The sequence below is a fragment of the Crinia signifera genome, chromosome 2 (genome assembly GCF_055691185.1).
Source record: "Crinia signifera chromosome 2, ASM5569118v1, whole genome shotgun sequence".
NCBI classification, from domain to species: Eukaryota; Metazoa; Chordata; class Amphibia; order Anura; family Myobatrachidae; genus Crinia; species Crinia signifera.
Genome location: NC_139218.1, coordinates 348,683,113 through 348,755,201, shown reverse-complemented (window position 1 = coordinate 348,755,201; position 72,089 = coordinate 348,683,113). Strand labels below are relative to the sequence as shown.

Here is a 72,089-nt window from a genome sequence, read left to right as displayed (position 1 = left end):
TGTATAATAATAATGCAATGACACCACAGGCTGCTCCCGCTGTATAATAATAATGCAATGACACCACAGGCTGCTCCCGCTGTATAATAATAATGCAATGACAGCACAGGCTGCTCCCGCTGTATAATATAACAATTGTAATGCCATGACACAAATTATTATACAGGGGGAGCAGCCTGTGGCGTCATTGCATTATTATTATACAGAGGGAGCAGCCTGTGGTGTCATGGCATTACTTTTATATTATACAGGGGGAGCAGCCTGTGGTGTCATGGCATTATTATTGTACAGGGGGAGCAGCCTGTGGTGTCATGGTATAATGCCATGACACCACAGGTTGCTCCCCCTGTACAATAATAATGACACCACAGGCTGCTCCCCCTGTATAATATAAAAGTAATGCCATGACACCACCACCAGATATATTGTTTTTTTTTATGTAACTTACTGTATTTTATCCCTCAGGCTCCTTTACTGCTGCTGCGGCTCCAGTAATTTAAATTCCACTCTCTGCGCCGCGGCCTGTCCTGCTGCGGCCCCCCGACTCGGCCTGCCTTCCTTCCTCTCTGCAGACGCGTGGGTGGGAGGCGTCATCGTCATGACGTCCCCACCCAGTGTCTGTCACTGCCTCGATAAGAGGGAACAGGCTGCCGGGCCCTCCTCCACATAGCCGTGGAGGCCGGAGGCCATGTTCCTGTGGCTGCAGACATCTTAAAAGACCACAGGAACATGGCCGCCGGCAGTGCAAAAAAAAACCTGTCAAAAAAAATCTAAAAAAAGAGAATAAAAGGTGAAGGCTGGCGGCGGCTGCGCGGGCCACATGACGAGGTCTGTCGGGCCGGATTTGGCCCGCGGGCCTTGTGTTTGACACCGGTGGTCTAAACCTAAATGTAAGTCACAACTTAGAACATTTCTCGTCTGGAGGGATGCAATCGCAGGTTCATATGAGATCTTGCCACTAGAGCGGCTCCACTAATGGTATGTCTTAAAAAGCAGTCCCCAGACAACATAACGTGGTCTAGACTAGTGGAAACTGCTTGGCAGGATTTAAGACAAGCTTTGTTTACAGAGCCTGTCTTACAAGCTCCTGACTTTCAATTTGGGTTACAGACGGATGCCTCTGGGACAGGATTAGGGGAAGTCCTTTCCCAAGTGGTAGATGGAGAGGAGAAACCTATCCTCTATCTTAGCCTTAAATTACTGCCCAGATAGCGCAAGTACTCAACTGTAAAGCAGGAGTGTTTGGCATTTAAGTGGGCAGTCGAATCCTTAAAGTATTATTTGTTGGAACGAGAATTTTTTTTGGTCACAGACCATGCGCTCTTGCATACAAAGAGGTGAATGCTTATATGACCCATTTTTTTTTGTCTAAAAGCCATTTAAGTTTGAGGTGCGGCATCATCCAGGGAACAGCACCTCATTGCAGGAGGTTTTAGCTCCAAGCAACCCTATGGTGAAGCTAGGGGAGGAGGAAGAAGGTGAGGTAGGCAACTTCTGGAAATCGGTGGAGAGCTGTGTACCTGAGCAGATGTGGAGAGCTCGCCTGAAATTTTGTTAGCTGCACCAGGGTGGTTAAAGCTAAAGGGAAAGGAGTGTGGCAGATACAGCATATTTCCACATGAGAATAATGAGGAAAATCCAGACCAGGTTTTAAAGCAGTAGCAGAAAAATTAGATCCAGTCCAGATTTCCTAACTGATGTGACCAAGGTCAGTCTGATTAGCCGCACCTGTGGCTTTCTGATATAAGTGTTTCCAGGGCAGGAGGTCATTGTTCCTGATGGTGGAATGGCCACCCAGGTGATAGGCCGGGGGTGTGGGCTACGGTAGGGACCACTCTGAGGAGTTTGAACTATGCTGTGACACCTGTATGCTGCAATGCTGTAACCATGCTTTCCCACAGTTGCCTACCCTCCTGCATTCTGCAGGAGACTCCCTGAAATAGCAGCAATCTCCCTCTCTCCCTCATTAGTCTAGCAATCTCCCTCATTTTACCTAGCCTAATAATGCAGCTGTTACTTTTTGGGGGAAAAGGAAGGAGAGATAGATACGTTTACATTACAGTATAGTAGCTCTTACTAACTGCTTTGGGGCTCATCTTTTTTTGGATATGTCATTTTACAAGATTCCTCCCAGATGTAGCAGTGCACACCCACGCTTCTAGGTGCCACGTTCACAATCACTTTTCACAATCTCTCCATGTATGGAACAAGACTCGCCCTTTGGATGGAGCATGACACGCCCCCTCAATGGGACGCTGTGCAAAATTCTACTATCAACTATAATCTCCCTGAAACTAGTTTTTAAAAGTAGGCAAATATGTGCTTGCCTATGCTGATTACCTGGAAGGCTGTTAACCTGCTACAAAATGAAGACCAAGATTTATCCAGAGTATGTGATTCCTTGTCACACTAACTCATCGCTATAATACCTGTAAGTACATTGCATTTTACCTGCACTTGTATGTAAATGTGTCCTAACCTTGGCTACAAAAATGCGCATTTATCCAACTGTTTCAACTTTTCTCCGTTACATACAGTTCCCTCATACCCAACCACTGTCAATTCTGAGGCAAGTTATAAGCTTCATATTTTCATTTCCTTTCCCAGACATCTGCTGTAAATCTCCAGCAGTTAAAGAGTATCCTGCGTTTGTATATTTTGCTACAAATATTGAAAAGATCTTACAGTCTATAAAATAGTCCACTCTTTAGATCCAATTCATATAAACAATGCAATCACTCTTTATTTCTTTTTTCTTCAGGCTTCACCAACTCTTGTGCCTAAAGGCCCCCATACACTATACGATTTGGGCACGAATTCACCCGATTCGGATGAATCGGGCCATGAAATCGGCCCAAATCGCATGTTTTGACATCCCCTCCGATCCGATGCGCGGTCCCGTGCACACCGGATCGGAGTCGGGCAGTCGGACCGGCTGTACATAAGATTTCCTAAATCTTATGTGCAGCCTCCGGGCGGGGGACGCCAGAGCCGGGCAGGGGGAGAGCCGGGCAGAGTCAGCGGCGGCAGATGCTGAGAAGGGGGGGCGCAGGAGAGCCGGGCTGGTGACACAGGCAGTGTGCGGGGGTGGACGCCGGTGAACTGACGAGGGAGCTGGGCGCAGGAGGACCGGCGACAACTCTGCATCTGCAAAGAAAAAAAAAAAAACATTACAAATGAATGGGCAGCCAGTGATTGGCTGAGAGAGCTCTGAGCCAATCAGCAATTGGCTGAGAGAGCTCTCAGCCAATCAGCAATTGGCTGAGAGAGCTCTGAGCCAATCACTGGCTTCCCATTCATTTGTATTGTTTTTTTTCCCTGGCTTGCAGTGCAGAGTGAGTGAGTCCCCGATCCTCCTGCCCAGCTCCCTCGTCTGTTCACCGGCGTCCACCCCCGCACGCTGCCTATGTCACCAGCCCGGCTCTCCAACGCCCCCCCGCCTGCTGCCTATTTGACAGCTTACTATGCCCGGCCCCTCGCCCGCTGATTCTGCCCTGGCTCTCCCCCTGCAGCTCCCCGGGAGTTTCATATGATAAATCGCATGGCGATTTATCATATGCAAAACTTGGCACATCAAGTGCCTCATCATGTGTGAAACCTCCAGGGGAGCTGCCGGGGAAATCAGGTCCGACTTGTCCCTAGGACAAGTCAGGCTAATGTATGGGGGCCTTAAAGTGGAGACAATAGGCAGTATATGAACAAGATGAACATCTGATTCGCTTTACTTAACACCACTGCACCTGCTTATACAGATTATCCAGTGCTATACTCAGTACAGATGAACTTACTGTGCAGGTTTTAGCAATTTTTGAGGAGAGTTGTACTATCGTTATTACTACAGACATTGGGCCTTATTCTGGTTCACTCCTTCTGGCAAATTCCTTTTTAGCTGGACAAAACCATGTGCACTGCAGGTGGGGTAGATGTTACTTATGCAGAGAGAGTTATATTTGGGTGGGGTTTTACTTCAAAGTGAGATCTATATTGCAGTGTAAAAATAAAGCAGTCAGTATTTTCCCTGGACAGAAACAAAATATCTCACCCAAATCTAATTCTCTCTGCACATTTTGCATCTGCCCCCCTGCAGTGCACATTTTGTTCATCCTAAAAAGGAATTTGGCAGGAGTGAACCAGAATAAGGCCCATAGGCTGGTGCGGAGGATCAGTGGCGTAGCTAGGGTGGAGCCGGCGGAGCGCCAGCTCCGGGCGCCGTCAGATGACAAGGCGCCGGAGCCGTACACCGCAAGTGGCATCCTTGCCCTGTATCCCTGTTTGCTGCCCGCCCCCTCGCTCTCTGAGTTAAGGCCCATACACACTTGACGATTTTCAGCTGAAAATCGGTCAAAACAGCCGTTTTGAGCGATTTTCGGCCGAAAATCGCCCAGTGTGTATGGCCCGGAGATTGCAGACTAGCGATGATGCGCGCTCCCGCATCATCGCTAGGAAAGTGGTTCATCTGCTGGTTTTACCAGCAGATGTGGCAATGATGGATGGTTTTTCATCCATCATCGCCATGTGTGTACGCCTGCCGGGCTGAAAGATTAACCACTTTCAGCCCGGCGGACCGCCCCCCGCCCCCTCGCCTGTCTGTACTCACCCTGTGCTCCTTCTGGTCCGCCGGCTGGATGCTGCTGCTGCTGCAGAGCCCTGCTCCCCAGCCAGGCTGGCCCCGCCCCCAGCCTTGCTAACTACGGAGCAGACAGCACTGCTCTCTGCTAACACCCTGCTGGCCACCAATGTTTATATTATTCTGCCCACTGCCACCAATGAATTCATTAAATGCACCAATATAATATATATTATATATATAATATATATATATATATAAAAATAAATATATATATATAAATATATATATATATATATATATATAAATATATATATAAATATTTATATATATATATATATATATATATATATATATATAAATATTTATATATATTTATATATATATATATTTATTTATATATATATATATATATATATATATATAAATATATTATATATATATTATATATATAAATATAATATACATATATATATATATATATATAAATATAATATATTATATTATATAATATATTATAATATATTGTTGGTGCATTTAAATGAATACATTGGTGGCAGTGGGCATATAAATATATAAACATTGGTGGCCAGCTGTGTGCGTCATTATCTGCTGGGGACGGTGTAGGGCACGGGGCGCCCCAGGCGGGGGGGAGGCGGTTGGTTGGTGCTTACCCGCTCCACTGAGGGGGGGGGGGTTATGCAGCCAGCGCGGTGCTCCACGGGGGAATTATGCGGCCGAGTCGCTCCAGGGGCACACGGGGGGGGAGATGCGCACCCCGTCTAGTACATGCATGCCATTTAAATAAATACATACGTGGGCAGTTTTCATTTAAGTAAATATACATTTGTGGCAGTGGGCATATAAATATATAAACATTGGTGGGCAGTGTTGGCGCTAACGTATACATTGCTGGTCTGTGCCAGCAATGCATAAATTAGTGCCAACACTGCCCACCAATGTTTATATATTTATATGCCCACTGCCACCAATGCACTGTATATATGGAACCCTTGGAATTCAAACCCAGCCCATTTATAATGAAATATTTTCAGCAAAGTCTTTCGCCTCCTGAAAATCTCTTGCTCTTTGGGGAAAATAGCTCAGTGTGTACGCACTACTTTGGGGAAAGATATATCTATCAAAGATTTTGGCAAAGTCTTTTGAAATGAAAATCTTTAAGTGTGTATGGGCCATAGTTGCCTACTTTTGAAAACTACTTTCAGGGAGATTATAGTTGGAAGTAGAATTTAGCACCGTGCCCCACTGAGGGGGCGTGCCATGCTCCACTTGAAGGGCGTGTCTACTTCCATATATGGAGAGATTGTGAAAAGAGATTGTGAACGTGGCACCTAGAAACATGGGTGTGTACCGCTACATCTGAGAGGTATCTTTTAAAATGACATATCCAAATGTAGATGAGCCCTAAAGCAGTTAGTAAGAGATACTATACTTGGTAATGTGCTGGGAAATGGCGCTGATGATTCACTGTAAATGTATCTATCTCTCATTCCATTTTTCCCCAAAAATGTAACAGTGTAATGTGGGCTAGGTAAAATGAGGGAGATTGCTAGACTAATGAGGGAGAGAGGGAGACTGCTGCTATTTCAGGGAGTCTCCTGCAGAATGCAGGAGGGTAGGCAACTATGGTATGGGCCTTTAGTTAGGACGGAGTAAGACAGTCTTCAGAATAATAAACTCTACATGTCCCTGCTGGAGTTGGAGTTGCGGACAGTGCGTCCGTCGCTGTGTTTTTTTTTCATTGTACTGTGCATGCGCAGGGTGTTCCTTGCCGTCATGTGCAGTACGCACTTCCCTCACGGCAATTTAAGGCAGTCGCGCAATTATCTGCAGGGTGGGAAGGACGCGTATTCGGGTGAGTCCATCTGACCAGAAATCTCGTCCGCTTCGTCCCCCTGCTATACCGCTGCATTTATTGTTCAATTACACTGGCCACCAATGATGTATTTACTGATTTGCTAGTAATATATACATTGCTGGCACAGGCCAGCAATGTATATGTTATTGGCAACACTGCCCACCAATGATAATTACCATGCCAGTGATATATACATTGCTGCCATTTGTCATCAATGTATATATTACTGCCATCACTGCCCACTATTGATCATTTGCGTGCCAGTAATATATACATTGAACATTTACCTTGAACATTTACAGTTTACCTTGAACATTACATAAATGTTAGATGTGGACAAAGAAAAAAAAAAAATAATGAGGAAATTCACCAGGGAAATGTGGCTTTAATGCCCAAGATTTCTAGCTCTTTAGATAGGCAGCGCAGCTGTTACTTCATCTGAGCCACGCAAATTCTCCTCCACAGCTGGCAATGAGCAGGAAGTCTCGTCGCGGGAGTCCCGCGATACTCCCCGACGGGCTAGTGAGGAAAGAAAAAAAAACCTCGCAACTTCTGTGCATTTGAGAACACAGAAGCGCAGAGTTAAAAGACAGCAGCCGCGGCAATCCACATCAGTACATCCCGCCCCCTGTGAGGTTGTAGGCGCCGGCGACTAGCAGGAACCGATTCCTCCATTAGGGGTGTGGGGAAGCAGCCTGTGGGGTATTATTATACAGGGGAAGTAGCCTGTGGAGTATTATTATTATTATACAGGGGGAGCAGCCTGTGGTGTATTATTATACAGGGGGAGCAGCCTGTGGATTATTATACAGGGGGAGCATCTTGTGGATTATTATTATTATACAAGGGGGAGCAGCCTGTGGATTATTATTATTAATATACAGGGGGAGGTGTGGGTCTGCTGCAAATGAGGGGGGGGGGGGGGGGGCGAAGCATGCTCTTGCTCTGGGCACTGTGGCACCTAGCTACACCACTGCTGAGGATGTGCCACTGCACATAGCGCTGCAAGGTAGGGGACACTTGCTTATTATCTATTTGAATTACTTTCACTTGTCACTGAAGCCCAGCATCTCCTGACTGCCCTTGTCTCCTCCCCACCATCCTTTCATTCATTAATAACTATACCACATTCATGAACTTAGCTTGGAAGCTCTTTTTTATTTACACTGTCCATTATTGCATCTCAAGATGCTGACATACCTAGGATTTAAACCCATCACCTGTGGCATTACAGTCAGACACCCTATTCATGAGCTATCTGATCATGCATAGAAAGTCTTTCCCCACCAGGGCATGCGCCTTATATCCCTAGTGGAAACATGTGTGTGTGGGGGGGGGGGCATTATGGACTTACTGGACTTTAACGGGTCCCCCCTCCCACGTTGCAGGGAGCCGGGCAGTCAGTGAGAGAGGACAGGCTGCTGCAGCACAACCTCACGGTGCCATGTGCGGAACTGGGGACAGAGGCAGTGTGCGTGTGGGATACCTCCTCCCTCCTACCCACCTCCCCTGACCACATAATATTTTTTCACAGGGGCCCGGCCGTTCTGTCTGCGCCCCTGCCTACGTGCAGCACCTTGTGATCTAGGGGCTTTGATCCGATGCGTACAAGACATTGGATCAGATCTAAAACACATGTGATTTGCCTGATTTCGCCCGATTTCTCAATCCAATACGTCAAAATTGGGTGGAATCGTGCAAAATTGCTTAAGTTTATGGTCAGCTTTAGGGAGTTATTCTGGTTCATTCGGTCCTCCATGCTTTAGAATGAAGGACCGATGTTGTGCGTCTGGGCATGAGCAGGTGCATTTCTGCGCATGTGCAGACGCAGGGTGCGTGCACCCACGGCCAACATTCATTTCGCTGGGTGCATGCACCCTACACGGCAAGTGGGGGGCGCCGGGTAGCCACATTACCATATGTGAACGCCCAGCATTTCATGGGCTTTTTCATGGTAATGAGGCCCTGATGCAGGTGCGGGCAGCTGACATCACCACATTTTTACGTCCAAGCGTGCACGCATATGTAAGTGACTTGAGTCACTTTTATATGCGTGCACCTTCCACATCTTTCGATGGTAGGTGGGTGTTCCCTGCAGCATGCGAATGGATGTTTATGTTAAAAATCCATTCGCAGCCAGTGCGGGCGAACCTGTGCTGCGAGGGGGGGGGGTTTGTATGGGCATTCGCGGGGCAGGGTTTGGTGGACTTGCAAGGCTGCGGATTTGCAGCCTTGCAAATCAACCAGAATAAGGGCCTTAGTCTGTCCTTGCATGCTTTAGTAAATCTACCCCTTAGCCAAGTGGCTGGTCCAAACTTCTTCTTCTAAAATCTAGAGGTACAGTATATAAAACCTTTAAGTAAAAAATATAAACAAAACAAAGGAATATTTATTAGGGGGTTAAAAAAATATACTTAGGGGGCAGAAACTCCCAGCATCGTTGCAATCACTATAGTAATAGGACTTGGCAGCAGTAGGGAGGAACTTCACGGTAGGATGTGAGCATTGTGTGTACACATCAGCTCACCACATTTGCAGACAGTCACACTGAATAATGAGAAGCAGACAGGATTTTCCTACCTAATAAAAGTGAATAATTAGCATGCATGTAACAAGCAGATAGTGTATGGCGTACTCAGTAAGGAGAAGAGAAAATACTTCTCAGGGACAGTTTGAAATAGTGGGCACCGTGCTAAAGACAACATCAGGAGGATGGATATGGATGACAAATATGTATCTATAACTCAAGTAGTTTCCAGTGCAGAGTTTGGTCTACTGCCATACACCTTAAGGTGCCCATACACGTTACAATTATTGTATACAATATTGTATACAATATCGTATCTCATCGCATCTCGGTTTTGCGATGAGATGAGATCAGGTCAGATCTAATACAAAAAGTATGTGCTGCACATACTTTTTGTACTAGATCTCATCTCATCGCAAAACCAAGATGCAATATTGTATACAATAATTGTAACGTGTACGGGTCCCTTAACTGGGATGCAGTTACAATCCCGGCGGTCGGTATCCCGGCGTTCAGAATCCCGACCGCTGAAATGCTGACACATTTTCCCTCCGTGGGTGTCCACGACACCCCTGGAGGGAGAATAAATTAGTGTGCCGAGCGTAGCGAGGCACTGGGCCCGCTGCGTGGCGAGTGCAGCGAGCCCGCAAGGGGGGGCGATCCACGTCCCCCCCTTGTCGGCATTTCGGCTGTCAGGATTCCGGCGTCGGGATTCTGAACGCCGGGATCCCGACTGCCGGGATTCAATACTGAATCCCCTTAACTGACACAGTTTTTCTGTGAGTTTTGTTAAACTGCGTCATTTCTGACAGATCACATATAGGGGGACAGTAGCGCACACAGGGGGGGTTTCTGAGAACCCAGAAACCCCCCAAGGAATCTTAGGGCCCTTAGGGGGCCTTAGCCTGAAAGCTGAGGGTCCCCTCTTTCCATGGGTACAAGAATTTAAAAAATCGGCCCTGGAGAACCGGAGATATCTGACTTCAAAGCAGTGGTCCCCATCCAAGCCTGTTAATTGCTCTTCCCAGTCAGATATTTCAGTTTCTTTCTGACTTAGAGTTTTTCTGAGGCTATATTCCAAAAGATGGGCCTCTCCCCCTTTGATGGACACTAGTAGCGTGTCTCTACTATGCCCAGAACCAGAGATATCAGCCTTCCAGCAGCTGGTTACTGCTCTAGCTCCACACACCTGGTGTGTAGTTTTATATACTCATTGGCAGATTGCTCTGCCTCCTGAACTCTGATCCCCTAGTCCCCAATACCATTTGGTAGGTGGGATTCTCTAGTTTTTAATTCCATTAAAATCTAAGAATTCTATTTCCGGGAACTGGAGATATCTGCAGTCAAGCAAGCTGTCTTCCCACCAGAAAATTATGAATAATAAGCCCACTCCACTATACACCCCTCCTCTGCATATTAAACATCCTCTACCACCCTGGAAGTTATGTATCAGGGCCCCTTCATTCAGCCCAATGCCCCCTTCTCCCACCTCATCTCCCACCATCTGTGCAGTAAAGGGGTAATTAGTGGAAATTACTGATCCAAGCCCTACAGGCTGAGCGGTTGACATAATACCCCCTACCACCCGCGGGACATCAAAGCTTCCGCTCATAGCACCCCCCACCCCTACCACTGGAGGATAGGTAGGGGCCCCAATACATTGCTATGCCCAGGGGTCTACACTGCTGTTATGTATGTATGTATGTATATATATATTATTACATATATATATATATATATAATATTATTATTATACATTTGGTCTATCTATAATACTTTAACTGACAAGGCATATACTGGGTCACCTAAGTGTCCATCTCCGTGCTTTGCTCCACCCCTCTCTGGAAACCCCCTTCTGAAAATCCTGCGTTTGCCCCTGGGGGAATTCCATTGGACACAAAATTTTCTCTGCAGAAAACCTTGTGCTCATCACTCCCAATTTTGGATTAATATGGGTATGCACGCTCTTGATATAAGCGGTATCCAATTAAAAATTGTTAATTGTTTCACTGTTTGTGAAAATGGAAAATAAGCCGCCATTCCGGTCATTTGTGAGATGTGCCCTGGAGATCCATGTATTTTCCAGCACTATTTAAGCTATCACATGGATGTAACTCTAATGAGTCACTCACATCCTGGTTTAAACTTGAACTGGCCCTTTTGACTAACTCTGATGCCCCTTTGTAGTTGCATACACCTAACCCTTACTCCCCACAGCCTAACCCTAACCATCCCTTCCTCACAGCCTTTCTCCACTAGTGGCTAAGCCTAACCACCCCTTCCTACTGGCTAGCCCCGCATACATACCAATCAGTATCCCTGCTGTCGGGATCCTGATATATTTGAAGTTCCGTTGTTGGGGTTGTGAGGGTAGCCAGGATGCCGGTATTCAAAATCCCAATGCAGGCATTCACTGATTGCCCTCACAAAACCAGTGCACAACACCGCCAGGATGTTAACCGCATCATCAGTTGTACGTATCTTAATATATGTCCAATTTAAAAATACATCCATCATTATATACTCAAAAGTTTGGTTATAAAATTCACTGAAGCCCTTTTCCTGAGCCCATGCTGCCTGTAGTAGGAGGAGAGAAGAACCCCTGCCAGTCTGGTCCCGGCACACATTTATTTGTTTATAGTTTCTTATATAGCGCAGCAGATTCCGTTGCGCTTTACAATAGTAGACAGTGATAAAACAAACTGGGTAACAACAGACAGACTTGGAGGTAGGAGAGCCCTGCTGCAAGCTTACAATCTATAGGGATATAGGAGGGAAACACAAGGACAGGCATCAGTAATAGCATAGCAGTCCCACCAAGTTGCAGGTCCAGAAGGGAAGCTATATAATACATAAGTGCCTCAGAGGGTTATGCATGTGGTACTTAAATATGATAGGCTTGCCTGAAAAGGTGAGTTTTCAGGGAACGCTTGAAAGTTTGGAGGCTAGTAGAGAGTCTTATTGTGCGTGGAAGGGCATTCCAAAGGGTGGGAGCAGCCCGATGAAAGTCCTGTAATAATGAATGGGAGCTGGTGAGCCGTGCAGAAGAGAGACGCAGATCTTGTGCAGAGCGGATTGGCCGAGATGGGAGATATGTTGAGATAAGTAAATATATATATGCTTGTGTAGCATGGTTAATAACTATATATGTGAGTAGAAGTATTTTAATTTGAATACGGTAAAATATAGGCAACCAATGGAGGGACTGGCAGAGCAGATCGGCAGATGATGAGGGGTGCAGTGGTGAGAGTCTGATTTTGGGATGACCAGTTAGGAGACTATTGCAATAGTCAATGCGGGATATAATGAGTGCATGGATAAGAGATTTAGTAGTATCTTGTGTAAGATAGGGTTGTATTTTGGATATGTTTTTTTAGATGCATGTTACATGATTGGTGACAGATTGAATGCCACCTCCTCCTCTTCTCCAGAGCTGCTTCTACTCAGCTCCCCCACCCGCCTCATCTCCTCAGAGAGGTGGGGGAGTGAGCAGCAGCTGCAGTAGCACACTGATGTTGGCGCTCAACACAAATCACTGCGTGAGTACTCCGGCCACTGGCCCCCCAATGAATAAATCATTTTACAATCTCCCTGCCCACAACAGCAAATCCACTCCTGTCATTTTTCAAAAACAGCTGATGTGTTATCACCTTCCAGCTTGTGTGCTGAGCACACTTTTCAGGCAAGAAACTTGTCAAAGCAGGATATCCTGACCTGTAGGACAGGTGGCAGAGGTAAGTCACAAGACAAACCACTAAGACATGAGACTAGTAAGTCAGGATTGATTCATGTCAATCTCCCACCAACTGAGGACTAAGGGCATTATTCTGCTCGGAGCGGCCAAACGTGCGTACGTTCGCCATTACCGCACGCTAGCCGTACGCGGCCGTTAGGGTTAAGTCCACCCACAAATCAGCCGCTTACGTACGGGCAGAAATACCGTAGAAGGGGAGTGGCGTACAAATGAGCGTACGGCAACGTACGCGGACGGGCCAGCCCTTGCACTTCGACAACAGGCGTACAACTGAGCGTACGGCGCCGTGTACGGCCGTCTTTCCTCCGTCTCCCCACCGACTTCTTGCGGCGATCTGAGCGTACGCCAGTTTGCACGGACGGGTCCCTATTGTTTTCAATGGAAAACTCAGCTTATGTCACCGCTCGTGAGAGTGAGCGTACGTCCGTGCACGCTGGCATACCCTTCACATATATGGACCTGCAAATCTTGCCTCTCAACTACTAATCTGACAATTGATTAATTAATCTATTTGTTATTCACTTATTGTTTTCTATTAACTCAATTGTCTACCTTAATAAAGATAAATAGTGGTCATGGGCTTCAAACATTGCTGAAACATCCTTTGTAGGTGTTAGATGTGGTTTATGTTATTGTATCCTAAATACAAAACCTATGTTAGTATTAGAGTGAACACGTTGACACATGTCGACTTGTGTAGATTGAGTGTGCTACTGCGTAAAGTCTATGAAAGCACGTAGTGAATGTGTCTGTTTAGCAAATACCTACCTTAGCGTATAAAAAGATTCTTACCTTAAATTAAACAAACCTTTAAATGTGGCGAAGTATAAAAACATAAGCTTCCAATGTGTTTGCGTGCTGTATGTGTGGCTTGCAGGCAGTGAAATCATGGTTTGGAGTTAATAGACTGCAGCATTGCTTATTACATTCAGGTGTATGTGTTTGAGTAGTAATCAGCGTTAATTAGCCAACTCAGCCGCACGCTGGCATGCGGTATCTGTAGGGGTGGTTTGAGCTGGCGGTTGGCGGCCGCCTGTTTGGTGTCCGAAATGAACGGTGCCTTAGTCGATCGTGCGGTAGTAGCACCGCTCATTTTTGGTGCACACCCCCGTGTACGCCCATATTTACGCCCATTTTCCCTCATTATTTCGGCCGCTCCCCTCTTCACGCCCCTATGCCGCCCCATTACCCGTACACTCGCGTACAGGTTTTTTCGCACGTTGAGACACCGGCCGTAAGCGTTGTGGAGTGTTCGCGCCGGCGCATTAGCGTATCTGCACATGCGCAGATCGTTAAAAATCCCGGGACGTACGCGTACGGCCCGGACGCTCCAACCAGAATAAGGCCCATAGTGTGGATCCACTTCACATGCACAAGTTCGTAGCAATCAAACCTCTCGATTCTTCTGACAAATGTTATAGGATAACTTACCTAATGACTTCGCTCCACCACCTGAGATATAGATTTATCATGTGCAACTCCCAGGGAGCTGCGGGCAGGGGAAGAGCCTGGCAGAATCAGTGGGCGAGGGACACTGGGGAGCTGGGCATGGTAAGCTACAGGCAGCGGGCCAATCACTGGCTGCCCATTCATTTGTAATGGTTTTTTTTTCCCTTGCAGAGTGAGTCCCCGATCCTCCTCCCCAGCTCCCTCGTCGGATCACCGGTGTCCCCTGCACGCTGCCTCTGTGTCCCCTTGCCCGGCTCTCCAGGCCCCCCCCCCCGTCGCTGCCTATTTGTCAGCTTACCATTGGCACCTGGGGTTCCATGAAACACTTGCAGGGGTGCCTCAAGTTGGTGGTCCAGGAGTAATCAAAATTCAAATTGGTCAGTATAATGGGCAAAACTGTAGCTTGTGATTTCCCATCATAAAATATGTGGACAAACAGAAGTGAATCCTGCCCATCACCATATAACTCAGTGATGGCTAAACTTGACACACCAGCTGTTGTTGAACTACACATCCCAGCATGCCCTGCATTACTTTAAGCATGTACAAAAAGCAAAACTGTAACAGGGCATGATGGGATGTGTAGTTCAACAGCAGCTGGAGTGTCAAGGTTAGCCATCACTGACATAACTGAACCCATACTTGTCTACCTCTCCACGAGGGAGAAAATGCTCTGTTCCTGGACTTCCCTGGTAATGTATGATTGCCATCACCTGTGGTGAAACACCTTTCTTATCAATTACCTAGCTCACCACAGATGGCAATCATACAGTACCAGGGAAGTCCAGGAACAGCGCATTTCCTCCCTGAAGGAGAGGGTCAGGTAGGCAAGTATGAACTGAACCTATGCTGGCCACACATCAGACCAACTTTCCTCCAACCATCCAACTAGTTGGTTGGTTGGACAGAAAATCTGGTACTGTATGGGGGCAAATGGCAATAAGCAATTTGCTCAAAAACGCAGGAGAATGGACAGTACATTGTCTGAGTGACAGTTGTCCATTTTCAGATTTGAGAAACATGATGGGCTCTTTAAATGGGCTCTTTATGATGGGCTCTTCAAAGCATACCTGCCACCAGGACTAGACTTCACCCAACTTCCTGACACCAACCTATAACATGCATTATGGAACGAGTATGTAGGAGACAGCAAGTGACAAATACTGTAAGTGCCTTGCATTGTCAGAGTTTGCACAGTTGTACAGATATCAGAACACAGCAACAAATAAACAAGAAGACAGCAACATGTAGTGTAGGTGCTATTAGAAGTCCTCCCACATGGCTGATCCTCACTCTGCCATAAGCCTTTCAGTCGTTTTCAGCACCAACCATCTTCCATGGCAACCACAACTGTCTTAAATCCTTTTTTTATTTTTTAACAATACTCAGCCTATAAATTCATATTCATCGAAATACTGTAACATTACATATCAAAGCATGTTTTTACATATGCTAAAACAAGCTTGGAACTCACTGACTTTATTAACTTACTAATTTAAATTTTCAAATACTGTAGGATCCTGGTTAGCTACACCCTCACCTCACTATGGTAGGTATTCAATCTCATGCCACTCTTCCCGATGGGGGAAATAGTGGCGGGCCCTATTCAATGCTATCTTCCTCGACAGCATTAACCAGGGATCTCGGCAGGCTTCACAAGCAGTGAACGGCTGGGAATTGATGAGCTCCCGGCCACAGCTGGACGATTTCCGTCCGCATCTCGCGGCCATGCCCCCTTTTCGGCACTCGGCAGGCGGGACATTGAATCCTGCCTGTTGATTCAGGGTCGAGCCGAACGAGAACAGGACAGGATCACGGCTGTCGGGCCAGCCTGAAAGTCGTGACCCTGCATTGAATACCCCCCTATAGCTGGTATTACAAAAAATACCATCTTACAGAATAGTCTCTTGGGGAAACCATAATGGACAATAGTCAAGAAAGTGTATTTTAACTCTTCTTTGAACCAGATGTGAAAAGATTTGGTTGTGCCTATATCCCCTTCCAGTGGCGTAAGTTTGTCCCAGTTGCCCGGAGGCAAGATGAATATTGGTGCCCCCCTCACACACATAACGGTATTCAAAATATATATAGTATGTTATGAAATATATATTATATACTGTATGTATATACAGAAAGAGAGGGAGAACACACATATATTTCAGAACTCAGCCACAGAAGCGATTTTAATGGCTTTCAATTAATGGATTTAAACTGGCAGTGGTGGAGAGGTGCCCCCTTGAGAGCAGGAGCCCGGCGGCAGATGACTCCATTGCCTCCCAGAGTTCTGCCTCTGTCCCCTTCGGTTAATTCGCCCCCAGATGTCCTGAGACCGTGTGAATGGCACAATACAAGGGAAATACCATATGACCCGTGATGGCAGATGGAAGAGCTCACTTTGCCCACAATGCATCAGGTTACTACAGGGAATAGATGTTGAGGTGTATAGTAAAACTGCTAGCTCACCAAACCTGCCCTTCCCCCTGCCTTCATGATTCACGTGGTATTTCCAATAATATTGTCTTCCTATGACATCAAAGGATGTAGTCACTACCGAAAAGACGTGCAGTGTGCAAGCAGCAGAACAATAACCTTTAATCTTAAAAGAGAAAATGTTTAGAATTGTGAAGGAAGAATGTGATGCATCCCTGGCATGAAATGCATTCACTCAATTGCATGTAATGTACTGTATATGCAAAGCTGTACAAGTTGCGTGCAGGTTGGTACTAGTAACATATGCGCCACATTAATGTCATAAGATTCTTTAGTTTCCAAATGGAATAAAATGCACTTTGCAGTGGAATTCTAAACAAGTTTTTTGAATGGTGTTAAAGGTACTAGGGCAATAGTCTCGCTCTGGAGAGTAGTGATTTGTAAATAAACAAACTCTGGAGGTTTCCCAGGTCTGAAGGAGTGGATCTTCCCAGCGATGCCAGCAAACAATGGCAGGGACTCGTTCTATTGTATTTCAGAGACTACGATGCCCGAACCAGGAACTCTGGCAGGTCAGAAGTAGTTTTTTTGGGACCAACTTTGGTGGCAAACTCCGGTGACCATTTCATGGAACTCTGGCAAGTAATTGTGACAATAACTGGCTTAAGGGCAAGAGCTGACACAACCGTGCCATAGCTAGATTAATGAAATCTTTAGATTGCACCGAAGGACCTGGTCATTACATGAACAGATAAGGAGGTTGACACGATCACGTGCCACAATGGACTTGCAGGAATTGGGAGCAAAAGTAGCAGCAATTAGACAAGTCCAGAGGCTGGTTCATATGAACACTACTTCCAGTCCTATCGCTAAAAATTATTCAGATATTGAAGTGTCTTTTTTGGATCCTGGAATCTGCATGTTATAGACTTAATCAGAGATGAAGGGCAACTAGAAAGAACTTTGGCAGAATGTGATTGGTCCAGTACATGGAACAGTAGAATTGGATCTAGGGATGGCCATCAATGATTAGAAATCATCGATGGTTTACGGACGATGTGGAATAGTTTTGCCATCGATGGGGGAGAACCAGATGGTTTCCCACCATCGATGTCAAGCTTAAACAAAGTTTAATTTTTTCTTTTTCCCCAAGGGGCCGGGACAAGGAGCATAGCTCCGCCCCTGACACAACCATGATGCCCCGCCCCCATATTTTGTTTGGTTCCCAGGCCAATCAAATACAATGGATGACCTTCGATATGTAAAAACATGGATGGTCATCCAATGAATAGTAATACACTATGATGGCCAGTTGCACTTTTGCCAACGATGGCAACGGCAATGATGGCCATCCCTAATTGGAACTACTAAGGTCGGAGCTAGAAGTCCAAAGACCATATAAAGCACCTAGTCAATTTTGATGGTTTCCCAGATAGCTTCTGATTTGCTGGATGTCTATAATGTTGGTGTGCGTACGGGACATTCACTTATTTCATGAAAATTTGTATCACTTCCATGGTTATTTTCTTTTATATAGCTAGCATCCAAAGTCTATCAATAAACATACACAGCCTAGCAAACAGGTTTGAATCAGGCCCATAATAACATACAGTAGTAGCTGAGGATGAAAAAAAGACGTATATCCATCAAGTTCATCCTTTGACCTAGATTTGTCATCCCTACTTTGAAATATATACTTTGTTATAACATTGACAAAATAGTGGTTATAGGTTGTACCCCCCGAATGTTTATTTCCAATAAATATTTGTCCAACCTTTTTTTGAATGTGTTCAATGTGTCTGCCATCACCACCTATTCTGGAAGAGAGTTCCAGTCACGTACTGCCCTGACTGTTAAAAAAAAAAGCCCTTTCTTTTTATGGGTAAGGAATCTTCTCTTCGCTAGGGTCGACATGTACGAAGCCTTGCAAAGTGATAAAATGGAGAGTGATAAACCACCAACTAAGAAAAGAGGTTGCCTGATAGTACAGCATATTGTCTTCTGATCATCTATGTATATATCCTTTTTGTAAGCTGGAGCCCAGAATTGCACTTCAAATGCGGTCTAACCAGTGCCTTGTAGAGTGGCATGCTCTTTTTATACGTGCTAGTATTCAGTTGGCCTTCCTGGCTGCTCCATGCACGCAAGTTTCTAAATCAATTAGGAATCCTAGGTCTTCTTCCATTTCCGATGTATTATTTGCATATCGGGTAGAATTAGGGACAAGTAAACATAGAATTTGATGGCAGATAAGAAACACTTGGCCGATCTAGTCTGCCCCCTTTTTAAACATGTTACCTCAAACCATATTTGATCCTTAATTTTTTTTGTAAGAATATCAATATGCCTATCCCAAGCATGTTGAAATTGTACTACTGTATTTAACTCTACCACCTCTGATGGGAGGCTATTCCACTTATCCACTACTCTTTCTGTGAAGTAATTATTTCTCAAATTTCCCTTGAACCTACCTCCCTCTAGTGTCAGTGCATGTCCTCGTGTTCTGCTGCTCCTCTTCCTGTGAAGAATGTCTCCCACCAGTACCTTGTTAAAACCTTGATGTATTTGAAAGTTTCTATCATGTCCCCCCTTTCCCTTCTCTGCTCCAAAGTATACATATTAAGATCTTTTAGTCTTTCCTGGTACGTTTTGTGATGTAGGCCATGCACCATTTTAGTTGCCCTTCTTTGTACAGTCTCTAATGTATTTATATCCTTCTGGAGATATGGCCTCCAGAACGGATTACAGTACTCTAGATCAGTGGTTCCCCTAACAGTGCACGTTTTGCAGGTCTCACAAAATCACAGGTGAAATAATAAGCTCCACCTGTGATCTTTTAAAATGTGCCAGTGAGTAAATAGTGCACCTGTCAGGTGACCTGGAAAACATGAACCGTTGGGGGTCCTTGAGAACCGAGGTTGAGAACCACTGCTCAAGATGAGGTTGTACCAATGACCTAAGTGGCATTATTACTTCTTTCTACTGCTGATACCTCTCCCTATGCAACCAAGCATCTGACTTGCCTTCTTCATTGCTTTGTTACATTGCCTACCTGCCTTTAAGTCCCCTGAAATAGTGACACCTAGATCCCTCTCTTCCATTTTAGTGCCATTTATACTATATTTAGTCTTTGGATTTTTGAGACCCAAGTGCATAATATTGCATTTTTTGGCATTAAACTGTAGTTGCCATGCTCTTTACCATTCCTCTAATCTACCTCGATCATCAATCATTTGTTTTACCCCTCCTGGTGTGTCTACCCTGTTGCATACCTTTGTGTCATCTGAAAAAAAGGCACATTTTACCCTCAATTCCATTTGCAATGTCACCAATAAAGATATTAGAAAGCACTGGTCCAAGTACAGATCCTTGGGGTACTCCACTTGTAACCTTTCCCTCCTTTGACTGTACTCCGTTTACTACAACTCTGTTTTCTGTCCTGCAACCAAGATCTTATCCATTCAACTATCTAGAATCCAATCCCAAGCTTTTAAGTTTATTTAACAGTCTGCGATGTGAGACAGTGTCAAAAGCCTTACTAAAGTCTAGATTAGCTACATCTACAGCTCCACCTTGATCTATTACTTTAGTCACCCAGTCAAAAAAGTAAATAAGATTTGTTTGACATGATCTTCCCCCAGTAAACCCATGCTGTAAATTGCTGGTTTTGAGATATTCTACAACTTTTTGTTTTAAGAGTGTTTCCATCAATTTTCCTAATACTGATGTAAGGCTCACTGTCCGATAGTTGCTTACCTCTTCCTTGCTTCCACTTTTGTGCAGTGGTAGTACATTTGCTGTTTTCCAGTCCTCTGGGATTACTCCAGTAGCTAGTGACTGGTTGAATAATTCTCTTAATGGTTTCACCAGCTCCCCTTTAAGCTCTTTTAGTATCCTTAGATGTATCCCATCTGGCCCCATTGACTTATCTACTTTCAGTTTTGAGAGTTCTGTGAGGACTTTCTCCTCTGTAAATGTACTTGTTTCTCCCTCATTTTTCAGACTATACTTGAAACTTAACTGTGTCCCCTTCCCCTTTCTTTCAGCAGTGAATACTGAGCAGAAATAATTATTAATATGATCTGCTGTCCCCCCTCAAGAAGACTTCCACTCTCTGTCTTAGTCTTATTACTCCACTTTTTGTTTTTCTCCTTTCACTTATATACCTTAAAAAAGTTTCCCCCTCTTTTACCCACTGATTGGGCCATTTTCTCCTCAGCCTGTGCTTTTGCACATCTGATTACCTTCTTAGCCTCCTTCTGTCTAACAAGATACACCACTTGTCCTCATTATTCTGTCTGCTTTAATTTCTTAAAGGCCAACTTTTTTACTTTCGCAAACCCCACTGGCTTCCATTTCCTTGTGTTTTTCCTAACTCTTTTGACACAAAGTTCTGTTGCTTTTAGTATTGCACTTTAATTTTTCCCACTTCTCCTGCACTCCTTCCAAGTTCCTCCACTCTGCCAAAGAGTCCCTTACAGAATTTCACATCTCTACAAAATCAGCCTTCCTAAAATCGAACACCTTTGTTTTTGTGTGCTATGAGTCGGTCTCTGTCTTTATTTTGAACCATACAGCTTGATGATCACTGGATCACAGGTTTTCACCCACATTTACATCAGATATTCTGTCACCATTTGTAAGTATTAAGTCTAATACTGCATCCTTACGAGGGGGTTCCCTCACCAATTGCTGGAGGGATGCTCCTTGCAAGGAATTCAGACTGTCCCTACTTCTGGTGGAACTGGCAACAGGCAGCTCCCAGTTTACATCAGATAGATTAAAGTCTCCCATGATTATCACCTCTCCTTTTAATGCCATTTTATGTCATACAAGTTCCTGTAGTGTGCCACAGCTACACACATCATGGGCAGAATGTAATGCTGCCGTAGTACGGGATGCCTCAGGGGAATTAACTCACAAGGCAAAACCGTGCCTTGTAAGTAAACATCCGAGTTCGGCGGGTATTACATTCCGCCCCATGTATAATTACAGCAGAGCAACATCACTTTTCTAACTGCACACCCAAATCTAATTGCATATTGTGGACTTAGTTTTTAATTGACTTGCCTATGTAAAGGGAAGTAGGGGGTTATTTAAATAGAGGGTTGATATTATAGGAGAGGGGTGTACCTTTTTCTGAGGGTATAAATTTGGCACAGCAGATCACTTGTGGTGCCATATAAATCTTATAGTTCCTTTAATCTGGTTACCATCTGTCCCCCTCCCCGCAGACTCATCATCGAGAATGGGTAAAAGGAAGAAAACAAAAATGTAACTGGACCGGGCCCCAGACTGGTTCCATTCATGAAACTGCCTTTCCAAAGCTTATAGTCTCTGGTTCAGGGGTTGCCTCTAAGAGCGGTCTCCAGGGAGACGAGGAAGGAGAGATTAAGGCCCTTAAATTCTGGTTCACACGCAAAGGCATAATCCTTCTCAAATGTCCATTTGTGAAGAAATTTGCCTTTGCGAGTGAACCAGACTAAGGGCCTAAGCCTCCCTGTATGGTCTGGGGATGTAGTAAAACATGGAACGGTCCGGACCAAACAGGGAGGCTTTAATCTCCTCCTCCTCATCTCTTAGGTAACAAGTCCCCTCATCGTCTACCTTGGGACCGCAGCCAGTAAGCGTGGTGAACTGTGTACAACACAAATTGGCAGCAGCACTGGGATAGGGATGACAGGCAGAAGATCGGGGATGAGGCACCGTACAGCACCCAGAAGGGGGCCAATCCTGGAAGCGCTCTAGTTACTCGGGAAATGTCACTCCCCAAGCATTTGTCTACCAAGTGGGAGTCAGGGCTGGCAACAGAATTCTTGGGGCCCCATACAATTATATCTCTGCGGGCCCCTACCACCTATGCTGGAACAAAAAGTGAAAGCGCCCTGTGCCCATTACTGGATTGCTGCGGACCAGGGAGGAGGGTAAGATTGAGATGGAAAACTAGCCTGGGACATTTCTGGGATTCAGCCCTGTATCTGCAGCCTGCGCTCTATCAAACTGCCGTGCTCCCTCACCTTGTGCTCCTAACACACTGATGCTCTACCTCACCCCACGGCCTACACTCTATAACACTGACAAAATCCCTCACCATGCCGCCTGAGCTTGATCACACTGACGCAATCCCTCAACCCGCGACCTGCGCTCTATCACACTGATCCCCTCGCCCCGTTGCCCGCGCTCTCACACTGATATATATATATATACACACATACATATACACACGCATCACTCCTACTTTTGACATAGCAGTGCAGTCTGGTGGGTGGGCAGGGAAATGCAGCAGCCTCTCCTCTCCCTTTGCAGACAGTCAGCAGCAGCTGCCTGTCACCTCTGGCTCCACCCCCCAGTCCCATGTAGCCCTGCCCCCAAGCTGAGTCCCGCGAAGCTACGCCCCCTGCAGCCCCGTGTGTACAGCAGCTCCTTCCTGCTCACCCCGGCTTGCACGCATAGTGTGTTTGTTCGGCTGAGGGACTCAAGGAGGGAGGAGAATGGTAGTCCAGTTACTGAGCGGCGAGAGGCATACTTTGGGCCCCTCAGATCGGCAGGGCCCGGGACAGCTTTCCCCCTTGACCCCCTCTGTCGCCGGGCCTGGTGGGAGTACGGCACTTACAGCAGCATATGTAGCTGGCTCCACCATCAGACTCCTCGGGAGGAAAAAGGCACAGTGCCAGGTGCCCATCACACAGAAGGGGACGTCCCCAGAGCGCACACAGCACCAGCAAGGAGAGGATGTCCATCCCAGCCAATGCAACAGCGCACAGTCCATGAAGAGACTGCCCATTACTAGGTAGGGACTGGCAGGGAGTACCAGTAGCCTCCTGTCAATCGATGCAAAACCTTCGGCATGTATGGAGGTAAGCAGCAACCCTTACTGCCCCTGTGACCCATCCTATATCTCCAGCGGGTGCTATAATGGTAAGGGAACAGGCAATGCTAGTCAGATTGCTTAGAACACAGCTTAAAATCACCTCATGCTTGGTTTATATTGTATAGTACAGACACTTGTTAAACTACATGCAAATTTTGATCTAGCTATTCTGTTTAACTATGATATGTGGAATTTCTGCCTCTTTTTACCCAAAATTTTGAAAAAACGACAATAAACGTGATTTAAAAAAAAAAACCTTCATGTCAGAAAAATTTGCATTGCACCTCTTGCATTTTAATATGGTGTGTGTTTGACATTCGATACGTGTTCCCGTACGCATCAGATCAGGGGATTGAACTTGTTACACATAAGAGAAATCAGAATTGCAATAATCAGTGCGCATCGCAGCTGTGATATATTGCATTTCAGTTTTCTTGAACTCCTTCAGCACCTCCCTGGTGCTTTTTTTTTTTTTTTTACGTGCGATGAATATGACACATCAAGTACCATATTAAATGGAAGGCCACCAGGGGAACTGTCGGGGAAGATCAAGGGAAATTGGCAGCTACATGTGCCTCAGACAAGTCACAATATAAGTAATGTATAGGAGCCTAAAACCCCCTGCTAGTGCATAAACCTAACCCTCATACTTACAACTAGAATGTAAGTTATTGAGAAGTTATTGTGTTGACAACCTTGTTGTTGCGATTCCGGCAAAGATCTTTTGGACGCTGGCATTGGTATTCTGACTGCTTGAATCCCTTCCGCTGGGCGGTTAACTTTATGTGGAGCAGTCTGATGGTACTGTATTATTATTAAGTTTCTTATATAGCGCATACATATTCCGCACCGCTTTAACATTCACATCAGTCCCTGCCCGAGTGGAGCTTACAATTTATATTCCCTAGCACATACACACAGTCTAGGGTTAATTTGTTGGCCAATTAGCCTACCGGTATATTTTTGGATTGTGGGAGGAAACTGGAGTACCCGGAGGAAACCCACGCAAGTATGGGGAGAATATATAAATTCTGCACAGTTAGGTTCATTGTGGGAATCTAACCCATGACCTCAGAGTTGTGAGGCAGTAATGCTAACCATTACATTATCTGTACTGTCCTAATATGTATACTATCCCTTTAAACCGGGGCTCTATAGCACAGGTTCTCTGGCTGGCTGTTTTTAAGCCTACATTTCAATTGATTTTAATAATTCACAGAACCTTTGTAATCCAGGATCTTCCCAGTTTAAAGGGATAGTATAATATTCCTATATAAGGGGCATGTGTATGAGTCAGAGATTGCCATAGATGTGTGTATGTAGGTAAAAGCTGCACATCCGGCCTGCCTCTGATCGATTGTATGAAGAAGAAAAAAAAAAAAAGGAGATCGGGAGCCCTAATGGTCTAAACCAAGAGGTTTCCTCGGTCTATTACCTGGCGCTTGTTATGGGTTCAGTATAAATTTAAAATAGGTATTAGTGTTTATTGCTGCAGCAACGAAATTATGAGCAGCCAATAACTCATACTATCAAATGGAAACACTTTAAACAGTTACGTAGCGCTGCATAATATTAGTACCAACTTGCTGTGCACAAAGAAACCGGACACAGTTTAGATTTTACTATAATGATTTATGTATGCAAAAAATATTCAATATAAAATGTAATAAATTTAAAAAGCACATTTAAACAGATTACAAATCAAACTACAATCTAGATTCGCTAAAGATTCACATCCAGTATATAGTTTCCACTATAGAATATTGCCTCCAATATTATTTAGCTAATTTGGAAAAAAGAGGTTAATTGCTTAACATCCCCTTCTTTGCTGTATTAGCATGTGAGCATACACGCACGAACCACAGTTCAATTGAGCAGCAGACGAAGGGTTAATAAGCACATGTAGTTTTGTTAGTTCACCAGTTTGGTCATAGGCAGAATGATTTATCCATACATCCAATTTGTTAGTCAAAGCTCAGTTAGTCAGCCAGAAAGCCCATGTTGCAGGTAAACAGTAAGCTGTATAAGCTTGGGTTTATTATTGCTATGTTGTAGCAGGCTGGGGGGACGGTTTAATAGTCACCTCACTTGTAAGCCAGCTTCAGGTAGTAGTCTGCGGCAGCGGGTGGCTGGCGTAGAGGAATCACGCTCTTGGAGGGTTAGAATTCCTCACCATGGAAGCGCTGTATTGATGGAATAGGCTTCTGTCTCGCCTCTGATGTTTTGGCGAGGTCCCGGCCAGCAGAAGATGCAGCGTGCGGTAACGCAGCAGGAGGACTCGAGTGGAAAACTTTTCAAAGCCCGGATGTGACGTGAAAGCGGAAGTCATCAACGCGTTTCGTCTCCAAGGAAACTGGAGACTTTCTCAAAACATCAGAGGCGAGACAGAAGCTTCAATACAGCGCTTCCATGGTGACCCTAACCCTCTAACCCTCCAACAGCGTGATTCCTCTACGCCAGCCACCCGCTGCCGCAGACTACTACCTGAAGCCGGCTTACAAGTGAGGTGACTATTAAACCGTCCCCCCAGCCTGCTACAACATAGCAATAATAAACCCACGCTTATACAGCTTACTGTTTACCTGCAACATGGGCTTTCTGGCTGACTAACTGAGCTTTGACTAACAAATTGGATGTATGGATAAATCATTCTGCCTATGACCAAACTGGTGAACTAACAAAACTACATGTGCTTATTAACCCTTCGTCTGCTGCTCAATTGAACTGCGGTTCGTGCGTGTATGCTCACATGCTAATACAGCAAAGAAGGGGATGTTAAGCAATTAACCTCTTTTTTCCAAATAAGCTAAATAATATTGGAGGCAATATTCTATAGTGGAAACTATATACCGGATGTGAATCTTTAGCGAATCTAGATTGTAATTTGATTGTAATCTGATCGATTGTATACAGAAAAAATATGAACTGGAAAAGGTGGTGGGGATGATGGTGTATATGATAACACCACTATATAATTCTGATTATTAATATGAGTATCAGCCTACACCTTTAAATATACAAACACTAAATGGCAATGAAAAAAAAACGATTAAAACTAAAAAAAAAAAAAAAATCTTGAAAAAAGGCCAAATGAAATGAAAAATCTGACAGGAAAACTAAAGAAAAAAAAAAAATCACAAAATTACATGGCTAAAATTGCTTTATGAAACAGGAAAATGTTATTGATGACATCATCAACTTTTCTTAAAGACTATTACAAAAAAAACCTCACATACACATTGTGAAAAACAGTGCAGTAGTAGGCCATTGACGTATATGCCATGATAGATGCATTAGTCAAAAGTGTGTTAGCGAGGCAGATAGAAGACTATGAAAAGTTCTTGGTAAACATGACCTCAGACTTGGGTGGGGTTTGATTTTCTGTCTGGTGTCAACTGCCTCAAACAATAGAGTACAACCGAATAACACTATATTTCTTTGTGCTGAATTTAAGGCACAGCCAACTGACCCTTGATTTATTGTATCTCTGAAGCCACTATATTCAATGACTAAATACAATCATTTCCTTAGAATTTATGAAGAAATTCCACTCCATTTGGCCATCACTGCCAAGTGGATAGGTAGGAAGTCAACTAAAACTTGAATTTATCCATCTAGCTTCCACTTCCTCATTGCAGCTGTAGGAAGACGTTTAGTTCTCCGGATGTTGTGGAACTATAAACACCTGCAGACCACACCAGAACAGCTACAGGGAAACATCTGCTTTTTGTGCAGGGATGGACATCAGAACGCTATGGTTGTTAAGTATTGAGGTTTTTCCACTGATTGTAGTTTCTCTTTACAATTAATATGGTGACCTGCTGATGTTCTGCCATCAAATGGTAAGGATTTGATCAGCACCCAACAGGTCCCCTGTTATCCTGATGCTTTCTGTTGAGCTAGTCCAACTCTGTCGACCCAGCAAGGGTTTTGAGCAAGTTGAAAACCATTGCGATTGAATTTCCAAACGCTTCCGATGTGAATCCCTACGTGCCTAAAATTTAGGCAGGTAGCTAATTAGCTGTGGTAATCTCCCACAAATAATGGTTTCAGCTGGGGCTGTCCAATTAACCCCGATACAAAGCATTTATCAGGGATTATGCTTTGCAGACATGGGCCCGTCTAGCCCTACGTTTTGTTGTTATTGTCAGGAGCCGATTATTTTATCAGTAATTAGGAGGAAACCTGAACACACCCATTCAAGCGTTGGAAGAACACACAAACTCAACACAGAGATGGCTTGGTTGTGGAATTCAAAGGGTGCTAATTGCCATAGTATTTAAATGCTGGCAAAAGCAGCACGATTTGCACCTCTTGCATTAATTGGGGTTTGCAACTGGGGTAGGGAACACTTACGTAGGATCCCACCACCGCGAGGTTCTTAAGGGGTCACACCAATTCAGCAGGGTGAAGCCCATTCGCCCACAATCGAATTCCCCTCTAGGTCAAGAATTGAACCAGTGACCTCTAAGGCTTGAGGTAGCAATATTAGCCACTATGCCAACCGTGATGCATTATATAAATAAGCGTGTGGGCAGGACATGTGACTGGCAGCAGGCTGTCCCCCCTCCCCCCGCTCCTGTCAGGAGTACATGACACGCAGTGCAGCCCTTGTTTATATTCGCTATCCGATATCAATAGCAGCAGCAGGCGGATACTAGAGCTGGCGAGATACGACAGTGAATTGCAGCATAGATGACGATATCTCTCCACAGCACGGCCGGGAGGGGGGGAGCGGTGGCGACCTCACACATTACAGGAACACGGGACATAAAAGGTCGAAACGATAGAACACCCTGCACCGAAACCTCGCCACTAGAACGTTTCGTTCACCGGAAATTCGCGATTTGAGAGAAACACGCAGCGATACTACCCTTGGCTGTCCTGATGCTGACGAGTGACGACTTGAACCAGCAGCAGCGGCAGCGGCGCCGCCCGTTACACAGTGACAGCGGAGACGAGCACAGCGAGCTCAGCGCGCACCCGGGACGGAGCCCTCCTCCTTCCCGCCCATTCGCGCTCCCGCCTGGCTCCTCCCCACACACTCTGGTCTCCACATTTAACGCTTGCGCCCCCGGGCGGAACCGACCTTCCCGTGTAATCATCGCCCCAACGTCAGCCACGAGGGCGTTAAGAGAGCCAAGCTCGCCCCCGCCCAGAGCGCCGTACCCGTGGGCTCCCGAGTGTTATGCAAAACAGCCGCGTCCGGCCGGCCAATGGCGGCGCCGCGCCCTCCGTCACGTGGGCCCTGGGAGCCCCCGAGACCCCTCCCACTCGCTTTATAAGCCACCAGTGCGAAAGGAAGCGCTCAGTAGAGGGAGACAGAGGCTGCTGAAGAGGGGGAATTAGTGCTGAACTCATTCAAACTTCTGTCACATCAACGGGGGTATAAGCCAGCCAGGGCAGCAGCCCACACACGTCACACTGAGCCTTAAGCCAGGCAGGGGGTCCCCACAGTGTATAAGGGAGCCCGCCACTGTCAATCACCCCCTGTCTAACCAGCTTCCCCGCAGAGCTGGAGGCCACAAGCTGTCACACAAAGAGGACATGAGGCTGTGGAGGAGACACGTTGGGTAGTGCCAGGGTGGTGCTCACTCCTTATACAGCTATACCCTGCTGCTCTGCTTGGCCGGGTGGATGGGACTGCACATGTAGCAGCACTATGCCCATCTTACTTTTCCTTCTAGATACGTCCGCTTCCATGAACCAGCGCACCCACCTGGGCACTACCTACCTGGACATAGCTAAAGGCGCTGTAGAGACTTTCATGAAGGTATAGTACTCTGCCAGTGAGCAGCTCCCCCTCCGCTCTGGAGGGGAGAGTGCAAGAGCTCACCCCCCTCCCCTTCCCCCTGGCACACTGGAGAGTTTCCCAGCAGCAGCATGCCCTGCTGCCAGCTGCCTGCTCTCCTCAGTGCCCCCCTCCAGCAGCTCCCTATCCCTCCCTCTACTTATGCCCTCTCTCTGTTTCCCAGCTTAGATCCCGGGATCCTGCCAGCAGAGGAGACAGGTACATGCTGGTCACTCTGGAGGAGCCTCCTTATGGGATCAAGGTAAAGAGATCGTCGTGATGCACTGCCCTCTGCAGCCTCCCTTCCTGTGCCATGCTGCAGTCCTGGCATGCCATGCAGCAGCTCCTCTCTGGGTTACAGCACTGCTGCTCACACAGACACATTTAGGAGCTGACAGGAACATGGCCGACATCCCCCGCCACCCCCCTTGCAGCCCAGCTCGGCAGCAATGAACTGTGGGAGATGAGGATTCAAGTTAAAAGTGACATTCCCAAAGGGAGTTTGCATTGCACGGCACAGGCCCTGGAGTGCTGGGGCTGATGGTTGCAGGAGACTCTCTGGGTCCCCAGTTCCTCATTGTAAATTAAAGTGTACTGTAGACCTTGATTAGCATAATCCCTCATGAATCATGGCATTCATTCACCCAGGAAACGTGTAATCTTATTTCTGCTCTTATTATTGCAGTCATTTATCTCTGATATTGGTAAACATATGTATCTGTCCTTAGTCATCCTGTTCTTACATGCTTTTTCTTGCAGTCTGTATCAAAGTGTCATATTTCTGCATGAAGCACTCTTTAACCCCCTAGGTTCATTTTAAAAAGATTTGTGGTCAATCATGATTAGACTTTCATGGGGGTTTGTTTTGTTGTTGCTTGTCCATGAGGGATTCAGTGTGAATGGTTAATACTGTTTGTGACTGCTCTGACATAGAAATGTGGCTGATCACTTTAATGTGACACCACTTTGTTTGTGGTCACCCTTTTAAAGATGACTGGTAATCCCTTTTGACGTCAATGAAGAAAGTTAAGGCTGCAGAGTACAGTGTTGGTACTAATGTGAAGGGGAGGCCCTCATAATACCAATTTACCCAGAAAAGCAATTGACAGTTTTAATTTTTTTACCAAGTAATTTGCTGTTCAACACCGGGCCTTTTTCTGTGTGAAAGGGACAACCCAGGTCATGGAACGGTCAACTCTGGAAGTTGAGGACCCAGGATTTTTGACTCGGGTTGACCCTTTCACACCGAAGAAATACCAGTGTTGGGACCGACAAATGACCCAAAATGACTTAAAATGCTGGTTAAAAGCTGGGAATTTAAGACATTTCTGTCTGAAATTGGGATACCTTTTTCATACAGAAAAGCGAATTACCGGGTCTAACATTTCTACCCGCTAATTTGCCGTTTAATACAGGTCGCAATTCCCAGGTCTTTGAACCTTTTTTTTTTTTTTTTACCAGGGTTGAAGACATGGGGAATTTTGGCCTGTGTTGACCCTTTCAAACAGAAGAAATACCCATGTTAATCAGAAAATTATACCCCTTTCACACTGCAAAAATAACCTCCTGCAAAAAGTGACTCCTCAGTGCTGCCCCCCGCCTGATGCTCCGTCCAGCTACTTGAGTGATGTCAGTGACTGACAATAAGCTGGACCACTGTGAGCACCAAATATTGCTAATGTCGTGTCGCTCCTGGGAAGTGTCCATATCCAGGAGCGACCCAGCATTTGCGATATGATAAGGGTGTTGCTGTGTAGAAATGCTTGACCCGGGAATTTTTTTTTCTGTGTGAAAAGGTGTTCAAATTGGGACCTGCAAATTGACCTGGCATTCAAATGCCAGGTAAAAGCCTGGATTTATAGACCAATCTGTCTGAAAAGGGTATAAATGGATAACATACAATTCCACCTTTTTTATCTTTATATTTTAAACAAAACATTATCACACACACGTCTACAGGTCTTATATGACAAGTTAATTGTGCATACATGATCTCCTGAAGTACAGTTGGGAATTGGGCCTTTGTGGTGGTCTTTGTGTTATATTTTCTAGTACTGGGAAGAGGTTCTAATGATGCTTTTATTGGCTTGCACCTAAATTTTTTGAACAATTGTAATTCATGACTCTTACTGTACTGCATTTTATTTTTTGTTTTAGCACATATATTGAGTTTGAAGAATATGTAACCTTTACTCTCTCCACAGGCTGGATGGAAGGAAAATCATGCTACCTTTATGAACGAGTTAAAAAATCTTCAAGCTGTTGGACTCACCACTCTTGGCCAATCCCTCAGGACAGCCTTTGATTTGTTAAACTTAAATAGATTAGTAACTGGCATAGACAACTATGGACAGGTAGGTTGGCATATGGAAGGAAAACCCCAAGTTTCCGCTACTCACTATTTTCTCTCCTCAGTGATCACTTCCAACATATTTTTAGGTCTTACAATTGAGGAACGGGTAGAATTTAAGAAGGGTACGCCATACAAACACATGCAGGCCCCTGCCTTCAGTATTTCTACAATATAACTGGTTGGATATAAAAAATGTCTTAGGGGCTTTTGTATTAACTAGTTACAAGCCCACCAAAAGGACAGCTTAGTTCCTATCTACTCCAACCTCCAATCGGTCTTCTCTGTTCATAACCAGTACGTTTGAAACGGATCATTTTGCTTTCACTTTTTGTTAAGGAGTAACTTGGTCCATAGAGTGGTCACTGGTGGTACTTCATCTCAGAGGCGGGTATTTCAATATAGATATATATCTAATATTTTTCTTTGTAGAGTGCCGCAATTATCAATCTGTATCATGACAGGGTTTTTCTTAAAACAATCCCGTCTATGTATTAAAACTAATCTACAGAGATACAGATGGGGCAGGTCCCATCCTGGCTGGCGGATCGCCAGAACGTCTGCGCTGGCGACCCGCCAGCAGCCGCGCCAGCGAATACACAGACGCGCGTGCGTCTCACGCTCCGTCGCCAGCGCGACGGAAACCCTGTCCGTCTCCGCCTCAGGGAGACGGACAGGGTTAGGGGGGATGCGGGCAGGCGGCGGGGACCCCGGGTTACCGCCGGCAAGCCGGCGGGGACCCGGGGGAACGGATGGAAGCGCCGTCGGAAGGGGACGCGCGCACCTCTCGTGCGCGCGCGTCCCCTTCTCACCATCGCCATGGCGGCTGGCGACGCCAGCGCCATCCCCTGCCAAGATGGGACCTACCCCATCTGTAACTGCCATCTAAGTTACAAACCAGCCACTGGAGTCTTTGGGGTGTATTTAATGTTTCTTTGCAAGCTGCGATGGTGAGCAGTGCTGACTGCCAGCTGTCACAGCTCGCACAGTGAGTATTCAACTGACCCCCTCACACCCTATTTCCATGTCGCGGGGAAACTGTGTGTGCGGCCGCTGAAACAGAAGCTGCCTGCTAAATGCAATGGGCTCCCTGCATTATCCGCGAGCCTTACTGTTTGGGGGAATCCTCGCCGTCACCTTAGTCTACATTCCAGGGGAATCCTCGCTGTCAGATGAGCGACCGGCGTGGGGGTAAACGGCCCTTTGTTAGGTTGTAGGTTCATATGCAGAAAATGTAGTGGGTTTGATAAATATGCCCCAAAGTCTTTATAGGCAGTAGTAACGGCTGTTGGGGGCCTTCTACAGAAACACAAAACCCCTCCCTTATTTGTAATTTTTTTTCTAAATTATCACAAATTTTAAAAAAAATCACAAGTGAGCGGTATGTCTGCTAGACAGGAGGCCGGACCCTGCGGTATGTCTGCTAGACAGGAGGCCGGACCCTGCGGTATGTCTGCTAGACAGGAGGCCGGACCCTGCGGTATGTCTGCTAGACAGGAGGCCGGACCCTGCGGTATGTCTGCTAGACAGGAGGCCGGACCCTGCGGTATGTCTGCTAGACAGGAGGCCGGACCCTGCGGTATGTCTGCTAGACAGGAGGCCGGACCCTACACTTGGATACACTGATAACTTCAGTAAATCTACTCAATGTCAACAGATGTGAAATGATTAGCTTGCAAAGGCTTTATTGTATACCTTACATCAGCTGCTTATTTTTGTTCCTTCTGCTGTCCCAGACTAATTACTTAGGGGAATAGTCATATATTCACAGCATAATAACAATTTAAGTTTTGTCTAATAAAGCACAAGGAGCTCAGTCCTAACTTATTAGACAACAAATTAACTGTTCTCATAGAAATAATAACTTTCCTAGGGACACTGGCATTTAATATGCAATTTCTATAAATATTGAGTGGATTGGTTTCCAGGGCAAAATACATGCACAAGAATGTCCTGGGGTCCTAGAAATAGGTATGTCCCGAGTAACTTGAAAGCTATTACCATGTAAATATGTTTAAAATGCAGCAAGTCCTTCGAGTGCAAAAAATTGGGAGTTCATTTTTAGATACTTGCTCATTGAAAGAGGTGCTGAATTCTAGAGCTGAACAATAGATAACCATGGTTACTAAATAGAAAACAAAAGCAGAGAGCCCCCCCCCCCCCTTCCATCTGTTGCTTACCATGGATCTTTTAGACCATGAGTCGGTGATCCGTTAGCATTGGTTCTGGACATTTGTGACTCTTGGACACATTCTATAGGAAATCATAGTTTGCCAGTGAAGATGGGCTTTAAACTGACTACATTGCCATACACTGTTTTAGGATCAAGTGCTACACGGAGAGAGGTTAAGGCAAGTATGTAGTATGTAGAAGTAAAAGGCAGGCTGTGTATGTTGGTATTGGATGATAGGGTGACGTGGTCAGCATGCTTTGGGTTGATGGGTACAAAGGTTTGGCATTCAGGTTTGTTAAAATAGGTGTGAAAATTGGCTATATATATATATATATATATATATATATATATATATATATATATATATATATATATATATATATATATATATATATATTTTTTTTTTTTTCAAATTTGAACTCCTATAACAAATGAGACTGTCATTTTTAACGACTATTTTGAACATCTTTCGCAGATGTTGGCATTCAAAGGGTTAAGGTCAACATGACAATGGTCGTGGCAGGTTTTGACTGGGTTGCCCTAGTTTTGCTAGACTTATGTGGACTACAATTGGGAATAGTTACCTTAGAGGAAGCATAGTGAGTGCAGCGACCCTGCAAGAATACATGTTTCCACTAATTGTGGTCGCATATGATGAAACATACAAAATACACCCCCAAAGAATAAGTACCTGCCGACCTTACCCTGTCATCCATATGGCGTCGACCTAATGGTTGTCTACCTAGACAATTTAGATCTTCTATACCACAACCATGTTTGTTATGGTGCATGCTGTCATTTTCTGGGCACTTTAATATATAAAATATGGGGTACTGCTATTTAGTGTATGAGATTATGGGGTCTGACTGAGATGGCTTGTGTACATCTCTGGTCACTAGGGATGGTCATCGACAATTCGAAATCATCGATGGTTCATGGCCGATGTCGAATACTTTTGCCATCAATGGTGGAGAACCAGATGGTTCCCCTCCATCGATGGAATAGCAAAACGATGTTTTGCCTTTTTTTTTTTCAAAGTGCCGGGACACGGAGCATAGCTTCACCCCCCGACACCCGTGAAGCCCCGCCCCCTGTGTTTTGATTGTCCCGCAGGCCAATCAATCAAATAGAATGGATGACCATCGATATGTAAAAATATTTTTTTTAGTTATTGGGCGTATTCAGTGCGATCTGAGGCACTTAAGCACATTTGCATAAGAATAATACACTACATGGCTAAATGTATGTGGACATCCTCTTCTGTATAGTGTTAGCTGTTTTAGTCCCTGCCACTGCTTACAGGCAGGGCTGCCACTAGGATCTTTGAGGCCAGGGACTGATTTCCAGTCCAGCCCCCTCCTTTAACTTACCACCAGACTGTCCACACTCAGCAGGTCCCGAAGCACATGCTGCTTCAATGCAGGACTCCGGCGGCCAATTAAAATGCAGCACCGGCTGGTGAGCCAATCAGCGCTAGTGTACCGGCAGCCGCTCTTATTGGCTAACGGTACACAAGCTCCGATTGGCTCAAAAGCCGGTGCAGGATTTGAATTGCCCGCCGGCATCTTCCATTGAAGAAGCCTGTGCTTCGGGACCTGCTGAGTGAGGATAGAGTGCAGTGCAGACAGCACACAACACTGGGTTGCTGTGGGCAAAATGAGCTGGCCGGGGCACGGGACAACTGTACCCACAGCACCCCCTTGTTGGCGGCCCTGCTTACAGACTCCTACATTCAAGCCTACATCTAAGCAATAGTCACATTAGCAGCAGACTGGGTTCTTCTGAAGAGCTCAGTGATTTTAATGTTGCATTGCCATAAAATGCTATCTTTGGCCGCAAGTTATTCATAATTTTGACCTGGTAAACTGACTCATTGCATACCGCTAGGAACAGTGACTCAACCACAGAGCTCAAAGAAAGGGGGCATTTCAGTGCCGTACTACATTAATCTAGTCTGTAAACCACATATGAATTGTTTTGTCAGCAGCTTCATGTATTTTTCATGGCCAAGTACTTGCAATTCTCAGATCATCATACCCAATTCCACCAGTTGACTGGAGTAAAGCACACAGTCATGTGCTTTGCCTGCATAGAAACCGAACGCTTCTGTGAGCGAGGCCTTATTACTGCCATGTCACTTTGGTATGAGATGTTCATCAAGGTCACGTGTGGCAATCCTGTGTTCACATACACTTTGGCCATGTAGTGTAGATGCTTGTACATTTAGCAGAAATACTGAAAAATGATACAACAATAACTGGCAAAAAAACTAGACTCCGCCCCAGCTACTAACTAAGGCCAAATTCCATACTGAAAATTATAGACTGCTTAATTTATATTGGAATAAGGCCCATACACATTAGAAGATTATCTTTCCAATCTGGCTGGTTCAAATGAACATCTGGACATTCGGGGGAGCAAGTGACAATTGACCATTTGTGCCTAAACATGAAAAACATTTTTGTCTAAGTCCATGTATGCAGATGACTGCTTTTGTCCATTTTTTTTTTTTTTTTTAGATTGTAATTTGTTCCTAGAAATTTCTAGATTTTCATTCCAAGCAGCTAGATTGGAAAGATTTTATGGTGTGTATGGGCCTTTAGGGTATCCAGCGCAACCCTACAGGTGGGATACGGTCATTAGGTCGACATGACGAAAGGTCGACACAAGCATTAGGTTGACATGGGCATGGTCGACAGTCAATAGGTCAACATGGGGTTTTTCGGTGTTTTTTGAGCCGACGTGCCGACATGCGGTATTTTATGCCCTACCATCCACTAGGGCAGGGCTGGGCAATTGCGGCCCTCCAGATGTTGATGAACTACACATCCCAGCATGCCTTGCATCAGTTTCAGCATGGCCAAATAGTAAAACTAATGCAAAGCATCCTGGGATGCATCTGGAGGGCCGCAATTGCCCAGCCCTGCACTAGGGCATGGTGGGAGAATAAATGATGAGCTATGCTAGATCACTCAGAACACTCAACATTGCTCAGCACTGCATAGCAATGTGATGCTGAGTGATCTGGGACAGTGTTCTCCACTGAGAACACTGGCGATTATAGGTTTATCCAGCATATTGGATATTAAGATATGGCCCCTACACACGGAGCGATGCCCCTACATCGCTACGTGTGTAGGCCCTATAAGTCTATCATGTTTAGCAGTAATGTGCTCAGCCAAACGTGTGGGCCCACAGCACTGATATAGGCCCCACCCCATGTCTTTGTAGTTCTAACTGAACAAAGGCAGAACTATTCCCCAGCCTAACGTTTTCATCAGCTTATGAAAATGTATAACAAACCTCCACCACTATAATTCAGCTAGCTGTAGTATGTGATGACTAAATATCCATACATCTTCTCACATTCGCTTTATGCACTGGCATGTTTTGTGTAGCAAATTTATTTTTTCTAAAATCTGAAAGTCCCTTCTGCCGCAACCACTTTAGTTTTACTTTCACAGAAAACAAAGAAGTAGGAATCCACCTCTGATTTCATTGCCTCCTTACTAAGCCTGCACTAACCTATCTGCTTTGAGATCTGTTAATTGCTTGGTCATTGCCCTGTAATGCCAGAGGTCTTAAAATAAAATGTGCATAAAGCCATAAAATAAAGCTTCTTGCACCATCTAGTGTTAGAAGGTTCGCAAAGCTTTAGGGAACTTATTTTGCCCTTACTCAAAATGGTCACAGCACAGCTTCCTGCTAGATGCTTGATGACTCATCAGCAACTTGTTTAGCTGAAAGTTCTGTTACCAGAAATCCAGAAATGTACTTTAACTATTCCAGAATAAGTTTAAGTACATATCTGGGGAACTTGTGAATTCATTTTATTTGAACCTGGTTCTGATGATTTTTTTTTTTTTAACATAAATACAGAACATTTTTAAATCTATAGGACATTCCTATAAAATACTTTGTTCCTTTTCCTTAGAGCATTAAATGGCTGCTATGGATGTCATTCCCATGACACTTGCTCTCATGTAGGCTAGGGACCGACGGATGTACATGAGGGGGTTAAGTACACAGGCAGGGAATGCTGGCAGTGTGGAGATGTGCAATGCTGCCAGCTGGTGGTGTACAGCAAGTGTGAAACGAGCTGGCAGCATTGAGATATCCTGCTGGAAATACCTGTCCCTGGAAAAGGAGTGGAATCGTCCTGGGTGGAGATATTGTTTTACTAGTTTAAACAGTTCTTGGATAAGTACGTGGGCACGATTGTTCTGTCAAATGGCTTTTGAGTTGCACATGTTCTAATGCTATGTTTTTCTGAATATATCTTAGTTTTTGGTAATGCATTTATACCACATTGACTTTTATTTTTCTTCAAAAAAAAATAGACCTTTGCCTTAGGCAATAATTAGGGCAATAATACGTGTAAATAAGTGGACAGTTAAAAAGAATAAGACACAACAGTGCACCTGGGCACTGCTGCTATGTGTGGACCATGTGACAACTGCACCTTTTATATTTAGTGGTCATGTTCAAAATATTTTTTTCCCCACTGAAAACATAATATTAAAACAAACAAGTGTAAAGTTGGGTATGCACCTGAGTAATGATGTGATGTAACCAGATCACATCATATGCGCTACACTAATGGCTGCACTATATTGTTACATGCGCAATGTTACAGGACTGCATGATCTGTGACATCATCCTATATGATGCAAAGCAAATCACATGGCATGATGCGACCACCCAATACATTGAATGATTTGATGGTAAAAATATGTCATCCTGATCCTTCGAAGATTGCCACAACGGCTGATATCCTAGTGGTTACCCAGCTTAATACCTTCAAAAAGGAAGTGGGACAAATAGAGAATACATTCACCCAGTTCATGCAAAATGTGGATATTTTGAGCTAATCCTCGCGACAAAGGAAATACTTATTACTCCTTTATGACTGGATTAGATGCACTATACTTTAAGGGGGGTATGCAATGTGCCGCCGCTATTTCTGACGTGGGAATTAGCGGCGCCTCCCTATTCAGTGCTGTCATTACCGACAGCATTAATGCGGGATCACGGCAGAATGGGCCCGACTTCAGAAGCTGTCGGGCCTGTTCTGCCGATAACGGTCGTGGATTGTCGTTATCCGGGCCACAGATCGACAATCCACGGCCGTTTTGCGGCCACGCCCCCTTTGCGCCCATCGGCAGGCAGGATATTGAATCCCATCTGTCGTTATGTGGTCGATCTGACTGCAAACGGGCCAGGATCATGGCTGTCAGCGGGGATCGACAGCCGTGATCCCAGATTGCATACCCCCTTATGTCTTTACTATTTTATTTTTCCATCTCAATTTCTCCCCCAATGTTTCCCAATGAAACTGAATTATTAATGTCCTCTGAAATATAGATCTATAAATCAATCCAATCATAATCTCTTTAAGTGGGATGATTTTTTTTTTTTTTGTTTCTTTTACTGAAATCGCATTGGAATATTTCCAGGCTATTCGTTATAGACAACAGCATTTTATTCAGCTATAACCTTTGCTTGCAGTCTGCTGTGATTTTGCAATCTTGTGGCATTCTTTAAAAGCAGCTAAACAAAAATCACAATGTCCATACAGCAGTTTATTCTTGAGATTTTCTATTCAAATAGAACTATACGACCTTTATAAAGTATGACCAAGGTTTGTGTTCCAGGTATGTCCTGCGATTTGTATTCATTGGACTTTCACTAACAATGATCTGCAAGGACCCAGGTGCCCTCCCTCACCTTGTAGAAGAGCTAGTACAATGTTACGTTCTATGCTGATGGACATCTACTGAAATGGGCTTAACCTTTATGCATTAGATGGAGAGGTGTGTACCCACTGGCCCTGGGGAATGAGGACCTTCATACTAGGTCCTTTTATTCTTAGAAAAGACTTCCAAAAATTGGAATCTGGTCAGATTTTAGAGCTAGGACGTAAACATGACCCTTTTTCTGTAAGTAGACCCAAAACTAAAGCAAAAGCCGATGTCCTGAGTAGAAAGCAGGTTGATCTGTACATTTAGGAAGACTTTGTTAACCTGTTCAGTATAAAGTGAATAGTGGAGATAATGACCTTGTTCAGAGGGACCACTGTTCAGGGATTGTGAATCACTGGAGGTTTATTTAGACATACATTTGTAGGCCCTACCCATTTACAGAATTACCGCCATAAGACCTTCACTGAGAAGTTATCTGCTCTGAAATCTGTATAGTTGTATTGATCTGTGTCATCTGGGATCATTTTAGGAGGTACCTTTAGGGGACCTCTGATCCCTGCTTCAAACAAGGGTTTACAAATCTTTTGCCAGGACGGGTGTAAGACTTCTCAGCACTCTTGGCAAAAACTTCAACATATTGCCCAACCCCACAATGCAGCCAATACCCACTTTCCCGACATCCTAAACTGTGGAGATGGTATCTAAGAAGTTCCACCACTATCTTAAGTACAAGGATTTATTTTCCCTCCTACACCTCATCCATTTTCTGATTGGTAGACTTTGTCTATCGCATATTTAAAGGTTATTTTACCTTCTAATTAGATTCTTCATGCAATGAATTTGATCGGCTACTAAATTTATGTTTACCTAATACAGGTTGAGTCTCCCGTTTCCAAGAGGCCCGGGGTTAAAAGTATTTTGGATATGGTATTTCTCTGTATATTCTGGAATATTTGCATGCCAATGAGATCTTGTTGGCGCAGATCCACGTTTGATCACGTGGATACTGTAGCATTTATTTTTCCATATACTTCTTTATGCACACATCCGGAAAGTAATTTTATGCAATGTTTTAAATTTATTGCATTCAAAACAGTTTGTGAATGTGTTACTATCTCACTGAAAAAAAAATTGTGTGTTCAAACTGAAATCAAAATTGTAGTTTAATAGAGTATACACACGGTGAGATATGCACAGTTTTTCTATTCGATTTTGCTTATAGAAGCAAAATCGAATGGGCATCGAATGGTTTTTCTACATTCGATGCAGATTCAGTCCCAATGCGCGCTTCCGTGTAGTGTAAATGTCCATCTCCTGCCTGAATCCAGTATTGATCTAATAGCGAATGGGAAAATCGAATAGAAATGAGTGGAAATCGAAAAGAAGTAGAAAAAAACTTCAGAGCCGGTGGAATAGTCCATATCTAAAAGAAATCCAATTGAAAACTGAATCGGACTGTATGTACGCACCATAAGAATAAAGCAGCCAGGATTTACCCTGCACAGAAACCGTATAACTCACCCAAATCTAATGCTCTGCACATGTTACATCTGCCCCACCTGCAGTGCACATGGTTTGGCCCATTTTGAGAACAAATTTGCCCTGCCATCAGGTCCGAATTAGGCCCACAGTCTAGACTGCGTCTGCCCATGTTTGTGCCCTGCCTTCCCCAGAGGACATGGTAGCAGCATCCTTTCTGTAAGCTGCACCATTGATCATTAACTTTGCAGGAGCCGGTGACATCACGGAGACACATGCTGGCTTATATTCACAAGGAGTTGGCACTCATTAGGTTCTGGTTCCTAATGAAGTGACAGGCTGTGCTCTTAGCAGTTAACAGTCACTGTGGGCCTTATTCTAGTTCACTCTTTCTGACAAGATCCTTCTTAGATGGACAAAACCATGTGCACTGCGGGGGGGGGGGGGCAGATGTAAAGTATGCAGAAAATTAGATTTGGGTGAGTTATTTTGTTTCTGTGCAGGCTAAATACTGGCTGCTTTATTTTTACACTGCAATATAGATCTCACTTTGAAGTAAAACCCCACCCAAATCTAATTCTCTCTGCACAAGTAACATCTTCCCCACCTGCAGTGCACATGGTTTTGTCCATCTAAGAAGGATTTTGTCAGAGTGAACTAGAATAAGGCCCTGTGTGTAGATTGCAAGCCCACTTTTAAGATTGCTTTAAAAATAAGTAACTTTGGTCACTGCGGCGGTTCTTTGTATGTGATCCTGTACAGGCTCATAGGAATGCAAGCTATGGTTATTGTCCGTCCAGCATTTGCAACCGCTATGGGGAGTATACACTATTCCTAATAATGGTTAATTGTTCATTGTGAGGACTATTTAACCTGCTCTCATTGTCCTGTGATTACAGAGCACACCTTTCAATGTGGTCGTAACAAAGGTTTTTGGCTTGTTTTGCATACTATGTGGTCCACCAATGACATGACGGTTGTGTATGCATTGTGTCAGCTTATTTATCTGTTCATGCAGTATTGCCAAGTGACCAGTGGGCTTGGGTGGTCAGCCATCCACCCACGGTTCATGGTAGACTCAGTCATTGCAAAGTACTTTGTGTTCAAAATGAATACAATAATGGAGGACTGACCTGTGATGGGTATGTGGTTCTTGTAGCGACATGCTGATAAATGTACACCTTTCAGGGCACCATTTAGACCCAACTCAACATTGGGCAGGTTCACCTTAACTACAGAAGTCGTCATATGCAACTGCAAATCCAAGCGATATTGTAATTTTTGTGATCACGTTCTATGGCAGCCACAATTCTATTCTTATAGTCGTTATAGGATTAGGTGGTGATGCCCACTAATCACATGGTCTATCATATTCTAGAGCGCAATAGAGAAAGAATAGCTAGAATCGGATTGGTTGCTATGGGCACAAATGCGTCTTCTCCTTGGCATGGTTTCTTCCTTAGAACCTTACAGCCATACATGTTTACAACTGTAGCTAATGCTGGTCATGGGCATCTTTTGGAAAGTGATAATGTAGAGAGATGAACTACCAATCAGATCGTAGCAGCCATGTTACAGGCTGCGTTTGAAAAATGACAGGAGCTGGTTGGTAGTTTCTCTCCCCACTTTATCATGACCTGAACCTTAGTACATCTGTCCCAACTCTGCTAAATAGCAAATGTATGCTGTCTGATGTTGGTGAATGTTACTGGCAGCTCTTTCTATATATGGTAAGGTATTTTGGGAAAAATGGTCTGCAGGTTGGTGTGCTGGCCGCTCAATGGAGTGGTCTTTTTACAAGCCATTTACAGGATATTGGGACTATTGCTGATTAGATTTATGATGTTTTATATAGCGCACCTGTCACACAGCACTTCACTCACTGCACCAGTGGAGCTTACAACCAGTATTCCCTAACTTGGCCACGTGTACACGACACTTATAGTTATTTGTTCAGATGTTACCCTTCTGGTATGTTTAGGTAATTTAAGGAAAATGGAGCGTCTAGAGCAGGCACAGGCAACCTGTGGCACTTTGGCAGTTTTGAAACTACAAGTCCCAGCATGCATTGTCAGTTTTCGCATTCCCTAATGGCAAAACTGTGGCAAGGCATGCTGGGACTTGTAGTTGCACTACAGCTGGAGAGCCACAGGTTGTCCCTGCCTGATCACCTAAATACTCAGCACAGAAAAGACCTTAGTTGGGAATTACTCCTGACCTCAGTACTGTGAGACAGTAATGCTAAGAATTCTCCCTCCTTGATATAGATGTCTCCTTACGCCTATCCTTAAGTAGCCCTGTTCACTATGCTATGGCTTTTGTGACTAAACCATGCCAAAACACTTATACAGGTTAGTAAATCAGTCAAGTCATATATTTTTTTAAATAAAGCCATTAAAATCTTATTCACACACCTTAAAAATAAATAGGTACTCTTTACCTAGAACGGCGCCCGCGATTGGCATCGCGGGCGTCGGGGGTAAAAAATTGCCCGCGATTTTCCCATAGGGATCCATGTTAAAAGTGAGATTGGACGCGATTTTAGTGTTAAATGCCTCAATGCCCGCGATTTTTACATAGGAAACAATGTTAATGTAATCAACGTGAACCCGAAGCGTGGCGAGCGCAGCGATCCCGCGAGAGGCGGCGGTACGCGTCCTCCGACCTTTTCATACCCCCACTATCCACGTCGGCGTGGAGTTGAGAATAGAATAGTGTGGCGAGCGCAGTGAGCCACCGAGCCCGAAGCGTGGCGAGCGCACGCGGATACCTGTGAAGCCCACGAAGGGACGCGTTTACCTGTGAAGGTATCCGCGTCCCCTCGCGGGGCTCGGTGGCTCGCTGCGCTCGCCACACTATTCTATTCTCAACTCCACGCCGACGTGGATAGTGGGGGTATGAAAAGGTCGGAGGACGCGTACCGCCGCCGCTCGCCACGCTTCGGGTTGACGTTGATCGTGGGGTGGCGTTAACAATTGTGGGGGCCATTTCAGACTTTAGGGTGACTATTTGGGCTCTGTGGCCCATTTAACATTGTTTCCTATGGAAAAATCGCGGGCATTGAACACTAAAATCGCGTCCAATCTCACTTTTAACATTGATCCCTATGGGAAATCGCGGCCATTGCAGGCATCGCATCGCACCCGTTTTTTAGTGCATTCGATGGGCGCCGTTCTAGGTAAAGAGTACCAATAAATAAATAAAGTCCAGAGTTAGAGTGCAAACTGCTGGCCAAAAATATATATGTTAAGGCTTACTGTTGTCTTGTCAGCAAACATGGCTTACTGCAAGAGCAACAAGCGAATGGCCTGTGACAGAACCTACAACTGTAGTCGGCTAATTGACTTCCTTAGTAGTGGAAGGAGGCTTACAGTGGTTCCCTTGTTACCAGTTCCTCAGATATTCAGAGGACTTTTTATTAACTTTTATTACGCTGAAGATAAAATGCCAGTGGAGTGATATATATGCTAATCTAACCTCATTAATTCTCTCTGCTCCCACAGGGAAGAAATCCATTTTTCTTGGAGCCTGCCATCATTATTGCAATAACGGATGGGAGTAAGCTGACAGCTACCAGTGGCGTGCAGGAGGAAGTAAGAACCTTCGTTTGTGCTATAGCCGGAGTCACTGTGTAGTAAAGTTCTGCAGCAGACCACTGTAATGTGCGCATGTTATGCTGCTGGGTTGCAGAGCATTGCAGCACAAATCCTAAATCCCTTGCCCCTATGAATATATCCTGCTTTATTCAATGGTAGGGTCCCTAGTGCAAAGCCCCAAACTAAATGCCCCAGTACTCCGCAGAATGGCTATTTGGCATCATTTGATCACAGGCTTATAGTCCAATTAGTCTCTTGTGAAAGGTGGTGGTTCTATATCCTGCAAACCGAGAATAAGGGTTATTGTTTTGGTTGCCTGATGGTCTTTAGTTTTATCCAATTAAAATTTGGCAAGTAAAAAAGGCCAGATCTATGTTCTGGCTAATAAACCACTAAGGCAGTGGTTCCCAAACTGTGTGCCGTAGCTCCCTGGGGTGCCTCGGGACACTAGCAGGGGTGCCTTGGGTTGGTCGCCCAGGACCAATTCAAATTATTTATGGTCAATTTTTTATGGACAAAACCAGTGCTGGTGGCTGCCAATCATAAAATATGTGTATAATCAGAAGCAAATCCTGCCCTTTACCACATAACTGAACCTAAGGAACACATATAAACACAAGCTACTTAATTTTATATATTTTTTGGGGGGCCTAGGGGTGCCGCGGAAAAATTTGGATACTCTAGGGTGCCGTGATCCGAAAAAGATTGGGAACCTCTGCACTAAGGGATACAGTAGATTGATATGCCTGTATGCATGCATGGTTCAGGTCACACTAAATGCCCATGCACACTAGGCGGCTTTCAGCTGAAAGACACTCAGTTGACGCAATTGAGTGGCATTCAGCTTGAAACGTAGCGATGAGTGATGTGCGCTCCCCATCATCGCTGGCCCGGCCACTCATCTGCTGGTATGACCAGCAGATGAGCAGTGACGTGGTCGGCTTTCCATGGCGTCCCGCTATGGAAAGCCGACCACCCTGGGGAAAACTGCTGAACCGGATGAAAAACATTCAGTGTGTCTGGACTTTAATAAGGGGCTTATACAGTACATGTCTGCCAATGCAGGCTGTTCAGGCATTCCGGCTTTTACGGCTGTCTTCCTTTGAGACAACACTCTCTTCCCATGATTACTGGAAAAGATGATTTTGTTACTTTGCCTTTTTTACCTTCATCTTTCGGCACTATACGAAATACCCCAATATATGATCACCTCCCTATAGCTTGTACTGCAGATGTAATGTAGCTGGCGGACAAATACACCAATGTGCGAGAACTAATTTTAAATATCCCTTATTTATCTACACGCTGACTACCCCTGCCACACAGTAACTCCATATTTTGTCAGGGCAGAGATGACAAATGATGCTGCATGAGCTTGTTTGTGAAAACTATTTTTTTCCCCTTTCTCCTTAGCTTCACTTGCCTTTAAACACGCCATTGCCTGGAAGTGAGCTGACAAAGGAACCTTTTCGTTGGGATCAGAGACTCTTTGCATTAGTCCTTCGGCTTCCTGGTGCGATGTCTGTTGAGCAGGACCTGATGAGTTCTGTCCAGCTTGATGAGTCCTGTATCACGCCGATGTGTGACGTCACAGGAGGTCAGTGTCTCTTGGTTTGTCTCTGAAGGCAAATGAATGAACCAACAAACCACCTGCCATGCAGATTTACTGGCATGGACTGGCACTGCGTCAGGGAGCGATGAGGTGGGGCTGGCTGGGAGCAGTGCTATTGGCGGGCTGCGAAGCATGACCTCTGATTATGTCACGCTGTGCAGAACCGCACAGCCGGGTACGGGAACAGCCAGGCAGTGGGTGTCCAGATGCTGCATGGTATTAAATTGTGCATGCGCAAACTAATACCGAGATTAGAAACTCCAGTCCCGGGATTCAAATCCCAGCAAATTTAGGGACAAATACCAGGAACCCGCCGATCTGAGGCTGGGATTGGCCACCCTACTGGAGACTTTCATCATACAGAGTAAGGATGATAAACTTGTGTAGATTTAATGAAACTTGGAATGTACAATGCAGACAGAGAACTAAGGAATACTGATTTACAGCTCGAGGATTGGTGGCAAGCAAACGGTTTGCTTTTCTATTTCAACATAATAATGGAAGTCGTTCTTTCTGTTTTTCATGAAAGCAAAATGACTTGAAAGCTCTGAGCAATTATTCTTGTGCAAATCCATAGTGGGTAGTTTTCATGAGATCTGACACTGCAGCATCACAAAGATAATTTTCTGCTGTGTAGATTGTTAGGTGCAGCAGTGTTCTTTGTAACCATGCTCTGGATCTGCAGCAAATTCCCCATATACTACATAATTACAGACTGAGAATTAACCAGCAAATTACTATTTGTCAGCTCTACAATACAGCCACATGATTCCTTCCTATAGACTAAATTGTACTTATCCTAGGGGGAACCTGTACTGATGGTGGATGTCCTTTTCCTTTGCACACAGTAGACTTCCTTCCAGCATAAACCCATTTCCCGCAATGTTCCACAGGTGTATGCCACACATGGGGGTATTCAATCTCTTACCCGACAGCATTGAACAGGGATCTCGGCAGAACGGGACCGATTTTAGAAGCAGTCAGGCCCGATCTATGGATTGTCGAGCTCCCGGCCGCAGCTCGATGAACCACAGCCGTATCTCGCGGCCACACCCCCCGGTTCGGCAGGCGGGACATTGAATCCCGCCTGCCGATTCTTCGGCGATCTAGCCAAGAACAGGACAGGGTCACTGCTGTCTGGCCAGCCAGACATTTGTGACCAGGGATTGTATATCCCAATAGTGACCAATAGGGTTCCCGATATTGATGACTCTGTGAAAGTCCTGCAAAGTCTATTGGCCTAATAAACACCGGACGTGGAGTTTATGTCTGTTCTTTAATTTGAACAGAGATGTTCTGAAATTGTAAAATAGAACTTCCCTATGCGGTTACATTATAGCATGCAGCATGGTCATTTATTGCATATGCTCTCTGGCCAATCTGGAAATGCTAACCGCAAGATTGAATTTAAGATACAGCTCTTTATGTATAGATTCTGTGACTTACATTAAACGTTCATTTTTTTTTTTTTTTTTGGTGGGACAATGTTTTATATGGTAGACAGAATGACTGTAGATGTCTCCAGTAAAGGCCGGACAAAGTCTACCCCTCCCCTATACCTTGTGCCATACATTCACATTTTGTTCTATGTCAGGGCCACGATCAGCCGACCTTTGCCTTTTTTGCCGATGCAACATGGAAAGAAAAGTATATACTCTGGCATGTGTGCGTTCTGCAGTAAGCTGGTACGCCTGTGCCCAGCAGCGGCTTCTTGTATAAAGGGGTCTTTGGATGCATTAGTATCTCTCCCATTCACCAGAAAGACTAGATGCAGTAATGGAGGATTTAAACTGTTCTTTGCACTGAGCTGTAATGATGCAGGGTGCTCTCAGGTTAGGCTATAATGGGGTTGGATTAGCAAAGTGTTTTCAGGAACACGGTGTAAGTCTAGAGCAGCCAGCTATTGCCTTGTATGAAGATGGGGATTGTCTTGTAGCGCTGTCATGTTCTCTCTTTCCCCCCAAGGCATCTCTGCTTTCGCTGTCCATTCTGGTGCAGGTTATTTGAAGTACTTCTGCTTGGTAGTAAACTAGCAGTGCTGGGAATGGTAGATCTGTGATGTAACCTGTACAGTGGTTCTCAAACTCTGTCCTCATGGACCACTATTGTGTTTTCTAGGTCCCATGTGGGTTTTTAAAATGACACCGTTCTCCTGCTGGGTGATATGGAAAATGTGACCTGTGTGGGGTCCTTAAGGATGGAGTTTAGGGAGCCAGTGGTCTAAAGCAAGCCCAAGCTCGCTCACCCACACACCATCCTGCCTGCCTTGCCCCCCCTTCCCAAAACACAAATTTTGCATGAACACGGGCACCTGCCCCCCCTATGGTATGTGCAGGTACTCCCACCGTAATGAAGAGAGGTTCCTGATTGCCAAAAATAAATAATTATGCTGTGTGTTGGGGAGGGGGATGGTCACAGAAATCATCCTTAAATGACATTTATAAAGTTCAAAACGGATGAGACAGATTGATCGAATAAGAATGCATCAAATATAGCTGCGTCAAATGGGTTCTAATTAAACACTTTATGCTTGGTTGAGGGTCTGTATAAAATGAGAGCTTGTTAGAAATGTGTGTACCGTAGATGTGTGTAGTTATTCTGTATTGGCATGTCTGTTCTACAGCGCCACAAATATTTGTTACCTTCATAATCAGAATCTGCCCCAGTGGAGCTTACATCTTCAGTCCTTGCCACTTGTACACATGAATGGGTATGGACATGACAAGTATGTCAACAGTCAAAAGGTCCACATGGGTTTTTTCACAGTTTTTTTTTTTTACCCGAATGTCGACAGTCGACATGGACACAGGCATAGCACCGCGTTCCCTTGCAGGGCTTGGCACACTATTTTATTCTCCCACCAAGCCCTAGTGGGTGGTAGGGCATGAAATACCGCCTGTCGGCTCAAAAAAGTGAAAAACCCCATGTCGACCTAATGACCCTGTCAACGTAGTTGCTGGTGACCCAATGACCGTATCCCCACATGGATATACACTAGGGTTCGTTTCTGTGAATCAATGAACCTACCACTCCCAGTATATATGTGGATTGTGGGAGGACAGAACTACACATAAATGGTGTTTTGGTGTGAGCTGAATCCAAGTGTGCTGTGAGGCAGCAATGCTAACCACGGTGCCATCCGTGCTGCCAAAATGTCAGTAACTAAATAGGATGCCGCATATTGTGGCCTAATGCATATGTATGTCAGTAGAATATTCATAAGATTGGCTGTTCTTTGTAGAAAATGATGATCAGGTTCTGCCATTATACCATGGATTCCTGTGATGCGGCATTTTACATAATGTGATACGGTCGTCCACGTGTAGCTTTAGTGGTGGCATTTTAGTGTAATTACTCACACGGGTGCTAAAGTCCTTAGGTTGGGAATCTCCCAGCACCGTTCTGTAGGATAATGTAATATGATTTCAGTAGTGTTTAACATGTCCCTTTTCCTTGTTTGCCAGGTCGTTCATATTGTGTTTTCTCACAGCGAATGTTGAATCAGTGCCTGGAGTCATTGGTGCAAAAAGTACAAAGTGGGGTGGTCATTAACTTTGAAAAATCTGTTGGGGATCCTGCTCTCTCTGAAGGTAATTGCATTCATTTGGGCTTTGTCATCAGTTTCTTATGGTTTTTCAACGTTCTAAGTTCGGTCTATAGAATTAAGATCTCTCTTCCTTAACCTAAATCCTTAGACGATCCTGGCTGATGCTGATATAAGTAACGATACAGGCCATGAACAATTTGAGTGTACACACTGAATGATATTGGTACATGTCATCGTTCAGTGATGTCACCAGGAACCGCTGAACGTGCGGGTCATTGGCTGTATAGCTAAATATAGCTGTATATTGAGTGCACACACTAGAGCAGGGGTTCTCAAACACTGTTCTGTGTGTACCCCTCACAGTTCAGTTCCCACAGCCTATGAGCTACACACAGCAAATGCAGTTGGCAGGGGGTTCCCCGCGAACCATCCCGGAAAATGGCCTCTGCGTAGCCACCATGGTGTACAGTCACTTCCTCATAGTTGTGCTGTACGCAGCCACGGAGTACCCTCCCACATATCACTGCTGGCCATCAGCTTCTGCATTGATGCCAATCTATTCTATGACCGTAGGCCACTATTGCCACTTTCACACCACACCTCGGACCCCACCGGATGCCTACAGAAAGGTTGGCCTGCGTCCCAAAAATTTTTCCAGGACAATCACAGCTGTGATGCTGATTTGTAAGGAACAGGGGGTGCAGCTGTATAAAGCCTGATAAAGTGGAAGGCGATATAACGTACCATCCAATCAACTCCTAACTGTCATTTTTCAAACACAGCTGATTGGCAGGTGTTATCCCCTTTCATTTTACCAGGCTTAATACATCTGACCCAGATTTTGTTATTGCAATGTCTATCAGATCGTTGAGTGCTCTCATTGGCAGAGAGCACAGGGTTAGGCTGCTCATTAGTATTAGGCAGTCACATGGTCTTCATACATTTTGCCAAATATTAATATTGGGCCTCCCTCTTCATTTGCTTTTTCTTCCTGGTTCCATCCTGTACAGCTTGGTTAAAAATAACCATGAGCTGTGGAAGAGGCATGAGTTCTACACTGATGTCTTTTCTGTATCCTTGCAGAAAGTGATACTTACAGGAGATCTGTCTATAATACAGTTTAGTGCCATGTCTATGAGGAAGGGATTTGAGGATAACTATTAGTGCTGATGCTTGCACTGTAGAACTAAAAGGCCTGTTTCTAGGGGTACTTGGATTCTGCTATGGATTACATATTGCTGTGGCTTCTATACTATGCATTGCCAAAGGAACAGACTCCCACTGCTTCTACTTGGATCGTGTTACTGAGCACTGCATGCAAATCTACTGCAGTGGTGCTCTACTGCCAATACAGGTTAAGTATCCCGTATCCAAAATGCTTGGCACCAAGAGAATTTTGGATAACAGATTATTCCGTATTTCGGAATATTTTAATATTCCAATGATGTATTTTGAAGTATCTTGCATTTATGCTGTATAAACACATCAAACACATGAAATACACACAAATATTTTTTATTTGTTAAAAAAACAAGGTTTCAAAACATGAAACAAAATTTGTGTCCTATCTCAAGATACTGAATTTAAATGTCATGCAATAATTTTCTTGTACATATATAGTGCCAGTTACATATCATGTCCCCTATAGTGCCAGTTACATATCATGTCCCCTATAGTGCCAGTTACATATCATGTCCCCTATAGTGCCAGTTACATATCATGTCCCCAGTAGTGCCAGTTACATATCATGTCCCCAGTAGTGCCAGTTGCATATCATGTCCCCAGTAGTGCCAGTTACATATCATGTCCCCAGTAGTGCCAGTTACATATCATGTCCCCAGTAGTGCCAGTTACATATCATGTCCCCAGTAGTGCCAGTTACATATCATGTCCCCAGTAGTGCCAGTTACATATCATGTCCCCAGTAGTGCCAGTTACATATCATGTCCCCAGTAGTGCCAGTTACATATCATGTCCCCAGTAGTGCCAGTTACATATCATGTCCCCAGTAAGGTTTTAGCAAAAAAAAAAATTTTTCTCACTTTCTGGAATGTATTGTTTTCGGAATAATTCGGATAAGGTATACTCAACCTGTATTAAGTTACCATGGAGATGAGCACTTACAGAACCACGAACAACGGATCTCCCAACCTTTAATCAATGTCCTCTTTAAGATAGAGATTTTAAAATAATAGTTGTAAGAATTGGTTATTGCCAGGTTGATTTCCTGACACGCCATCTGGCCTGGAATATCAACCATACAGTATTAAATCTTGGTATTGCCAGCGGTATGTGTGGGGGGGAGAGACTCTTCCTTAGCGTTTTGCGTTCTTCTCTCTGATTATGCAGCAATCTGATGTTCTGGTGTCCTGCCTAGTTTGCTTATAGGGAAAAAGTTATAGATTTTTTTTTTTTTCCAAGAGAACGATGGTTAGATTACCCGTTAATGCTGTACACTAAGGAATGTCGGTGTAAACTTATTAATATTGTTGTAATTAACCATGGCCTAGAGTGCCATCTATTCTATTACAAGATAGCAGTTTCTTATTGAGAGTATAACATTAAGTGAATTGCGCTTACATGTTGTGTGGTTACAGACATGGTTGCACTTTTATTTGTCCACATCTTATGATTGACAGGCACCGGTGTCTGCCAATCACATTTTATTTGTTCTCATGGCACCCAGTTCGGATACCACTGGACTATACTCTTGCCCCGTCTGTAGATTGACTTTGTTCTGCTTCGTTATTTAGTAAAATTGATGGTGTCATTACTTCAGATATTAGTTTATGTTTAATGAATTTGTTTTATTTCTAGATGGAGTTATTGATGCCATCAAATCGACTGGAGCCCAGCCCTGGCACAGCTGTCGGAAATTGATCTATGTTAGACCTAATCCCAAAACAGGGGTCCCTTTAGGTCATTGGCCGATACCAGAATCATTCTGGCCGGATCAGATTTCTCTAATGCTGGTAGGTACAGAAGAGATGTGCACCAGTATTACAGTACGAGTGTTGTATAGTGCACTCAGTATCTTTGTTGGCAAGTGAATTAGAAGTTGTGTAAACATCTGAAGTATATACTGTATATCCAAATTGATTTAAAAATACGCTATAGAATTTTCATTGTGAGCTCAAATATGGTAACTGGACTTAGTAATTACTAGTTGGGGCTAATCAGAGCAAATCCCCCCCCCCCAATTCCCTTCCCAAACACACGTGTTCTTAATTATTTCATGTTATGTAGATACCTTTCTGGCTCTTTTGAGAATCTAACATACTTGAAATAAATGGGTTGGCGGCAGGGCCGGTGCATGGCACCAGAGCTCCCCAGGCAAGTCGGGGTGGGGGCGCCCCGGTGTCTGCCGCCCGGGTACCTGTCCTGCGGCGCTGTAAAGCTGGCGGCGGCGGGTCCCTGCAGTCAATAATAAATAACGAGCGCTATCCGCCAGGCTATGCAGAAGCGCTTCTGTTTTGGAAACACTGGCCGCACGGCGCACGCTGATTGGCTGAATCTCAGCCAATCAGCGTGTGGCCAGTGTTTCCAAAACAGAAGCGCTTCTGCATAGCCCGGTGGATAGCGCTCGTTATTTCTTATTGACTGCAGCGACCTGCCGCTGCCAGCTTTTACGTACATATACGCCGCAGGACCGGTACCCGGGCGGCAAGGAGGGGCGAAATACCGCCCTCCAGATTTGCCTAGTGGTGGCGCCGGCCCTTTCTGGCGGATAGGAGACTACAACTGTATAGTGTTGTGCTCTTGTCATTGCCTAAACCTATATCATATGCAGCAGTGGCAACTACAGAGTACAACAAAATATCAGCCAATATACTGGGGTCAAGATATAATTAGACAATCTTATTCTCCAAAATATGAACTTTCATTAAATTATACTGATGGAAATTTTCAATTACACCAGCTACCCTGCATATATAACCCTTTTTTCCAGCTTAAGCTTACGATGTACCGCTTTGCACAGCTAGAGGTGTATCGCTAGACCGTCCACTATAGTGGACATAAAACTTCAAGGCCCGTTTGAATGTAATGATCACTTTCTGTTTGCAGTAAAGGAGGTGAGGGATTATTTGTGATTTGTGATTAGGAGTCATACTTGGAACCGTTTACTTTGGAGCGATACTAGTGTCATGAGAATTCCCATAATGACTGCACGTTGTGGCCACTACTTGGCTCTTGCTCCCATATGGGCGAGCAATAAAATGAACACTAGAGGGCTACAATAAACATCATCTATGTACGACCCAACATTGTGCAGAGTAGAATGTGTCCTTTAGTCTAATGCTTTTTTTTATGTCAATATAAATGCTTGTTGCTACTTCTTGTACTATCCATTTTGCCTAGGTCAGCTCGTGCATGCTTTCTGCCTGTTGTATTGTATAAACAGGTTTTTTATTGTCCAACATAACTTACACTGGTAGGTGTATTGACCATGGGATTTATGTACTAAGCCTTGGAGAGAGATAAAGTGCCAACCATCCCATTTTTCATACAGACTTCTGTGACAGATAGGAGCTGATTGGCTGGTACTTGAATGCCATCCACTTTATCTCTACAAGGCTTAGGCCTATACACAGCGATTTTGAGTTGAAAGCAGCTCACTTTTGCCATTTGAGCTGCTCTTCGCTAAAAACTGCCCAGTATATATGCATCCCACATAATTTCCGGATGCCACTGTCCGTCTGGCTTTTTTACCATTTGAGTGGAACGCTTTCTGTAGCATACTGCTATGGAAAGCTGTCCACCCCTGTGAAAATCACTCAGCCGGGTAGAAATTGCTCAGTGTGTATGCAGTGAGCGATATTATCCAACCATATAGACCATTTAGTACATGAGTCCTCAAACTGCGGCCCTCCAGATGTTGTGAAACTACAAATCCCAGCATGCCTTGCCACAGTTTTAACACTCCCTTATAGCAAAACTGGCAAGGCATGCTGGGATTTGTAGTTTTACAACATCTGGAGGGCCGCAGTTTGAGGACCCATGATTTAGTATATAGACACCACATGTCTGTTGGCAAGATCTAGAACGAAGGATGCTGAAAATTAATAGAACCCAGTTTGATTGTTATACAATAGAAATAGGTATTGACACAGTGCGCCACAGGTGAAGTCAGCAAATACGTAATATGGTGATAAAGGGGTATTCCCAAATTACCCCACAAAGTGCAAATGTAAGAATGAATTAACGCCAAACGTTTTCTGCGCCTCCACCTTCACATATATAAAATAAAGGTAATATACATCCCTTTTGAACTGCTGTGCAGAGGATACATCATGCACAGTACCACAAATACTCTCTCATCAGTTAGATGTCCTATTCATATAAAATAGAAAAAAGAGTGGATCATAGCGTAACAAAGTTTTTGTGTGGGTTTTTTTTACAGTAAAATCCAATTTTAAAAACTTTGTTACACTATGATCCACTCTTTTCTATTTTATATGAATATGACCTCTAACTGATGAGAGAGTATTTGTGGTACTGTGCATGAAGTATCCTCTGCATAACCGTTCAAAAGGGTTGTATATTACCTTTATTTTATATATGTGAAGGTGGAGGCCCAGTTTGATTGTTGGATGCATCCTTTTGATAAAGCATGATGACATTAATTGGTGACCATTGTTATTTTTCATTCACCAGCCCCCCAGGACTGCTCATCCCGTTGTAAAGTTCTCCTGCACCAACTCTGAGCCAATGGTTATAGAAAAGTTGCCGTTTGACAAGTATGAATTGGAGCCATCGCCGCTGACGCAGTATATTCTAGAGAGGAAATCCCCACACACATGCTGGCCGGTGAGTTCTTGTATATGGCTATCGGGAGTGTGTGTAAAACCTATTACAGAACTGCATACCTATTTTGTTTCTTTGGGGACTAGGTTATTTGAGCACCTGATGCATTTGTTTTTTGTTCGAAGGTATTTGTGTCAAACAGCGCGAAGTACAGTGAACTTGGCCATCCTTTCGGATACTTGAAAGCCAGCACTTCCCTAAACTGTGTGAACCTGTTTGTGATGCCTTATAATTACCCAGTACTACTTCCTTTATTAGGTAAGTCTCTGGCACTACCACCTTTCTCAGGGTACCTTTGTGTTACTAGTTCGTGGTTCCGGGCCACTGAATCCTTTTAGCTAGTATGTGTGTGCAGTTAGTTGCTCATTGTTTATTAACCTACATACAAATGTTACAAAGATCCTGTGTGGCTTATTGCGTATTTCAGTGTAAATGGATACCTACGGATGCTCCCATGAACCAGTAGTTAGGTGCACTGTACAAGCTTTCTCAAATGCTCAGCTTGTTACTGACTGGGTTGATCAAGATCCTTAGTGTTGTGAATTAAAGTCTGTATTAGCAGTGACACCAATATCCCACAGAAAACATGGAGTGCTTCTGGTCTCTTCAGGCTATTGAAAAACCAACTTTTCACATTCTTATGGGAAATTATTTCTTAGAGTCCTAAATAACTGGTTGTCCCAGAGGTTCATAAACTGCCCTCAAAGCACCCCAATGGCCCAGGGGCCAGCTGTACTAAGCTTGTCAAGGGATAAAATGGAGAGTGATAAACCACCAGTCAATCAGCTCCTAACTGCCATGTCACAGGCTGTGTTTGAAAATATTACAGGTAGGAGCTGATTGGTTGGTGGGTTATCACTTTCCATTTTATCACTTTTCAAGGCTTAGTACATCTCGCCCACATGGTAATCCTTTCAAAATTCTAAGAATGCTTGTAGGTCATGAGAACTTGAGGCATTGGGGAAATTTGCCAGTGCAAAGAATCCATTTTTGTTCCCGTAGCAGTCACCGTGAATATTGCAATTGAATACAGAGAAACACATATACAGTTTAAATTTATAGGGTCCACGTTCTCAAGATGCCACAATCTTGGACAAACATCAATAATCCAATATTTGAACATCAACTTTCATATTTTGTATCAGGCGGTAGGAGTAATCCAATAGAAATCAACAAACGACCCATGAGTACATTTATAAGCCGTACAGAAACGCATAAGGGAGGGAAGACAAGTGGCGAATAATGTAACATCACCTAACAAACGAGTCACTGTCTAACGTCTTATGCCCTAAATGACATCACAGTGAGTTGTTAGATCTCAAGGAACTCAGATTATGTAACAAAAGCCAATAGTTCAGCAATATGATCATGTGTATCCCAGAGTTTCCAGAAATAATCCCTCTTTTTTTGTTTGTTTAATGCAATCTCTGAACGCCTTTCTCTATATCAGGAAGAGTAGCCTGCCTTTCAATATACTAGAGAAGTATGCTTTTAGTTCCACCAGTGTAGGATCTGACCTCTTCATCAAGTGTAATAAAATAAATTTCTTGGCAGTGGTTATTACTTTAAGAATAGGAGTATCTTCCGTTTCCTAGTACCCAAATCCCATACCTGAAAGTTTGAGGGAAGACAGGCAACTATGGCCCTCCAGCTGTTGTGAAACTACACGTCCCATCATGCCTTGCCACAGTTTTGCTATTAGGAAAAGCTAAAACTATGGCAATGCATGCTGGGATGTGTAGTTTCACAACAGCTGGAGGGCCATAGTTTGGACATGCCTGCTTTAGGGCATTTTCCTGCTCCTCCTGTCACTGAGCCCTTTAAGACACTGAGAGATGTACTTCCTGCAGGGATGCTGAATGTAATTATTTAACCCCTTCCCGACATTTGACGTATATATACGTCATGGTCGGGAAGGACTTCCCGACACATGACGTATATATACGTCATGGCTTTAAACTGTCACCGCGTCTATAGACGCGGTGACAGTTTGGAGATGTCTGCTGTCCCTGACAGCAGACATCCCCCCTCGCCGCCCAGGGGGGGCAGGGGTGCCCCCCCCGGTCGGCGATCGCTGCGATTGGCTGTTCAAAAGTGAACAGCCAATTGCAGCGTTTTCTGTGTTACCGGCGGCTAAGCCGCTCGGTAACACAGAGATCGGTGCTGTTAAGTACAGCACCGATCACCACCGAGCGGCAAACCGCCCTCCCACCCGCCCGGCAGCCCGCCCTCCCTCCCGGCAGCCTCCCTCCAGCCCTCCCACCCAGCCAGCAGCCGCAGCGCCAGCCCCCCTCCCACCCCCCCGCCAGCAGCAGCACAGTTAAATATTTGATTTTGGGTAGAAATTCATTTATATGACCGATAGATAGATAGATAGATAGATATATGTGTGTGTGTGTGTGTATATATATATATATATATATATATATATATATATATATATATATATATATATATATATATATATATATATATATATATATATATATATACAGTGATCGGTGCTGTTAAGTACAGCACCGATCACCACCGATCGCCAGCCCCCCCTCCCACCCACCCGGCTGCCGCAGCGCCAGCACCCCTCCCACCCCCCACCAGCCGCAGCGCCAGCCCCCCTCCCAAAGCTGGTGAGCAAAATGGGGTCACATGTGGGGGGGTTCCACTGTATTGGTGCTTCGGGGGTCTTGCTAATGCGACATAGCACCCACCTTTCATTCCACCTCCAAAAATCACTCCTTCCCTTCTGAGTCCTGCCATGCACCCAAATGGTATTTTTGGGTCACATATGAGGCATTGCCGTACTCGGGAGAAATTGGGGCACAGATTTTGGGGTGCTTTGTCTCCTTCATTCCTTGCGAAAATGAAAAATTTTGAGCCAGAACTGCATTTTTGTGTAAATAATTACATTTTTTTACACAAAAATGCAGATCTGGCTCAAAATTTTTCATTTTCACAAGGAATGAAGGAGACAAAGCACCCCAAAATCTGTGCCCCAATTTCTCCTGAGTATGGCAATGCCTCACATGTGACCAAAAAATACCAGTTGGGTGCATGGCAGGACTCAGAAGGGAAGGAGTGATTTTTGGATTTTGCAGCACAGATTCTGGTTGAATGACCCCTGAAGCACCCATACAGTGGAACCCCCACAAGTGACCCCATTTTGCAAACTACACCCTTCAGGGAATTCATCAGGGGGTATAGTGTACATTTCAAACCCCCAGGGGTTTCACCAATTTTGATACAACTGAGCTGTGAAAATGAAAAATTAAATTTTTTCATTTTCACAGCCCAGTTGTATCAAAATTGGTGAAACCCCTGGGGGTTTGAAATGTACACTATACCCCTAAATGAATTCCCTGAAGGGTGTAGTTTGCAAAATGGGGTGACTTGTGGGGGAGGTTCCTAACTTTTAGCACTTATGGTGCCTAGAAACCTACATGGTGCCTAAAAAAAAATCTCATAAAAAGGAGGCTCCAAAATCAAGTAGGTGCTCCTTCTATTATGAAGCCTGTGGTTTGGTCAACGTGCACACTAGGGCCACATATAGGATATTTATGAAAACAAAAGAATTGGGGGAATCAATTTTTAGTCACATTTCTCTAGTAAAATCTACTGTATTCGTTAGAAAAATGTATTAAAATTGAAACTCTGCAAAAAAAAAAGAAATTTTGAAATTTCACCTACACTTTGTTTTAATTCCTGTGAAACACCTAAAGGGTTAACAAACTTCCAAAATGCTGTTTTGAATACTGTGAGGGGTGCAGTTTTTGAAATGGCATCATTTATGGGGGTGTCTCACATACAAGTCCCTCAGTCACATCAGAACTGAACTGGTCCCTAAAAAAATCAGTGTTTGAAATTTTCTTGAAAATTTGAGAATTTGCTATTCATATTTGAAGCCTCCTAGTGTCCAAAAAAATGAAAAGGAGGTTGAAATAATGATGGCAACATAAAGTAGACATATGGTCTTTGTTAGTTATTAACTATTTTGAGTGGTATGTTTATTTGTCTCAAGCAGAAAATGTGACATTTTGCAAATTGCAAAATTTTCCATTTTTTCACGACATTTTGGTATTTTTCACAAAAAAACACAGACTGTATCGACCCAAATTTACCACTAACTTGAAGTACAATGTGTCACGAGAAAACAGTCTCAAAATCACTGGGATAAGTAAAAGCAAAAAAAAGTTATCCCCACTTAAGTGAAACATGTCAGATTTGAAAAAAATGGCTCTGTCAGGAAGGCAAAAACTGGCTGTGTCAGGAAGGGGTTAAACACCAAAGAGGTGTGCGGTATGAGGGCTTTGTGATCTGTGAGTGGGGGAACATCTTGCCCCCCTTGTTGAAACGCCCTGTCCCACAGTTTTTGTGTATTGTGTCTGCGAAGAACTGTATTGTAAACTGACAGCCTATAATGACTCGAACAGGAAATTCTCATGATCAACTTTATCAAGTCATCAATACATTTTTAAAATGTCATCGATTTCGGCATAGTTTGTATAAAGTGTTGAAGTTGGAGGTCCAAATAAATCTATTTGATGCGTTAAATTTATCTCTCGCATCAGACATCCGCTTGCCCCCCTGGGTCAAAAACATCCCTCACTGCATTAACTCCAGCATCTTTTCCGTTGTGAAACAGCAGCTTTTTTAACTCTGGTTCAAAGGAAGGGTTACCCCAAAATGTTGTATGTGGCGAACAAAATGGGTGTCTGTCCTTTTTTTTGTTACAATGGGTCCATGCCTTTATAGATTTCTCTCTAAGATTGGGATGTACTTAGGAAAAAATGTAAACTATAGTTGTGAAGCCCAATCTGTTCCACAACCAATCCGTTATACATCTAACGGAAACTGCTTGACCTTGGTAGTTTCACTCTTGCATAAACAGCATCTGTAAAACAATACGATCATTTCGGCAAAGCTTTGCTTTGAATTCTACTTTTAATTACTGTGGTTCTAGCTAACAAGGTCAGAGAAAGATTAGCCCAGCCAGCCAATAGTTTGAAAATGGAAGAAAATATAGCAGAAACCTTTTAAATCCTAATTTTATGTAGTTTTATTCCTAAATATTTCAGTGTAGTAGATAGATTTTGATAAAATAGGTCAACATGAAATTGTGAATAGTCGCCTGGTAAAGGCAACAGTTCTGATTTTAGAATAGTTTACTCTATAGCCCGCAAACGGCCCAAAGTGGTCTAATAGTGATATAATAGCTGGAATAGATTTTGTGGGGTGTGATACAAATAACATGTCATCTGCAAAAAAGTGCTAGTTTTATATTGAATTTTACCTACCATGATTCCAGTGAGCAAAGGTTAAATTCCGTAAGGCTATTGCAAGCGGTTCTAGTGCCATTGCAAATAGAAGGTGTGATCAGGGACATCCCTTACTGCAGCGGTGGGGAACCTCTGGCCCGCGGGCCGTATACAGCCCCAGGAGCCGGTCTTTGTGGCCTGCCCGCCCGACAACTGTATAGCGAGTCAAGTACAGGGGAAATCTCACGAGAGCTACCGACCTCTCGCGGGATTTCCCCTGTATGGGACTCCCTGCACAGCCGCTGGACCACACAGGCTGGCGACTCGTAACCTGCGGCAGCCGCCGGAGCGTGGGACGGCTGCCGAAGGATAATTTGTAATTTTTTTTTAAATGGCCCCCGAGGCATTATGCCTCAGTGCAAATGGCCCTAGGACCTCAAAAGGTTCCCCACCCCTGCCTTACTGGATATAAAAGACTGAAGAGATAATTATTACCTAAAACCTGTCATAGGGTTCCAATAAAGACTAGTTTATAAAGACTTGGGAACAACTTTTATGGTGGCAGAATGAAAGTAGTGTGGCAGTGATGTACCTAACAGAATGGGATTGTAAAGTATGATTTATCTTGGGTGAGAGAATTTTGTAAAATTAATTAGAGAAACAATCAGGACCTGGGGCTTTGGAATTAGTTTTAGTCCTTTTTTATCACTTACCGAATCTCTTCAAGGGTAACGGGGTTCATACGTGAATTCGCTTGCAATTCCAATCATTGAGGTAGAGTTACCACATTCCAATTTATTTATTTTTTTTATTTGATTTTTTAGTCGGGGAGGAGTAAAGATGAGAGTGCCTTAATTATTATATTGGGGAGTCGGCCTTTCGATAAGTTACACTTAATTTACTAGATTTATTCCCATGTTTGTAAAAGGAATTATTTTTGAGCTGTGTATCGCGACTCCTTCAGGGCTAGAATATTTTGAAATGTTTTCTGGTAACGATATCATCTTTGGAAGCTAATGAAGATTTGTGTTAGAAATCTTGGTAGGCAGAAGTTAATTTAGCCTGGAAATACGGATATTCAGCACCCAAATGTCTATCTTGGTTTTTACAATAGATAGATCACCCCCCTTAATTACTGATTTTTGCTGCCTGCCAAAGCAGTAATGGATCTTCCTGTTCAGTCTGAATTATTATTTAAACAAGAACACTATTTTATATAACTAAGCGCAGGAAACCAGTTGTCCCTGCTGCCGTCTAGAAGGGATACTCAACCCTTCTTAAAGAGAAAAAATATATACAAATAGACAGCGCTAACGGACACAATTACGGTATTCAGTGATGATTGAAAATACAATATATTTTTATTTTATCAATATCTAAAAATCTTGAAATAGTGTGATTTTATTATTGTAATTGTTTGTGAGTATGTACAATTAATGCTTTGATATTTTGTCTCACCGGCCGGTGCCCTGTTTTTTAGATATTGATAAAATAAAAATATATCGTATTTTCAATCATCACTGAATACCGTAATTGTGTCCGTTAGCGCCGTCTATTTGTATATATGAATTATTATTTTTATAGTCCATTCAGGCTGCCCCCATCCTAGTGAGTTAGCAAGGTAGAAGGTAAATCTCCATTGAGAAATTGGGCCTCTATCTGCATTCAGTGACCGTTTAACCAGCATAAAGCAGATGTATGCATCAATTCTATTTTAGCATCTGTGATTTTCGAGAATAAGTGTTCTGACCTCACCAAGTAATCAATCTGTGACAGTCCGGTCTGCACAGCATAAAACAGTATAATCTTCCTTAGCAGCCCATACACGGTCCGTTTAACGGATCCGTTTGGGACTTAATTAGCACACATCGGATCGAATACCTAGTGCATGCAGTGTGCATGCACTGAGATCCGATCCGAAGTGTACCTAGTACAAACAGTATGTGCAGCACATACTTTTTGTACCGTACTATGTGATGCGCGGGAGCGCGCATCGCATAGTACAGAACGGAGCCGTACACAACGGACCGTGTATGGGCTCCTTTATGTATAGTATGTTCTTCAATTTCCTCCATTTGTTATATTGCAGATGACTTATTTAAAGTACACAAAGCTAAACCATCCCTGAAGTGGAGGCAGCTGTTTGAAGACTACTTGAAGGCAATGCCACGATACTACATAGGAGTATGTATCATTCTTAGTCACCAGCTTTAAAAAAAAAAAAAATCTTTAGTATTTTTGCTAACTTGCCATTTGATTATTATTTTTTTTTCTACCAGCCTCTAAAGAAAGCCTTAAGAATGATGTCTGCTCCAAACCTGATCCCAGAACACTTGGAAAATGCACTGAGCTACAGCGTTGTGTCCTACCTCAAAAAACTCAGCCAACAGGTACAGTGTGACAAGCAGTCAGACCTCTGGCGTTATCTCACTGCTGAGCGGTAGCTTGCTGTCAGGTTACAGAATGAATGCTACTCTGTGTGGTGACCTAGTTTGTGGGAGAACACTGCAAACCCGATCTGGTGCTGGGCTGACATGGGGCTTTCTGGCATCTTAAAAATAGTATAAGGCCATATCATGAAATAAAGGGATTTAATGTTGTCAAAGATGTCCTATAAAAAGAACATTTTTTAACAAACTGAGTAAGTAAGTTTCATTTATATAGCGCACTTTCTTCAACAGGACTCAAGTCGCTTCAGTGGCAAAGTTCTTCTGAAATGGAGTTAAAGGAACGGTTACTTATTTTGGTTGGCGATTTATTTATTGTGTACCTGTGGAGTAGTCCACATGCGGCTTCCCACAGAAGCTGGAGGGCTGCATTTTGAAATCCACTGGTGTACACATTCTTATATTTATGTACACGAGGGGTCATATCCTCAGTATTTCAATATTTCACACTGGGACATTGTGTAACTGACAGTTGACCGGATGCCTGTCTTCATTTTGAACCATATTGATCTGATGCTGACATTGGTGTCTACATAATTAGTCGACCATGTGATCTGATACCTGTAATACAACTATAGGGAATACACAGGGGGGGGGGGGGGCACTTTCATGCTCCAATAAGACTAGAACCAGGCAAAACCACTTTTTGTCCCAAAGTAACCATATTAGGGCCCTGTGTGTATGGTGTTGCCATTGCTCACTAAACTACAACTCCTACTGAATTAGGCCCCTAGTTTGTAAGGGTGAGTGTGTCCTGTTACCTGAGCAGGTGGGTTGAGTGATGTTTATAGACGGCAATATCTCAATAGGAGTTTGGTCACATTGTGATTAAGAGACTGCTGACCACTCACTTGTGCCAGGCAGATTTAGGCTAGGTCTATTGGGAAACCCCTGTAGCTCCTTCATACTGATAATTGACCTCTGTGGCTTCCTTAACCAGTCTCCTTGCTCTGACAGAGTTTAGAGCAGGGGTGGGTAATAAGCGGCCCTCCAGCTGTTTGTGAACTATGCATCCCAGCATGCCTTGCCTTAGTTTGCTATTTGCCCATGCTGAAACTGATGCATGGCATGCCAGGATGGGTAGTTAATCAACTGAACTGCCGCTTATTGCCCACCCCTGTTTTAGAGTACAGCCCTCCAGCCCCCGGCCCAAACCAGCTGGACACCCTCATGTCTCGGGCACCGGCAGACTATGGTGGGAGGGGTGATACACAGCAGCTCCATCCCCACCAGTCGTTTGCAAAAATAAATTATTTTCTTCCAAAGTATTTTTTTCCTGATCTATAAACTAGTTGGGTTATTTTGACCCAACCACTTAAAAAAAAAAAGGACCGCTCAATAATTATTATGGGTGCCTTGAAAAAATCATGGAGACCCAAATGGTGCCTTGAACTGAAAAAGTGCCTGAATGGTATAATGCAGCTTCCATTTCTCACAGTCCAGCAGTGCTTACTGGGATATCCATAGACTTGGATATTGTTCTGTGGCCTGCTCTGATCTAGATCATGCTTAACTTTAATTTTCTTAGAGTGCTCTTTGGACTGCAGATGATTTATCGTGTGACTGTTTGAATTGAGGTCCATGCCCAGCCTGTATGGACAGCGATGATCGCAATCATCGCTAGGGGGGAGAGGACGGCTTTGCATAGCGCAGAGCTATGCAAAGCCATCCTCAAAGCCGCTCATCTGCTGGTAATACACACTGGGTGGCTTTGAGCTGAAAGACGCTCAAACATGCTGTTTTGAGCGGCTTTCAGCTCAGTCGCCCAGTGTGTATGGGCCTAGGGTGTCTTTAATCTCTTCTGACCTTTTTGTATGATTCCCAGGGAGAGGCTAACTGTAACCTTGGTGCTTCTGCAGTACAGTAGTTAAATACTTATGCAAGCAAATAATGACGTATGGTGTGGAAAATCTAATCATTATTTATAAACACGTTGCTATAATAATGTGATTATGCAGTAATTTAAAAAAATTCTTTCCGTTTCAGGCCAAAATAGAATCTGATCGAGTGATTGGCTCCATAGGGAAAAAATCACCTCAAGAAACTGGTATCAAAGTCCACAATGGCGCAAATGTGCAGTCACAGGCGATCAGGAAGGATTTTAAACGGCTGCTGCGAGAAATTACAGGGGAAGTGCCACAGAGTCCACCTGAGCCGAATGTGGAAGAGTTTTCCGGCTTCCAGATAGCGCTGCTGAATAAGGTAGGTCTCCCACCACCTGTGTGCGCTCCCATGTGGTCTCGCAGTTCTCATTTATACACCTTTATATTTGTGCAGGAATTGAAACCACAGACTTTTAGAAATGCCTATGACATCCCAAGAACGAATCTCTTGGATCACTTGACCCGAATGAGGATGAATCTTCTGAAGTCCTCACGCAGGTTTTTTTGCGCACAGGATGAAGGTGAGAGGTTTTCTTCAGTATGTTAGTATAGCAGTGGTCTGTTTCCAGGTGGTTCTCTGTAGAGATTGTGGCACCCTGTACTTTCTACACCGGTATATCAACCAGGCCCACCTATAGGGGGGTGCTGTGTGTACAGCTGTCCCCGCCTCTCTGAGAGAGAGGGAATGGCACGGGCAATTAATTTTACCCACTGCACTCCCCGCCACTGCCTCCGCTGTGCTGCCTGCGCTCTCAATGCATTGAATGAAGCCCTGCAGAGTCCCGGAGGCTTCTTCACTTACAGATGCAGTCAGCCAATCAGAGCTTGCGTACCGCCGGCAGCCACTCTGATTGGCTAACAGTACGCACGCTATGATTGGCTCACCAGCCATGTCACATTTTAATTGGCTGCCAGCATCTGGAGGCAAAGAAGCTTGCACTCCGGGAGCAGGGCTTCGTTCAGCCACAGCGCACTGAGCAGGAGGCAGCACAGCGGACGGGGATTGAGACCTGGAGGTGGGGGCGGTGAGGGGGGGCCCGGACTAAAAATCAGTCCCGGGCCCCAAAATTCCTAGCGGCAGCCCTGATATCAACTATAGGCACCTTAGCCTTCATCTGTCTATACACAGAGGCTAGAAAGCAGATGCATGATGCCAACTTTAGGGAAATAGGCCAAATCTAAATTATTGGGGAAATAGCCTTAAATCTTTGAATGCTTCTCATGGCAGGAGGTCCATTTAAGGACTTGAAAGTCTGTCAGAAGGCTGGGTGTACTGCTTGCCGCTCTTTTACAGGAAACATAGACTTGCACTTAACAGTGGACCGAAAGATGTAAAAGTTCTGTTTACAATAGCAATAAAAGGGTCTACTCTATCAGTGTGTTTTATAGGTGAGATCTTACAGATGAGGAAGCAGTTTTATTATCTAAGGTCTTGTGTAATAGTTTACTACTATACAAATCAATGTGTGCAGATATAAAAATGGCACATCAAATGCCGAATCAGATGTAAGTACTCCTAGGGAGCTGCTGGGAAGTTAAAGAGAAATCTGGTCGGACTTGTGCCTCAGACAAGTCGCACCAGCATATGGGCACTTTTAGCATTCTAGGAAGGTAGCAGGCTGGATAGAACGCAACTGCCTATTGCACCCAGGGGGAACAGAACAGACCTAAAGTGTAAGTAGAGTCCTAAGGATAAATTGATGCGGAGATGAATACTGATATTACAACAGGAGCATATAGAACACAATGGTTATTATAAATAAGAAACCATCCAAACTTGGAACCAATAATCTGCCCAGGAAGTTCAGACATTTTTTAGTTTGATTAATAAAAGTATAAACTTTCTATTTTTTTTTCCTAGTCCAAAACTGTATTTGGGGGGGAAATATTTAGAATATTTCCCCCCAAATACAGTTTTGAAGAGAACAAGCTACCAACCAATCCGCTCCAAACTTCCACTAACCGGGCAGTTAGGAGCTGATTGGCAGATTTATCTCTCTCCACTTTATTGCTGTCCAATGTTGACCTCTCCAGCTGCCAAGCTATATTCTAAATCCATCCCTCCACAGACCAGATGCACAGTATACCCATAGTCCAGATGGGAAACTACCAGGAGTATCTGCGGAACATCCCTTCACCACTGAGAGAGCTGGACGCCGACCAGCCCAAGAGATTGCATACTTTTGGAAATCCATTTAAATTGGACAAAAAGGTGACGTGTTCTTCAAGCTCATTTTGTCTTGTGTTTTTCTTATTTGTAAGAGTGAAGAAAGTAAATGGTTAATAAACCAGTTCCCGCCCTGGCCTAGAGTCTCAAAGGCCCAGCCGGAGATCTGTCACTGGGCAGCGCAGTTTGGGAGCTCAGAATGTGCTTGAGGTGTCCTTTAGTGAACGAGTAAATGACTGAGTGTGGAGCGAGCAACACCAATATTCCGGCCATGTTATTGAGAGGAGTCCTAATGACAATGCTGATAGTGTAGCCCCAGCCTGTGCATCTGAGAGTCGCAGCCTATCTTCTCTTCTGGTTTTATTGTTAGTCAGCAACTTTCATCTTTTCGAAGTCTCCCATTCAGATACTAAACATCCGGAGTCTTGTGTTTTCTGCACCCAGGGCATGATGATTGACGAAGCCGATGAGTTTGTGTCGGGTCACCAGAGTAAGCACAAGCGCCCAGGAGAGCCCAACATGCTGGGAGTTCCTAAAAGGAGGCGATGTATGTCACCGCTGCTACGAAGCAGACCTCCGTCCCCTGTCACAAACAATCACATAGGAGGGAAAAGTCCTCCATCTCCTGGGACACCAGCTCTGCCAGATCTACCAAAAACAGATGGTGTACTTAAGGGTATGTATCCGCTCTCTTATGGTTTTTATTGTATTTTTATTTTTTTTGGTCTCTTTAAAGTTTGGTTTACAACATACTTGTCTGACTGTAAACCCAAAGCTTAGTATGTATTAGCACCTTGCTAAACCGCTACATGCTAGTGCTGGTGTTCTGTTTAATAACCGCTGGCGTGCCATACTTTGCTATGTAGCAAATCCATTGAGGACCATGGCATGCACAGGAAAATCCACAATGTTGGGCTACCATATGTACATCTTCCTGGCGCTGTACCATGCGATGTCAGAACACATGTAATTGAATTTACTTTGTTTTTCCCCCTTTTTTAAATTGTGCTGAAGGAAAAGGAACTGATGCTTTACTGTCAGCTGGCTCCTGATCTGAGGAAAGCTGTGCAGTAGTGATCCCACCATAAACCTGATCGAGTGCAGGTGTTGGCCACCTGTGGCACGCCAGCTGCACATCCCAGCATGCTCTGACACCGCTTTAGTGAACCCCAACAGTAAAACTGGCAGAGCATGCTGGGATATGCAGCTGGCGGGCCACAGGACGTTTACTGCTCTAGCACATACATAAATATTACTGGCCAACTACCATGCGAAATATAATTGTGAGCTCATGGATAGCAGAGGAAAGGGTTGTTTGTGGAGGTGGTGGTTTCAAAAAATTTGAAGTGGGGGGGGGACTAGCATTTACATGAAATTCTAATATTCAGTCAAAGTATGCAATAATAATAATAATAACAAAACATAATAATTCATAATGACCATTAGTTCTTGGTTAAGTGAGACCTATACCCAGTGCTTGTGTCGGCTTAGCAGGTTCCACTGTGAGGTTAAACTGGTGCTTGACTGTACCCTGTCAACCTATGTTGAGCACCATATCCCTAAATAGACATCTCTCTGATTAATGCCTATCTTATACTGTCATTTTAATTGTTTTTAGACCCTGGTTTGAATAACGTTTTGGTGGAGGATGCTTTAGAAAATCACGTTGAGGACCAAATCTCCACAGACCTGTTCACAGATAACTTGGAGCAGTTTGACACTTTGTCCCAGGTTTCTTTGAACTCTCTGGAAAGTGTGGACTCCACAGAGGATTGTGACACTGGTTTTGGCTCTAATAATTCTGATCTATTTATTGAGAGTCCAAGCGAATCTAAAGACTTGGAAAACTGCTTTGGAAACGATGTAACTGCATTCACACACAAAATGAGGCGATTACGACCATGTCGGAGCTATGAGGAGGTGAACACTGAGCTGAGAACAAGGATTTTAAAGGAGATCAGAAAGCCAGGAAGAAGTGAGTATACGGCACATGGCAAATTCTTCCAATTTAATACAAATGTAATTTATGATTTTTTTTTTTTTTTCCCACCATTCTGTGGCCTCCCATGATTTGCCTAATGGGACACACGTAACATCCCGGCAGCTTGGATGCCAGCAATAACAATAATAACTGTAGAATCCATACACTGAGGATGCTGATGATGGAATTCCGTCTGCTGGCATACAGAACACAAGTTCATGAAACGGGGGGTAGTGTTAGGCTGAAAGGGAGATTCATGCACTGTTAGGGGACTTGGGGTTAGGCTGCAGGTGGGGTTAGGTTTAAGCTGTGGGGTAGTAGAATTCGGGGGTGGGAGGGTAAGGATGTGCAAGTTGAATGTAAGCATATTGACAGGACCCTTGTCTGGATTTGGCATCGGTACTCTGACAGCAGACATCCCATCCTTGCGTCATGCGTTTGTATTTCGGAATAATGTCTGGTGGGCTAGACTTTAGCTACGTAATACATAGGTTACCGTGATTATGTAACATTAGATGTAAATTAATATTTGGAATGAAAGAGACTTATAAAAGACTTACACGTATGAAGACTTAAAAGGGTTCTTTTTTTTTTCTTTTTCATTTCTGGATTCTGTTTATAATTTTTTTTTTCATCCTCTTTAAGAATATGGAACTATCTTTGCTTTGTTAAAAGACGTTCAAGGTGATCTACAAACGCGGCTTCTCTTCTTGCAGAATGTTATTAAAGAGGCAGCGAGGTAGGTGGTGCTAGGTTCCTACAATGCCATTGTGACAAATGGCTTTTCTAAACGGCTATAGAAGCATCATTAATACAGCAAATCGACGCCATCATTTATACTTTAGGAAGCTTGTAAATCAAATAATGTCTCCTACTAAACGTAAAGATGAAGGAAGCCATGCAGGACTGATTTTTAGTACTAATCGGAGCATAGAATGAATGACTGCACCTAGGGGAGCTAAAGTTTAAATCAAGTGACCTTAGTCTGCTGTAGCCTAAACTTTGTATGGCATTCTTACTATGGCGACTTATGCCTTTTCCATCAAAAACCCAGGTCCGACCTGGGTAATTGAAGACTGTTTTCTAGCTGTGTAACCGGTTTACACTGCAGGACCTGTGTCACCTGTTTACACTGCAGCCTTACCCTGGTTGCTGTTTAGGTCTGATTCCAGGGTCCAGTCCCCCCTCCCCCTCTCCATGCACACACTGCAGCCTAACCCCAATACTTACGGTTTGGATGCCGCTATCTAAATTGGGACGTCAACATTTCAAACATGAGATTCTGACCACATCCCTTGTTATACATTATATGATTGTCTCTTTAGCCGTTTGATACAAAGTTCATTGCAGAGAATCCAGAGGAAAGTTGGTCTTCTGTGACCACAAAGCCCATATTGTTAGAGAGATGCAGAATCCAGCCAGTAAGCAATCACAATGAAGGGCATTAACAAACGAGGACTTCCCATTCTAAATTGCGTTAATGTTTGATGAAACGCCCTCTTTAAATAATAAAACTAACTTGCATAATGTGATCTGTCGATATCCTGATCGGTAATTTCATGTTTTTCCTATTCAGATTCAAAAAGCGAATGTTGATAGAACAGTTGGAAGGCTTCTTAGAAGAAATCCACAAGAGGTCTAACCAGGTCAACCACTTCAACAGCTGTTAAAAGTCCTCACGGAGAACCCCTATCTGTCTGGGGGGGGGGGCAAACTTTGTGCACCTACAAGGACACCGGTTGTGGCCAAAGAGTAGCAACCATCTGAACACTGAAGGGATTGTACACTTAATACAATAGTTCTTTAATGTTTTCCACATGGAGTGTATGAAATCAACATGATGCCTTTAATGGAATAATGGACAGCTTTTTGTATTTGTTTCCAGTGGCCACTGACATGATCTGCTGCTTTTTCTCAGGTTCCACAGCGTACTCTTAGCCTCACAATTGAATTGGTCACTGGCTATGATCGGTGTATTTGCCAAAATAACATCAGCCGTCGGACCTGTCTGCATCTGTCGCACGCGCGCTTTCACTGAAGAGACCTTTCTAAAAGCTGTCCCAGGTTTGTCACCCAAACCTGGCCAGACAGAAGCACATATGTTGGGCAGGATGATATTTTGTACATAATTATTTTGAATATATTAATGTAAGTTGTACAGGTGTATTTTGAAAACTATTTAAAGAGGCACTTTTGCTATTCCATCAATAAAAAAAAGCTCTATTTTAATATTTGCAATGTTATATTTATTCAAGTTTTTAATACATATTTGCGATTATGTGCAGTTTTAATATATTTAGAATAAAATATTGCATATCACACTTGTATTACGCTGATTTCACAGAGATTGCATTGCTTACAGTTTGTAGCATTCAGAGGTTTCCTGACTTATATATTCTATCCATGTGGGAACTTCTCCCGAACATCATTTAATCAGGCTATAGATTCACATGCACAGCGGGATCCCCTGCGCTACATCGGTGACCTCCAATCAGGGGGGGAAACAGTATATGTTTATAGAATTCTGTCTGTTGCAGACCATAACATTAGTGGGTGGGGGTTGATAGAAAAAACATTTAGAAAGTCTTCACAGTAAATTAGTATACAGAATAATGGGGCAGATGCAATAAGCCTGGTAAAGTGGAAGGGGATAACGCACCAGCCCAATCATCTGTGTTTGAAAAGCAATGACAGTTAGGAGTTGATTGGCTGCTGCATTGTCCCCTTCCAAAAATTAGCATTTTATTACTTCACAGGGCTTAATACATCTGCCCCAATGTTCTTACATGAGACCTTGTTTTCTCTTTTTGTAGATAAGAGCAATCAA

General features: G+C 44.1%; 1 protein-coding gene across 1 annotated transcript; it reads left to right on the top strand.

The window, feature by feature from the left end:
• Window positions 1-28,118: 28,118 nt before the first annotated feature.
• Window positions 28,119-71,491, top strand: INTS6 (integrator complex subunit 6). Its single transcript, XM_083169708.1, has 18 exons — window positions 28,119-29,250; window positions 29,453-29,530; window positions 31,473-31,622; window positions 44,476-44,565; window positions 45,982-46,165; window positions 49,645-49,770; window positions 52,545-52,699; window positions 55,383-55,535; window positions 55,658-55,790; window positions 62,874-62,968; window positions 63,064-63,174; window positions 65,218-65,433; window positions 65,509-65,635; window positions 67,184-67,326; window positions 67,726-67,957; window positions 68,900-69,256; window positions 69,908-70,001; window positions 70,839-71,491. The coding sequence occupies exons 1-18, from the start codon at window positions 29,140-29,142 to the stop codon at window positions 70,930-70,932; spliced, it is 2,649 nt and encodes an 882-aa protein (XP_083025834.1). The 5' UTR covers window positions 28,119-29,139; the 3' UTR covers window positions 70,933-71,491.
• Window positions 71,492-72,089: the final 598 nt, after the last annotated feature.

Bases quoted from the DNA above. Each gene is read 5' to 3' on its own strand.
- INTS6 (XM_083169708.1), top strand. From the start codon at position 29,140: ATGCCCATCTTACTTTTCCTTCTAGATACGTCCGCTTCCATGAACCAG. The intron at 31,623-44,475 runs GTAGGTTGGCAT...CTGCTCCCACAG, and splicing joins GCATAGACAACTATGGACAG to GGAAGAAATCCATTTTTCTT. The intron at 46,166-49,644 runs GTCAGTGTCTCT...CTTGTTTGCCAG, and splicing joins GATGTGTGACGTCACAGGAG to GTCGTTCATATTGTGTTTTC.